This window comes from Acomys minous (assembly GCF_964271855.1).
Source record: "Acomys minous genome assembly, chromosome: 4".
NCBI classification, from domain to species: Eukaryota; Metazoa; Chordata; class Mammalia; order Rodentia; family Muridae; genus Acomys; species Acomys minous.
The window spans coordinates 53,793,301-53,865,389 of NC_140486.1; the positions used below are offsets into that span (position 1 = coordinate 53,793,301).

The following is a 72,089-nucleotide window of genomic DNA, read 5'->3' on the forward strand; positions in this document are numbered from 1 at the left end:
CAAATTTAGTAATAGCAATTCATTGCATCTGAAGTAAAGATCCTGTAGTTAAACCAAATCTAAGATTGGTCTCATTTTCTATTTCTTTGCAGAAATCCCCGCAAATTACCTTAAAAATTAAGGTTAGAGAGAATGTTAAAATTATTTTTTTTCTGCGTTTGCAAAAATTTTAAAATGTTGACTTTCAAACATGTTTTAGCTGCCCAGATGTTTCTCAGTGATTTGAAAATAATAGCCATGAGAGTCACTCTTTGCTTTTCAAAAAATTCTTTTATCTTACAGGAGACAAAATCTAGCACCCACATGGTACATTTTAAAAGACTGTAACAAAACAAGAATGACTTTCACATTTAGGTATGACAAATAGCCTCACGGATGAGATTCTGTTAAGTAGTTCAAAGAACTAAGATTTTTTTTTAAAGGTTTCTTTCTGTTTTTTTTTTTTTTGTTGTTGTTGTTTGTTTTTTTGAGACGGGGTTTCTCTGCATAGCCTTGGCTGTCCTGGACTTAATTTGTAGACCAGGCTGGCCTTGAACTTACAGCGATCTGCCTGCCTCTGCCTCCCTGAGTGCTGAGATTACAGATGTGTGCCACTGTGCCCAGCTAGGATTTCTTAATTTAAATAAATTTTTGAATTAAAAAAAAGTTAGAATTAATCTGTTACCTAAATTTATTAATTTATTTATTAAACTATGTAAAGACTTCCCTAAGAAATCTAATTTATCATGGGCCTTTAAAGTCCCTAGTTACGAAGTTACTCAGTCCTCTAGATTCCCAGTACTAGATGTTACCGAATGCTAAAAGCAAGCTAATTGGTGGATTCCAGGCTGGAGTGTTTGGTTCCTCAGCCAGTACCTTTAGCAGTGTAGCCAGAGACGGGGGTGGGGGGTGGGGTGGGGGGGTGGGGGTGGGGGGGCTAGGGGGGACCTAGTGCTCTCTGTAGAGGTGTCTGACTGCTCACAGCTAGCTTTAAGGATGGCTTTATTAGAATGTAACAGCAGTCATTCAGTAATTGTGCACAAATGGTTCAGTGTTTTCATCTAAGAATCCAGTTTGGAAAGTAGAAGATGCTGCCCTGGCAGTTATACTGTACTGAGGTTGTGTAGGCTGTGTGGGCATGGGTGCTGTAGATCAGAAAAGACCATCTTCCCAGCTCTTGCAAAGCTAGCTTGAGTGTTTGCAAAAAGGAACCCTTTGGTAATAGTTAGCATTCCATTAGAGTCTGAGCACTTGACTGCTGTCCTCTTCAAGTAGTTGGAGTGGTGCATCTTTCTTTTGAGCTATAGTTTGTATAGCAGAGTAGCAAACACTTGTGGTTTGACAGTGACTCTTAAATCTTACTCATTCAGCAAGGAGGTTTATTTTCTTTGACTTTGTTTCACTACTCACTATTTTAAACGTTTTAGGTGATAAATTGTAATGTGAAAGGTCTGATAAAATGTTGAACTCTAGCTGACGTATTTTTCTTACTGATACTAGAGAAGTATTCGGGGGGCATAAAAGATAATACTTCTTTCTAGACAGAAATGAAGATGAAGAGAAATATATATATGTAAAATTGAACATTTGCCACTACCTTTTTATACATAAAGCAGTGTATTTCCTAAGGTAAATTTCTGTATTGTATCTTGTTAAAAAGTCTTAACATTCTTACCTTCACAGCAACCCTATGGCATTTTTGGTGTTATTTGAGGAAATAATTATAGAAAATCTGTGGCTTGCCTCATATCAAGAAACTGTGGGTCTTATGGCACCAAAAAGGCCAGCTCCGTAAGAACTTCAGGATAGAGCAGAGTCAAGTGTTAACAGAAGGCAGGAAGAGGAGATTAGAGCATTCACAGGGAATAAAACAAAACTAAAAATTGAGTCAAACCATAAGAAAATCAGGCCCACTGCTAACTCAGAAATGAAAAGAGGGGACATTGCTGCTGCATTTACAGAAAAGCATGAGTTGTAAGAATGCTCTGAAGAACCACATGCCAGATTGGATAAGCTACGTGAAATGGACAAGTTCCTATGGACAAACTCTAATATCAGGCTCAAGAAGAAAGAGGAAATCTAAGTAGATTATGCCAAGTGTGAACCAGTTAAAAACTCAGCAACAAAAATCTATGACTATGAGAGTCTTGGACTCCCCCGCCCCCCAAAAAATCTATGACTAGCTTCATTGGTAAAGTGTACCAAACAAAGAATTTGCACCAGTGCTACAGTCACCAAATACTTGGAAGAGCAGGAACACTTTCAAACACCCTGTGAAGCCAGAATTAAAGCAATATAGGATAAGTCCCAGTCAGGAGCTATAGACTGACATCTCTTATGAATATATATGCAAAAATGACCCCCTCCCAAGCCCAGAGAACTGCGGGCTGCAGAGCTGGATCAGCAGGTAAGAACACTTACAGAGAACCCATGTTCAGTTTCCAGCACCTATATGGTAGACCACCACAATCTATTACTCCAGTTCTGATGAATCTGACACCCTCTTCTGATCTCTGTAGGTACCATACTCACACGGGGTGTACATGCATGCAGGTAAAGGACATAAATAATATAAAAACATGCTAATTATTTTATTATTTTTCCTCCTTCCAGCCCTTCCCATGTCCGTTGCCTCCAATCTCAAATCTGTAGCCTTTCCCCCTTCTATAATACAAACAAATAAATACAACTTGTTGAGTCTATTTTGGTTTCTGTGTATGTGGCTTCAAGGATGACCGCTATGTTTGGACATCCAATTAAGGAACTCATTTCTGGGAGTGACTTCCCTTTCTTTTCAACAATCATTAATTGCTTTTTTTTTTTTTTTGGTGTGTGTGTGTGTTTTGTTTTTGTTTTTGTCTAGAGGTGGGGCCCCATGAAAATTTCTCCCTTGTGTCTATTGATAGTATTCTTTGGATCTTGTTCATGTAGACATTTCTAAGAGAATCAGTCACACAGCAGACTTCCTGGTATGCTGTCCCTTAAAAACCATTCTGCCCCCTTTTATATGATGTTTCCTGAGCCACAAATGCAAGAGCTGTGCTTCAGATGTATCCAATGGGGCTGGACTCCCCAAACCAGTTAATGTTTGCATTGTGTCCAGTTGTAGTTTTCTGTAATGGTCTCCACTTGCTATAGAGAGAAGCTTATTTGATGAGAGGTGAGCTACGTTTATCAGTGGGTATAAAGATAAAATTTGTAATGTAGGGGGCTTGCAGAGATGGCTCAGTGGTTAAGAGCACTGTTAAGACTAGGCTCAGGCACTGGATTTAGAACCTGGGTTAAATCTGGTGATTTGGGGAAAGGTATGGATGGGAAGGTCAGGGAGACTCACCAGGCTACACTCTAGGGAGAGGTGGGGAGTTTGGATGAGGTGATTTTAATATAGAATGAAATCAAGACAGCCTTAATGTATAGTCTTTGGGAGGAAAAATAACCATAGACCCAAGTGACTGGGGTGAAAAGACTAACTACAAGGGTTCTAGAACATAGGGTTCTCAAAGAAGAATCTACTTTGGCTGTGATAAATAACGTAAAAAAGAAAATTGTAGGAAGATAGAGGAGACTGGATAGATATGTAAACTGAAAATGGACCTAACTCTGCAGAAGAGAGAGTCTTCCCTCTGAGTTCTTGTTGTGTGTTAGATTTGGACAATATGAAAATCACAACATTCCATTTTCTAATTATCGCACAGTGATCCATCTTTAATTTTTTTCTGAAAGGCTATCCAGGCAAAAGTTCTTTTTATGTTTACTTTTCTAAATAAGTAAATGTCTTTAATTGACTATGACTTTAACTTTATAATAATATTCTCAGATTATCTCAAGAGAAATAAGATTGCTATCACATATTTCTCACTATAAAAACCAATTAGAATGCTAATTAGCATATGCAGTGTTTTAAAAATCTTATTTATAAGACATACTAATTTGCTATTTTAATGAAATTTTCTGTATGGTATATGTATATGTATGTATATGTATAATACATACAACCTGCTCAGTCTGTATAATGTTACTCGCAGTGTGATTTCAGTGCTGACCATATGGGATTGGAGAACCACTTGATGTGCTTCCTTGGGGAAGACTATTTTGTCTTCTCTCAACATTTCTTAGGTGCCTGTAGTGCTTTGTGTAGAGTTGAGGCCTCCTGGGGATTTCCCCATCCATGTTAGAGGCCATGTTGTTGGCTTTGCTTAGCTCATGCTTAGGCAGTCATTATAGTCAGATTTCATTAACATGACATTTGATATTACTGGGAGACACAGTCTTTTTAAAAATTTTTATTTATTTATATGAATGTTCTATCTGCATGCATACCTGCACACCAGAGGAGGGCATTAGGGGGTTGTAAGCCACCATGTGGTTGCTGGGAAATGAACTCGGGGCCTCTGGAAGAGCAGTCAGTGCTCTTAACCGCTGAGCCATCTCTCCAGCCCCATGGGAGACACAGTCTTACAATATACTTCCTGATACTCTGATTCTCACCTTTCCTCTTTCTCTTCCACAATAATCTTAGAGGGAGCCCACCCCTGACACTGCCTGGAGGGCCAGGACCCAGAGGCTGGATAGCCCAGAAACCTAGGATAGAACCAAACACAACTGGGGAAAAAAACCCTCAATGAAATGATTTCTAGTCATATTTTGCTAAACTTTATAGATTGATGCTTACCCCAATTGTCATCAGAGAGGCTTCATCCAGCAATTGATGGAAACAAATGCAGAGACCCACAGCCAAACATTAGGTGGAACCCAGGGGAATCCTGTGGAAGACTGGGAGGAAAGATTATAGGAACCAGAGGGGTCATCATAAGAAAAATCCACAGAATCAACTAACCTGGGCTCATAGGGGATTACAGAGACTGGACTGACAACAGGGGAGCCTGTGTGGGACTTGCCTTGACCTAGGCCCTGTGCATGTAAGGCCCTAGTATAGCTTAGTCTTCTTGTGGGACTCCTAATAGTGGGAGTGGAGCTGGCTGTCTTTGACTCTTGCAGACTTTTGGGACCCTTTTTCTTATATTGGGTTGCCTTGTCCAGTCTTAATACAAGGGGATGTACTACCTAGTCTTACTGCAACTTGCTATGTCATGTTTGGTTGATATCAGTGGGAGACTTGCCCTTTTCTGAAGGGAAATGGAGGAGGAGTGGATGGGGGTGGAGGAAGCAGAGGGAGGGAGGGACTGGGAAAAGAGGAGGGAGGAAAAACTGCAATCATCATGTAAAAGTAGTAGTAGTAGTAGTAGTAGTAGTAGTAATACATTTAAAACAATTGAGTTCTTTAAGTTATTAGTCTACTTTTGGTAATAATAAGTACTGGTTCCTGTAGCTTTATAAAAACAAAATTGTCATAAATACAGGCTGAAAATAAAATCTTTAGTGATTTAATTTTTTTCAAGTTTGTGTTGATAACTTTCAGGCTTTATTTTTGCTATTGATCAAATACATGAGTTTTCTTAAGCTGTTTACAGATACTTATTAAAGGATTCTCTTTGTTATGAGATCTCAGCAAAAATCAAAACAGCCAAAGGTTGGTTCTGTTTATGTATCTAAGACATTTATCTCTTTTTTTGCAAAGTTTGAGAAATCCATGTCTCTTGTGGTATTCTCCATAACCCTCAAGGACAATTCATAATTAAACAAATTCATTTTTTGCACAAATATCATATACATAAACAAAAAAGAGAGAAGTGAAGATTTACTTTTCAGGAACAAGTTGCTAAAGCAATGTATACTTTAAATTTTAAAAATAGTTCTCTAAATTTCTCCTTCTGACACCTGTAAAAAAAAATCACAATTTTATCTAAACTATATGTTTTATAGAAACTCCTTCAAAGACCTAGCTGATGTCTTGTCCTATTCCCCTTATAAACTGGAGCCTGGCTCTACATCTCTGCCTTTTCCAACAGGCCTTTTCTGGATTGCAGCATGATTTGTAAATCCATACAATAAACTGGTACCAGAAAACCACAACCCGGTAACAGGAAACTGTCCTGAACTTCAACCACACATAAACTGCATGTTACTTTGGTTTCTTATCCCCATTACCAAACTTCTTTTTGTTACACTGATGCTCTGTACCATATTTTGTATACTTCTTGTCACATTATTAAATATATTAATAATACCACATTTCAACTTCAACTCCACATTTAAGATCTCAAGCAATCCTTTTTCATATTGGTTTTTGTAAAAACTAAAAGAATAATGCTCTTAAGGAAATATAAGTGCTCCATTGGGGAAATTATTGATAGTACTAAAAACTAGGACTAAAGGTTTTTAGGATTGTTAATTATGACATCCTAACAGTAAAATCATAATTGCTACTATGGTGGGAGTGTTGGCTCTCAAATACAAAGTGTAAACAGCTTAATTTACCAATGAGCTCATTAAGACTGTTTCAAAGATAGAAAGAACACAAAGAAAAATAGGCATAGATATTTCAAAAAGACTGGGTGCTCTCATTGATAGCATTTATTGGATTGGGCAACAAGTGCAAGCTCTTAAATGTTGATTGACCATCAACAGCCATATGATCATTCTTATATTTGTATTTCTGATTTACATTATAATAAATATAAATACGCATGGGAAATGGTTAAAAACCCATTTATATGGAATATAGACTCACCACAACATTATTATTGACCTTAGCCAATTACATCAAGAAATACATTCATTAGAACATTCTCATTTGTCAATAGCTTCTGGCCAACAGTTTATAGATGAATTTCAAAGTACCTTACAACATCACAATTCCTTTAATATTTTCCTAGGTCAAGCTACTAAAATCCTGATAAATTTATTATTAGTTGTTATTATTCTTTTATTACTTCTGACAGGCTGCCTGTGCATCCCGTGTCATTCCTGAGCCTGGGTCCTGCTTCTTCACGTCAGAAGGGCCAGGCTCCTATGTGCACAGGTGCTGGAAAGGGAGGAATGAAGCTTAAGCCAGGCAGGTGGGTTAGCAGGATCTCAGTATGGCGGTGAATGCCCAAAGGGGAGGAAGCCTTCTCCAATACATCCCTTTCAGTGATACAGCACCCTCTCCCCTCTCCCCTCTCCCTCCTGTCTCCCCTCCCCTCTCCCCTCTTCCCCTCTCCCCTTTCCCTCCCTCTTCCCTCCCTCTCCCCTCTCCTTCCCCTCTCGCTCTTTTTTGTTTTTGTTTTTTTTTAATTGAAAAATAAAATAATTCATATTACATCTCAATTGCTATCCCATCCTGTCATCTTCCCATTCCCCTCCCTTCCACTTTCACCCCATTCCCTTTCCCTATGACTGTGACTCCCCTGAATATGATGGTAGGGTATCAAGTTTCTTCTTCAGTAGTCTGCTATCCTTTCTCTGAGTGCCATCGGGCCTCCCCATCAAGGGGACATGGTCAAATAAGGGGCACCAGAGTTCATGTGAAAGCCAGTCCCCAGTCTCCACTTAACTGTGGAGAATGTCCTGTCCCTTGGCAGGATCTGGGTAGGGGTTTGATGATGACTGCACGTATTGTCCTTGGTTGGTGCCATAGTTTGAGCAGAACCCCTGGGCCCAGATCCGCCCATCATAGTGTTCTTGTAAGTTTCTAGGACCTCTGGATCCTTTTATTTCCCCATCTCCTGTATTTCTCTCACCTAGAGTCCCAATAGGATGTCCTCCCCTTTATCCCACTTTCCTGGTAAGTGAAGACTTTCATGGGACCTGCCCCTTGGGCTAGTGTCCAGTTATAAGTGAGTATATACCATTTGAGTCTCTCTGCTTCTGGGTTAGCTCACTCATTATGATCATTTCTAGTTCAATCCATTTGTCCACAAATTTTGGAATTCCTTATTTTTAATAGCTGAGTAGTATTCCATAGTGTAAATGTACCACAGTTTCTTTATCCATTCTTCTACTGAGGGACACTAAGGCTGTTTCCATGTTCTGGCTATTATGAATAAGGCTGCTATGAACATGGTTGAGCATATGTCCCTGTTGTATGCTGGAGCATTTTCTGGGTATATTCCAAGGAGTGGAATAACTGGGTCCTGAGGAAGCCCTATTGCAGTTTTCTGAGGGCACCAGATAGATTTCCAAAGTGGCTGCACTAGTCTGCATTCCCACCAGCAATGAAGGAGTGTTCCTCTCTCTCCACATCCTTGCCAGCATGTGGTGTCACTTGAATTTTTCATCTTAGTCATTCTTATGGGTGTAAGATGGAATCTCAGAGTTGTTTTGATTTGCATTTCCCTGATGATTAAGGAGGTTGAGCATTTCTTTAAGTGTTTCTCAGCCATTTGATATTCCTCTGTTGAGAATTCTCTGTTTAGTTCCATGCACCATTTCTCAATTGGGTTATTTGGTTTGGTGGTGTTTAATTTCTTGAGTTCTTTATATATTTTGGATATTAGACCTTTGTCAGATGTAGGGTTGGTGAAGATCTTTTCCCATTCTGTAGGCTGTTGCTTTGTTCTGTTGACAGTGTCTCCTGCCTTACAGAAGCTTCTCAGCCTCATGAGGTCCCATTTATTAATTATTGACCTTAAGGCCTGGGCTGTTGGTATTCTGTTCAGGAAGTTGTCTCCTGTGCCAATGTGTTCCAGGCTCTTCTCCACTTTTTCTTCTAACTGATTTAGTGTCTCTGGTTTTATGTTGAGGTCTTTAATCCACTTGGACTTGAATTTTGTGCATGGTGACAAGTATGGGTCTAAATGCATTTTTCTACCTGTAGACATCCAGTTAGACCAGCACGATTTGTTGAAAATGCTGTCCTTTTTCCTTTGAATAGATTTGGTTTATTTGTCAAAAATCAAGCAGCTATATGTGTGTGGATTCATTTCTGGGTCTTCGATTTTATTCCATTGATCTACCAGCCTATTGCTGTGCCAACACCATGCAGTTTTAATTACTGTTGCTCTATAGTACAGCTTGAAATTGGGAATGGAGATTCCTCTGGGGGATCTTTTATTGTATAGGATTGTTTTAGCTATTATGGTTTTTTTGTTTTTCCATATGAAGGTGAGAATTGATCTTTCAATGTCTTAAAAAAATTGTGTAGGTATTTTGATAGGGATTGCATTCAATCTGTAAATTGCTTTTGAAAAGATGGCCATTTTTACTATGTTAATTCTCCCGATCCATGAACAAGGGACGTCCTTCCATCTTCTGATGTCATTTTCAATCTTTTTCTTCAGAGATTTAGTTGTTTTTTTTTTTTTCCAAATAAGCCCTTCACTAGCTTGGTTAGAGTTACTCCTAGATATTTTATATTGCTTGTGGCTGTCATGAAGGGTGTAGTTTTCCTAATTGCTTCCTCTGCATGTTTGTCATTTGTATATAGGAAAGCTACTGACTTTTTTGAGTTAATTTTGTATCCAGCCAATTTGCTGAAGGTGTTCAGCTGAAGGAATTCTGTGGTGGAATTTTGAGGGTCACTTATGTACACTGGACAGTGTTTCTCTGGGTAGCCGTGGCTGTCCTGGACTCGCCTTGTAGACCAGGCTGGCCTCAAACTCACTGCAATTCGCCTGCCTCTGACTCCCAAGTGCTGGAATTAAAGGTGTGCACCATCAGGCCTGTCAGTGGTGATACAGCTCTTTCAGTGGCACAGCTTTTCTAGTGATAGTAGCTCTTCTTTATTGGGGCAGGGGATAAGGGCTATATAAACCTTAGGAAAGTGGGTATGGGCTTTTGGGGATGAATATGCATCTTTGGCTGGGGCTGAGGTTCTGGGAATCCTTCATTTGCATGGAGAGGAATTCCAGGTGCTAGGTGGACATGTCAGATCCACCACGGACACGTTGAGGGTAGGAACACAGAAGACCATGCCAGTGAGCTTCCTGGTCAGCTCTGGGATGGCCTTGCCCACAGCCTTGGCAGCACCAGCAGATGCAGGGATGATGTTCTTGGCAGACCCATGGCCATCATGCAACAGCTTTCCAGAGAGGCCATCCACAGTCTTCTGGGTAGCAGTGATGGCATGGACGGTGGTCATGAGTCCTTCCATGATGCCAAAGTTGTCATGGATGACCTTGGCCAGGGGGGCTAAGCAGTTGGTGGTGCAGGAAGCATGGCTGACAATGTTGAGTGAGTTGTCACACTTCTCGTGGTTCACATCCATCACACACATGGGAGCATCCACAGAAGGGGTCCATCCTTCAAGTGGGCCCAGGCCTTCTCCATGGTGATGAAGACACCAGTAGACCTCACAACATAGTCGGCACCAGCATTAGCCCATTTGATGTTATAGCAGGATCTCGCTCCTGGAAGAAGTGATGGCCTTCTCCTTGATGACAAGCTTCCTGTTCTCAGCCTTGACTGTGCCCTTGAACCTGCCCTGGGTAGAGTCATACTGGAACATGTAGACCATGTAGTGGAGGTCAGTGAAGGAGTCGTTGATGGCAACAACAATATTTACTTTGCCAGATAAGAAGCAAGCCCTGGTAGCCAGGCACCCAATATGGCCAAATCTGTTTACTCTGACCGTCACCATTGTGCCAAGGGCGGAAGCTGGCACTGCATGAGAAGATGAACCTGTCTCTGGAACAGGGAGGAACAGAGAGCCTAAATTCTGTTCTGGATTATCTTCTTCATTTCTATCTGCCTTATGTTTTTGTTTTCTTGGCCATCACTCAGGTTTTTATTTTTCATGGTGTTTTCTCCTTAGTTTTATTGAGTTGTTTCATTCTGTCTTCATCCTAGACTCCTTGAATTTTTTAAATGTAATTTATGAAATGAAAAAAAAATTCTGTGTCCTTCTATTTATCTAAGTGATTCTAATTCCCAAACATTTTTTTTTTCAGAACTAATAGGTTTAGAGGGGAGATACTGGCTTGAGCTTTCCTATTGTTTGTATTTTTGCAACGAGATCTAGCCAACGCAAACTTCTTTTGTTTGTGTCTGACTTGAACAGAGAGGGTTAGAACAAAAACCAGGGACGTGTGGGTGGGTTGGGCCTCATCTCCGTTAATGTTTCTATTGCTGTCAAAGGACATCATGACCATGGCAACTCTTTATAAAGTAAATTATTTAACTGGGACTGGCTTACACTCCCACCATCATCATGGCGGGAAGCATGGCGGCATGCAGGCAGACATGGTGCGGGAGGAACCAAGAGCCCTACATCTTGATCTGCAGGCAGCAGGAAGAGACTGCCACACTAGGCCTGGCTTGAGCATCTGAGACCTCAAAACCTGGACCCCAGTGACATATTTCCTCTAAAAAGGCAACACTTACTCCAACAAGGCTACACCTCCTAATAGCACCACTCCCCTTGGGCCTGTGGGGGCTATTTTTATTCAAACCACCACAGGCCTATATCCTGGAAGTGGCTCGGATGAAGTGAAGTGGTGAAGTGAGTTGGACGGGGAGACTGCATTGGTGAGCAGAGGTGCATCCTGTTCTAAGCTTGGTGTGTAGGGGTAGATCTGGGGGCTGGATGTGGTGCGCAGAGGAGAGAATCAGACAGTTATAACGCTAGACTCTAGAGAAGGCTATGCAGAATCTGGCTGGATGGAAAGGTTTACTGTTGTCTATGGGTCAAGGGGCAGGCAGGGCAGGGCTTGGAAAAAGCCTAGGTGTTTGTTGCATGATGCAATCAAGTGTGGGCCGGCTAGGGCAGGCACCGATATGGGACATAGACTAGATCTGGTGGGTTATGCAGAGTGCATGGAGGGGAGGGTCAGGTGCAATCACCTGGAGTAGGATGTGCACGTCTGGTTAGATGGAGAGGTTGGGTGTGGCTTGGGAGGAGCATGTGAGTCAAGGCCAGGCACGTCAGCTCTGGCAGCATCCTAGAGGTTGGTTATGATGCAAATCCTATCTCCATAAGTACCAGTATCAGGTGTGGTGTCCTCAAACTTAAAGGCTGGGAAATTATTCAGGATACCCCTGTGGTGTCCTTGGAACATCAATAGACAATCCTAAAACAAGAAAGGATCCAATGGGATTCTATGTTGATTCTAAATTGACCATTAGATGGTGACTTTAACTGATTTATAAAGCTTGTAGGCATCTGTTTGTTATATAGGAGTCTTATGTAGCAAACAGGTCATTGCAGTTCTATTATCTGCTTTTAAAATAACCCTTGTGTGTACGTGCATGTGCGTGCACACACACAAACACACAAACACACACACACACACACAAATCATGAGTCTTGCTAACATCTATGGCAAAACTTGTCTGGAGTTCTTTAGATAGATTTCTTGGCTGTTTTTGTCCTCCAATGAGGACAATACTGCCCCAACAAATTTCTTAACTAAGCTCCCAGTGAGAATACAAATAGTACTAACAGCTTCACTCTCTGTGTATTATAGATGCTACCTAGCTTGCATAGCATGATCCAAAGATATACATTGCTATCATGTGACTATTTCACGTTCTGGATCTTTGACATCCTTCAAGTTTATCATAGCCCCTTAGATTGACCTTCTTCTGAGGATCTCTAACTGCCTTCTCTTTTGCATAACCATTTTTGCTATCTAAGAATCAGTGTGCCCCTAAACCCCTAACAGTAGTTAGATTGACCTCTGAGAGGGAGTTAGAAAGTTTCCTTGACCTTGTAAATTGTGCTCCTCCCAACATCGCCCAAGGGACCTCATCAGTGAAGATTGAGCCTACGTCGCCAGGGCCCCGCATATGTTCATAGCCCCTGCTTCCCTACTCCATTGGTTCCACTTAGCCTGACCAATGCAACCTCAGCTTTGCTCCACAAGACTACACAGTGCCCTCTGGCATTAGCATTTCCCCTATCCTTCTTACTTTCAACTTTTCTGACTTGTCTTCTGATTCTCAATATTTCTGGGGGACCTAACTTCCTTGCTCTAGGCAAATACTTAATCATCTCTCCTAATTCAAACCTAACTCTGAGGCCAACTGTTAACTCCGACGTCCCTTCCACATTGGACCAGTTTCTCCTTGACTCCGGTGCCCTTTGCCTAGCTAATGGGCTACCCTTCTAGCCCATCTTCTTACTGCTCTCAGTGTCCTTTCAGGGCTCAGGACTGAAACAGCTGGACTGAGCAGGTTTTTTTTTGCATCAGTTTTACGTCTCTGTCTCTCTACTTCTCAGGAAGCTGTAAAGAAATTTCAGGTTAGCTTGACGCCCTTCAGGATCAACTGGATTAGTGGGTTATCATGATACTCGAAAGTCGAAGAGGCCTCTTGACAACTGCCAAAGGAAGGGTTCGTGCCCTCCTCCAGGAGAGAAGATGCTTCTATAGTCACAAACCCAAACTGTTTTGAGGAGAAACTCAAGGATTCAGAGACCAGACACAGAGAATTCAGCCCCAGGCCTCCTCTTTTGGATGGGCTTTTGATTCCCTCCCATCCTGGTTCTCTTTCCTCCTCATTATCCTCATTTTGACCCCATCTTTTAAACTCTTACAGAAGTTAATTCTAGAACAAGTCATCACTAACACTTGGTCATTACCACATAAGATGAAGTAAAAGCAATGCTTCCTGTAGACTTTCTCACACCCACAAACTTCCCAGCAGATCCATCCACCGCCTCTGCCAGCAGGAAGTGGCCTGACAGGAAAGGATGCTTCTTATTATGTTTCTATATGGAGGGTTTGGAATAAAGGAAATCCCTTGGCCCAAAGCAGGACTATAAGACAGGGCCAAGGCTGCAGAACCCCTGCTATGCATGGACTCCCAGAAAGCAGCCAACTTCTACCACATCCCCTGGAGCCTGGAGGTTACAGGAAAAAAAGCAAGCTGGTACCTCCCACCCTGCAGTTTTGAAACCAAGCCACCCACCCTCCCTACTCTGGTTGATGGAGGCTGATTCTAAACTCCATGTGGCAGGTTCTCCTGGATGCTTGGGTAGGGTCATAGGGTTCACGGGTGACAATCTCAGACCAATAAAAGTCTGCTTTCACTGTTTTGAGGTTAAACTGAGTCCATTCTTTCACTTTCTTTCACTGACCTATTTTTTGCGTTTGCTTTTTCGGTGGAGTTGATACACACACACACACACACACACACACACACACACACACACACACACACACACAAAGATAACCCCAATGCTTTTGTTGTTCTAAAAGACTCACATGCTTGAAATGGATGAGTGAGCAGGAAGAAAGGTTAAGCAGACGCAAGCACAATATTTCACTCTGGGCACTTCAGGCCTCCGAGGAATTGCACATGAGGAAGTCACTACAGGGGAAGAGATTAATATAAAAACAGGAGGGGAAGCTATTAAGGAGCAAAACCATAAGGATAATCATCTTAATGCTTTCATTAGACACGGGAAGGGACAGGAAGGGTGATACAGAGCCTTGCTAGGCAAGCTGCACTTCTCCGCTCACAGATTTATGCGCAGTGGGCGGGTCAAATTCTCTTTGGCCACACCTCACTTGTGGAGAGTAGATGAAGGTGTTCAGAGAGACAGGAATCAGAAGATAAAAACAGACACAGAGAGGAGTAACAGGACGAAGAAAAAAGCGACGAAGAAGAAAGGCGACAAGAGAAAACCAACCACAATAGACTGATCTTTGTGACACTGCCTGGAAGCCATGGCTTGTCCACATTTGGATAAAAGTTAGCTGTGTGTGCTAAGTGCTTGGAGGACCTTGGCAATGTCAGTCACTGTGTGGAAAATTCTGTAGATGCCTGCTTTATTTTTCACACCCTGCAATGAAGTACAAAAGCTTTTAAGATCTGGAAATAAATATCTCTGTTCTTCCCCAGGAAACACTTCAATTAGCAAATAACTGTAACTGCATCGTTGCCATTTAATTTTCTGGGCAGCTCCAATGGCACCTGGAAGATAATAAAAAGATGTGGATATTATTCATACCTTTAATTGCTCCTATTAGCATGTTTTGCTATCCTGTGGGCAAAATTTTTAACACTTGGCTGGGCATACAGTAGAAAAAGGAGTCATATTACTCCAGACTGAAATACTTTTCTAAGTACCCATTACATCGAATAGCTATAAGCAACAATATACCTTTGTAATAAAACCGATTTACTGGTAAAAATTAAAATTGCTTTAACGGCTTTATAGCCACTCACACAATTAAAATAATTACATGGACTTGCAGCTGTTCTGATTAGTCTGGCTACAAAGGAAAGTAAAAGAGAAAGGAAAACAAAAGAAAGGTAATTCCAAAAGCCAATGCTAGACCCTGTAATAGAATCTAAAGTCCAGAACCGCCTCTTCTCCCCAGAGTCGTTTCTTATTCCTCTGCGTACAGCGCTGTTCTCCTGTCTATGTGCAAGAAGAAAGAGGCATTGACGATTTATTGATGAGGCTTCCTAGAACACATTTATACCTTGTGGAAACGCCTGTTTGTGGAATCTCTTGGCAATGTCTTCATCTTGACTTACTATGTTTGTCAACAAGCTAGACATTTCCTAGCCAGGGTCAACCATCTGTACAAACCCCAGAAAACCCGGAATTTCACAGTCTCCACAGATTTTATTTGATTGCAGACTTTTGTATTAGTTACAGGTAAATATTTGTGCGTTTCGAGAATTCACTATGAAATTGTTAGTGCCATTTGTGAACTCAGGATCTTGTGACAGACAGTGGGAGAAAAGCAGGCAACATGAATCTCTATATATCTAGCCACTTAGTTTAAGTGAATTCCAAGTTCATTTTTATTAATGGGATAACATGAATAAAAAAGCAGATAAGATAAACAAAAAGCAAATGCGATTTCCAAGTTGGTACTATCTAGGTGGCCCCAGAGTGTAAGACACTTAATTATTTCTTCACTTTAAAAAAAAGTTTTAGCCGGGCGTGGTGGTGTACACCTTTAATCCCAGCACTCAGGAGGCAGAGGCAGGCGGATCACTGTGAGTTCAAGGCCAGCCTGGTCTACAAAGTGAGTTCAGGTCAGACTGGGCTACACAGAGAGACTCTGTTTTGAAAAACAAACAAAAAAACCAAAAAGTCTTCATCAATTCTGTGAGTTTCACACCACACACTTGAATCTGTCTCATGTCTCTGTCCTTTCATATTCGTCCTCCACCCTTGCAACCCACCCCAAAGGAAACTAAACAAACAAACAAATCCTTCAGTGGAAGCTGTGTTGTGTCATGCTGTGTCACACAGTGCACCCCTTTGCCCCAACAGCTTTATTTGCTTTCAATGCAGTGAGCCACTGGTCTGGTTTGAGGCCTCTGGCTTCTGCTACACCACCCATACTGGATCCTCATGGGGACTCCCATCAGATATCCTCTTGTTGCCCTGTGTCATGGAGATCCTGCAGCTTGGAAGCTGCCAGACTGGCCTCTTCACATGTGCCAGCAGTTCATAGATGGGATAGATGTTGGGATGGGCCAACTCAGAGCCCTGGATCTGGGCCAACTCAGAGCCCTGGATCTGGGCCAACTCAGAGCCCTGGATCTGGGCCAACTCAGAGCTCTGGATCTGGGCCTGCGCAGAAGCCGAGTTGGTCAGCCCTCCAGCTCTGCCGTGGTGTATTCTGATGGACCAGCTCATGCCATCCAGGCTGGCTCTCCAGCACTCACAATAGTAGGACCAGCTCTCTAGCACTGCCCTGCGGAGTTGCAAGGGTAGTTCTCTCAAGTGCTGAAGGCAGCAAGGGGTGGATGGGGCCAGTTCACCTGCTCTTACTCCCTTGGGGCCAGCTCTCCCATGCTGCCCAGTGAGGGGAACCGCTTATTTTTTCAATCACACATATTCAAATTATTTGTAATAAGCGGAAAATCTGATATTCATGTAAGATGAAGTATGAATAAGACATAATCCTCAGCACTGAGAAACCAATTGTACACGCTGGAAAAAATACTGTGTTTGAACTCCCCGAAGGGACAGTATATTCATTTCTGATGCTGTATTCATAATAGCTAGAAAATAGAAACAATCTAAATGAGTAACGAGAATGTGATAGATAAACACTATGGAACACCATTCAGCTGTAAAGAACTTTGCAGGCAAATAGATGGCACTAGAAAATATTATATTGAGTGAGGCACCCCAGACCCAGAATGATGAACATCACATGTTCTCTCACATTGGAAGCTTCTGGCTCCCAATCTCCATATATGTATATATATCCTGGAGCAACTGCAGAAACCAGGAAGGTAAGATGGGGCCATTGTTGTGGTAGGTTGGGAGTGTGATGGACAGTAGAGAGGGGACAGATGACCTGATCTAGGAAATGGAGGATGTGCAGGGCTTGTTAGCAAAGGGAGGTGAGGTATGTACAGACGAAGGAGGGAAGGGGGAAAAATAATAGGCATGTGTGAAAAGGCTATGAACTCACATCATTGGCTATTTAGAATAGTCCCGATACTTATAATTCTGTGTATAAATACACATATATGTTTGAGTGAACTTTTTTCATCTGGCCTGACCAAGCTTTCTCCAAGAGTTTTAGATTTGTCCTTTCAATTTATGTGAAGATTTTTGTTGGATTTTTGAAGGGGATTGCATTGAATCTTTAGATTGCTTTTAGCAGGACGGTCATTTTTACTATATTAATCTTATGGATCCATGAATATGGGAGATCTTTGATCTTTAATTTCTTTTAGTGTCCTAAGGTTTTTATTATCCAAGTCTTTCACTTTTTAATTAGAAATATCCCAAGATTTTTTTTTAGGCTGTTGTGAATGGTGTTATTTCTCTGATTTCTTTTTCAGTCTATCATTTGTGTATAGGTAGGTTACTGATTTTTGTGTGTTAATTTTATGTCCTGTTACTTTGCTGAAAGTGTTTATCAGCTATATGCATTTCCTGGTGGAGTATTTAGGGTCTTTTATGCCAATTTTTTCCTATCTGTATGTATCCCCTTAATCTCCTCCAGTTGTGTTATTGATTAAGTTAAGACTTCAAGTACTATATCGAATATGTATGAAGAGAATGGACATCCTGTTTTTGTTCCTGATTTTAGTGGAAATGCTTTGCGTTTCTCTCCATTTATAGTGATGTTGGGTGTGGACTTGCTGTATATTGTCCTTATTATGTTAAGATATATCTCTTGTATCCCTAGTCTCTCTAGGTCTTTTATTACGTTGGGAAGTTGGATGTTGCCAAAGGCCATATTGGCATCTAATGATATGATCAGGTGTTTTTGTCTTTCAATCTGTTTATGTATCAGATTATATATTTTTTGATTTATATATGGTGAGCCATCCCTGCCTCTCTGGGATGAAGCCAACTTGAGTGTGGCAGATCATCTTTATGATGTGTTCTTGGATTCAGTTTGCAAGTATTTTATTGAGAAAGTGTTCACCTATGGTAATTAAGTCTGTCGTTTGCTTTCTTTGTCAGGTCTTTGTGTGGTTTAGGTATCATGGTAGTTGTGGCTTTGCAAGAAGAATTAGTCAATGTTCCTTCAGTTTCTATTTTGAGGACTATTCTTAGGAGTATTGGTGTTAATTCTTCTCTGAAGGTCTTATAGAATTCTGATCTGAAGCCATATGGTCCTGGACTTTTGTTTGTTGGGGGACTTTTAATTTGTTACTCTCTTTAGACCTTAGGAAAGTGTGGTGGCTGTGCGTTGCCTGGTGCTTTTGTATGTCAGTGGGTGGCAGTAAGGAATAGAGCTGGGTTAGGAAAAGAGTTGAAAGGGACTTCAGGAAAGAGTTAAGGGGATTCTGTCCACCCCAAGAGGCTGGGTCCCCTGGAAGTTGGAGGGGTGGTGGGAGGAAAAGCTTCCGTAAGTATGTTGAAGAAGGACAAAGAACAATCTAGAGAGGCAGGGATGAGAGGGCTCTGGTAACCCTGAGCCTGAACCAAAAGTCGAAGTCTCCTGCGGATGGAGTTGAGGTGGAGGAGGGGCTGCTAGCAGGCTGCTGGCGAGAGTGGAGAGGATGGTGTGAATCACCTGCCTCAGTCGCTGTTAGGTGTGTCCACTGGGGTTGCCAGGTACAAGGTGCTTCTGAGACTCTGTGGTTGACACAAAGGAACGAGAAGGGAGGGCCGAGAGGATCCACAGGAAGGAGGCACGCTTTGCCCGTGAAAGATTCTGTGGAATCTCCGGAATCTGGAATAACGTCGGGATAGTTTAGAGATTATTGGCTTTCGTGAAAACTTCGGGTGCAGTTACTAGTTGGGCAGAGGCTTTGCTGTAAAATGTTGGTGCCTTTGGTGTCTTTGCCCCTTGGAATGAAAGTAACTACTCTGGTAGCTTGAATAGAGATGCCCCCATAGGCTTACGGTTTTGAACACATCTCCAAATGGCGATGGTGTTTGATGAGGTTTGGGTGAGGTGCTCGCTGGCTGGGGGAAGACTGTCACTGGCAGTGGGCTTTGAGAGCGTCTAGCCTCCTGCAACTTCTTTTTCCCTCTTTGATTTATGTGTTTGGTTGAAGAATGATGTCGTTGTTCCTTGCTTTGGCTGACTGCTTCCCCAACCATCTTTCCCTGGAGCTTTAAGACTCCAATACACTCTTCCTTCTTCAAGTTGTATTTGGTCATGATATTCTATCACAGCCACAGCAAAGTAACTGCTGGAATGAAACTACTGACAATACAAAATGGAAATAAAATACTCGATGCACTAAGTATAAATGCACTTGTGTGGCTCTGAAGTAAAATGTGATGAACAAATATTTTATGGTAAGATAAGTGCATATCTTCATGGCTTATACTTTCAAAGAGGTCAGAGAAAACAATGTGGTTGGGGGTAAGAACAGAGGAAGGTGAGATGGTGAAGGAAGGAAATGACGCTGAATGTTAACAAAAGGTGAAACTAGATAAAGGGATATGAATGGTTCTTTTCTTACTTTTCTTTCCCCACATTATGTAAGTTAAGAAACCAGTTATTTAAAACTGTTCAGAATTTAATGGCGTAATGAGCCCACGATGGATGGTGGCACAATAAAATATGTACTTGTTCATCAGCCCTGCCCCTCAAATTCCTGGTGCAGAACTTCTAAGTCCTGAAGTTCTTGGAGTGGTAAGGATACACTTTGTGCTAATAACATGACAAATGAGGCCCCCTGATAGCTTCAGGCTGACAGCTGGCCACTGGAAAGATACACTAGGCAATTAGAAGTTTGGAAATTCACTAGTGTTGAGAGAGAGGAAAATCAATCAAGTTGGAAACAATGAAAACTCCATGAATCTGAGCTGTATGGTCTAACAAAAATACAGATTCAAGCAATCTTGAATATGTGTTGTAAGAACTTTATAAAATGGCAGTTGCTGGAAAAGAAGTGCACAGTTTTATCATATATTATGAACTATGACTGAGGCTGTAAAGGTTAAGTGGGTCTGTAGCAAAGCGTGAGGTGCTGTCTCAATATCCAGGATGTCTGTGGGAAATTCGGTTTTACATAGTAAAAGTTGGCAAAAGTTAATGATGGCTAAGGTCATTTGCCATCTAGGCAGAGGCTTAGCTATTCATCTATGTAAGACCTGACTCGCAATAGCTTCCCAATTCCGTTCTAAGTGTCCTCCTGCTCTACTTTATCATTTTAACTTATTCTTTTATTCCCCTGACAGGGCAGTCAAACTGCCAGAGTGAAGGTGTGGCGGCTCAAGATTGAAATGTCCAGCAAGAATTACGGACATCTGCGTTTGGTGGTGCCTCATGGTTACTTGGTAAATAACCCAATGTACTGGGAATTTGATGCATGCTGTCCAGCTCTCCAAGAACACGGCATTAAGATCTGTGGGTTTTGAAACTTTCTAGACCTTGCCCTATATTTAAGCTTTTTAAAAATTATCCTACAAAATTGTCCAACCTCAAGAGGTCATGAGCCTCTCAAATGCTTGGTCAGAAGTACAGGCGACTTATGGAGACATGTGGCACAGACCTGCAGATAGGTCAGCAATACAACCACTGTACAAACGGAATTGAATTGTAGCCCACTCAGTTAATATCAGCAAAGTATTGGCAAAACGTACATAGAATTGTAGTATGAAATAAGCAACGACTATATAAAGTACTAGCGCTAGAATTGGGCATCATCTCACACTGCGGGGACTTTTTGTCTGTGTTTGTTGCATGCAATTCAAGAAGTCATCATGAAAAAAAAAAAACAGGTCATCATGGGCTTCTAGAGTCCTGAATCCCATATGCTAAATGTTCTTTCTGGTACCCCATGGACTCATCTCCTCATAGAAACACTTGTGTCTTCTTTGCAACATGAAGCCTCTTAGGAAGTTAACAAGGTATATAGTTAAATGTAAACATTTACTCTGAGTATGACAGTCCCTTAGAAGGCAAAAGGTGGAGAGAGAGGAGTACGTGCACACCCAGGAAGGAGTTCAGGCAATGCTTTCTCATTCTCCACTTCAGAATGCTAATTACTTCAAACTGGGAGCATTTGGTGAGCAGCAAATACAGGAAGGCATTTCTTCTGAACATTTTTAGCTACCTGTATATAGACACTTTAAAAAAGCCCTCTGTTTTATTTGGGATATTGATGTCTCTACCTCCCTTCTACCTTAACCCCTTAACCGCTGGGCAGGAGAGAAAGGTTAGTGGAGAGACAGGGCGCAGACCCCTTTACTTCTTCTAGCTGTTTAGGGTCAACTGGCTTCTTTTGGGGGCAATACCATTCTCCATCAACAGCTGATGCAGCAAGCAGTCTCCTCCGAGCTGCTTCATTGAAATGTTTCTCTCCAATCGCCACAGTGTCCATTTCTGGGTTCTCCTGTTTATCTTCCTCAGAGTCCTAGAACACACCCCTGTCCATGTTGCAGGAAGCTGCCTGTTACCAGCTGGCAGAGACCACGCCCCACAGGAGGCAGTTATTAGCTGTGGACAAACCAAAGCCCAAACTAAAATCCCACACTTGGGATTAAAACAAAAGCATATTTAAATAACATAACTGAGTTCACAAAGAAAACAAAACTTCAGTGATACCTGTAGAAAGGCTAACAAATGAAATGTCACAAATCTGTCCTTAAGAATCTCAAAAACCAAGAAAGATTTGTTTCTTTTATAGGAGAAAGAACAGAGGCTGGTATCATGCTGGGATAGAGATTGTCACAGATTGTCCATGCGTCTTCTGAGGGGTATTTATCTTTCTTAAAACTCATTTAAAGCTCCCTTAACTCCACACACCACCTGCCTTCTTCCTTACAAATAGGCTCCACAGTTTACCGATGTCTGGAGTTTGAGGTACTCAGTTTTCCTTCACGGTATGAAGGCTTTCTCCATACACGGAGTAAGTACCTTTCCTCGTCAATCTGCTTACTTTCAGTTGATTTCACAAACTCAGAGGGAAGCCAGCAATTTCTCCCTCGTATATTTTTATAATCTTCTTCGTTTTTTTCATCTAGTGTATCTTGTCTCATCCTCCTGTGGTCAGGAGTGTGTGTATTGATACCATGTTCTTTTGTGTTCAAATTCTGGACACCAGAAAAGCCTAAATTTTAGAATACATGTTAACCTCTTATTTTTTCTTGCTAATCCCTTATAGGCAGATAGAAGTCATTCCCTTTTTGAATGTCCAATCAATGTGTGTACATGGAACAAGTAATTGACATATAGTCAACAAATAGCTATACATATAAATACATACTGATAATTGGTTATAGTATTTGAACATCTTTCTCACTAAAATCACTAAATTTATTGTAGCTTTGCATTAAAAAGGCACATAAAAAGGTACCTGAAAGCTGAAAGTCTGTTCTTCTGTTTGTTTGTGTTTTGTATGGAATACAGAGAAAGAAGAATACGAAGCTATTAAAACTACATAGGCTTAAAATACAAAGTGTAATAATTCAATCAATACTAGAGTGTTTAAGCTTTATGCTATAGAACACAAAGAATATTCACATCTTTTAAAAAAAGGAACAAATGCTGTCTGACTTGTGATCTACGAAGATAAATTGAATTACAAATGAGAGGAAAATATTGTAGAGGAGAGACAAAAGAGCAGTCAGAAGCCATTGCTGCAATCACCTGGGTAAGTTGTGACTATAGTTTATATATTGAATATCTCCAGTCTTTTAAAATTGTCCTCATTGTATTGCTGTTGGGAAGTTGTGGAGACTTTAGTTGGCAGACCCTGGCTCACTGGGGACATGCCCTAGGATGTGAATGGGACCTTGGTCCTTTTATTGTCTGTTGCTTCCTAGTTCGTGATAAGAGTGGCTTTCTCCATTATACACTCCAGACAAGAGGTGCCGCCTACCAATGATCCAAAGCATTAGAGCCACCTGATATAAAAGCCAAAGCAAACCTTTTTTTCTTAATTGCTTCAGGTATTTTTTTTTATCGTGATGGAAAAATGCAGGGACGGTGAAGATATGGGCACGAACTATGACCACAACCCCAGCCAGGCCATATACCATTGCTTGGGGGTGTGAAGGGGAAGAGTCTAAAGTGATGTTGGATTATGGAAAAACATGGAGATCATGTTTTTTAATGTAGAAGGTAGTTTGAATGGGGGCTATTTCTAAGTAGGATAGTGGCTTTATAGAGGTTTGGAATAACTGAACATGACAGTAACAGTGATAAGACCAACATTGAGTGGGTTGATAAGAAACCTAACAAAGTAATTGTTGTATTTTCTTCCTTCTAGTGTTAATGCATGGCTCCTTGTCACTATGGCTTTAAGGCTTAGGAACAGCATCTTCTATTTGAGAGACCATTTGGGTTCTCAGTGTGTATAAGTGATGGATGGATTTCTTCATGAATGTCATTAGCCCTCAGTGAGGTATGATTTGAACAAGATAAATATAGATGATGACTCTTTAGTAGGGTTCCACTGTACCTGTAACACATATAAATGTATCAACTGTGGCTCGATCATTAAATATGCTTGGAGACTGCCAACATATCATCTTTATGGCAATCAGTGGCATTTTATCAATTTATATGCAGAGGTGTAGGCATCAGGTGTATAATGCTTTTTGTCTAGCTATCTTTTTAAGAGAACAATGCAGCAATCAACATTATTTTTCTTGAGTTTGCCACGTAATCAACTTTTACAATCCAAGCTAATGCATAACTATAGTCTTAAGTTACATAGTCTTTCATCCTCCTGGTCCAGAACAATATCATTTGTGGAAACACAGAAGTTGAAGTGAGTGTCCTAAGATGAATATCCACCGTAAATGTTAAAAATCAACACTCATGGTGGTTGTCTGACAAACAGTGATATTTGTAGCACTGCTTGTTATCTGAGTCAGTTGGGGCCAATGATTCAATCCCTTGTAGCACTCTTAAACATTTCTGCAAAGTAGCCCTCATTCCTTCCCTATGTGTTGCCTTTTGTGCTGTTCAATAAAGACAGAGTGATGCCCTTAAGTGCAGACACACGTGGATGGAAGAAAAGGGCACACACAGACACAAGGACAGAATCACTAGAAAGCCTTCAGGCAGGCGCAGATTCAGAGCTATACAACAGACAGGATGGAAAATACAGGGTGGAGGAAGTGGAGAACTTATTCTTGGTTAAATGGCTCCAAGGGGGAAGTGCTTTTATTTCTTAATGTGACACTGATGTATGTGTTTGGTGACTCAAAGTTAGTCACTAATGTTTTTAATCCATACATCATTTTTTTCTCAAAACAAACATAATGACATTGATTATATTATAATTATTACAGGTAATCTCATTTGGTGCTTTTATATGTCCCTCAAATTGTATTAACATTTTTGTAAGAGGATGAATTCCTACAGAAAGGGCGACTGTGACCTTCACACATTGTGCTAAACTCCGCCCATTATGTATTTCTGTTTTGAGACTTAATGAGTGGACTCCATTGATTTTCAGGGGTAAGCACTGGTACAAATCTCAGCATAAGCAAGAGCAGCGGTGAAGAAACCAGAAGCAGGGGAGTATCTGAGCAGTGAAAGCGTTTTAAGCAGGGGAGTATCTGAGCAGTGAAAGCGTTTTGAGTCTACTGCGTGACAAATACATGCTAGACATCAGTGACACTGGCAAATAGTTTCATTTTTCCTCCTTCGGGACATGCTTTGTTATTTCTACCTACTACTAGAGCAGGTCAGATCTAGACCCTTCTGTCCAACGAGCTCTGCTCTCACTTTTCTCTGGCCTCACGAACCGTGGTAGATGATGGCTACTGCATTCCTATGTTGGAGAAGAGACCTATGTCCTGCTCAGAAACAAAATGACCTTTTTTTTAAACGCAGACCCAAATATTTCAGTTACTACTGTTATTCTTTGTAGCAGCACACAGGGTACAGTATGATTGTTTGTAACCTGTGATGCAGCGATTGACTGTGACCCACAAAGGCCGCTCAGCATGGCAAAGAGAATCATACTAGCATATCACCAGTCCGGGAAAAGCTCTAAACTCAACACTCAAATTCAGTTTTTACTCCATATATGTCACGTTCATACTATGTTAAGATTGAAAGGGAACAAATTAATGAGCATTTTATACCACGTTACCTAACCACTATGTGTACAACCATTGGAGACTGGCAGAAGAACATGCTTATTTTGATAAGCTTAAAATAAACCAAGCACATTTAAGGTTGAGTGAAGTCACTTCTGTCCTAAATGGTTTGAGTCCCTCCTCTGACCCAAAGTAAGACAGCTTAGTCTTGATACCACACAGTAGCATGAATCTTTAAGTGACATCTTAGATTTCTGTAAATTGTACTTTGTGACAATCTAGGATTTCTTTGTCTTCAGTATCAAGTAGGGGTGTGTGCATGTGTGTGCGTGCGTGTGTGTGCAACAGAGAACTATTTAAAACACTGGTACTCTGTAGGCATAATGTTATTGTGTAATTCAAATGCTGCTGATTTCTGTATTCTCCCATATCTGGTTGCAATCCTTGTTCTGAGAATCTCCTGTCTCAATGTTGTGTAAACCTGGTTCCCCAATTGTCCTCCAATATGCCAATATGGCATCTTACAGCCAACTACTGAGCAGGGGAGAGAATAGGGCTGGACTTCCTGGGGAGGAGGAGTTAGAAGAGGAAGGAAAGGATTCAGTCAGGGGATTCAGCCATGGGAAAGGTACAGGTGACATCAGGAAAGAGAGCTGGAGCAGGAAAAGCTACAAAATGCAAGTATCTCTGGAATGTAAATTGGGAGGAAGCCAAATTATCTTATAAGGTTAAGATTAGAGTAATAACTGCTCAGTTCTTGTGATATAAAACTTGTTAAAATAATATAATAGCGTCTCGTTTGTGTGATAGCCAGGTTAAAGAGGAACTAAGAGAAACAAAGTCAACACAGATTAATCTCCACAACTTTGCAAATTTTCAAAAATTTATTCATTTGTTATGTGCACAGTGCTCTGCCTGTATGTAATGCTTAAAAGCCAGAAGAGGGCACCAAATGATTGTGAGCCACCATGTGGTTTCTGGGAATTGAACTCAGGACCTTTGGAAGAGCAGGCAGTGCTTTCAACCTCTGAGCCATCTCTCCAGCCCACAATTCTGCATTTTTATTGGTTGTAGTTTTCTGTAGTGATCTCTGTCCATTTCAAAGAGAAGTTTTCTTGATGCAGGTTCCTAGTTCCAGACATTATTTCCCTCTTGCTGAGGGCCTTAAGTCTAATTGAACAGTTTGGCTACCGCCAAGGTATGCATGACACTACTGAACCCTTAGGGTTCTTTCCATGATCTTTCCAAGATCATAGCTGTGTAGGACTGTTGGTTGCCTCCCTCCTTTGGAAGCTTGCATGGTACCATGACAGCTAGTCCTCAGGGAGGAGCACTGAGGTCATCCCCAGATAAGGGGGTCTCTGTGTTCCTGAAGCTCATGGTGTTTTTAGCAATAGAGACTTAACTTTCACCTCTGGGGACAACCAAGAACAGCAGCAATGGGTTGTATGTTTTTAGAGTCTCCTGGACAGCCCTGAACATAATTCAAAAGAAAGCTTCTCTGTTTGTTATTGGGGTTTTGTTAGGTGGTCTTTGGCTCTTTTTTTTTTTTTTAATGAAGAACAAATTGTGTCTATCTGTGGATGTTTGAATGAGAAATGTCCCCTATGGAATCTGGTATTTGAGCACATGGCTCCCAGTTGGTGGCACTGTTTTGAGGGGCTTAGGAGGTGTGGCCTCGATGGAGAAAATATTTCACCAGGAGTGGGCTTTAGGAGTATGCAACCTCATATTGCTTCCAGTCTGATCTCCCTCCTTCTTGTTTGCACTTGAAGATGTGAACTCTTAGCGTTTTGCTTCCATGCCTGCACCTGCCTCCACCCCACCATAACGGAATCTTACTGTTTTGGAACCATAAACTCAATTAAACTCTTTTCCCCCCTATACGCTGCCTTGCTCCTCATACTTTAGCACACCAAAAACAATAAAAATAACTAATACTCTAAGCAGACATATTTTTTTCTTGGCTATATAATATTGAGTGTCTGAATTTCAGCCTGTTGGGGCTGTCTTGTCTGTTCCAATATTTCCCTAATTCGTTGATTTGGTTTTCTTTAGAGAGTTGATTTATAGCTTAAGCATCATCATTTTATGGCTGGGTCCCAAACACCCAGGATGAAATTATTCTGCTACTTGATGATTCCTTGAAAATGATTGAGCCTCTACGTTATTATAAATTCTCCTGGGAAAGAGTGGAATGAACCTATGCTGAATTGTTAAAGAAAATGATACATTTGAAGCTCTTAACATGGGCCACTCAATGTAACATCTATTAATCATTGATTAGATATTACATTTGAGGCCAGGGATTTTCCTATATTCATTTTTTTTGCCACCAAGTCCCTGATAAAGCAAACTGATCAGTAATTAACTGATTTACAAGAAACAAACACAAAAGTACAAAAAAGGAATGAATTTATTATTCACAATTTTCCCAGATGCTCCTACTTAATATTTTCATTCTTTTACTTGTATATCAAATTTTATCTACCATTTATTTTAATATTATTTACTTTCTACTCTGCTGAGAAGAAATAACTGTTTTTTGCAAATAATATATCATATGTTAATTATCCACACAAAAGTACACCAAAAAGCAAACATAATTTCTTTTGTTTAATGCCCTGAAGACTACTTATGTGTGACATACAAAAATATGAAAACAACTACTACATAGCAGATGGTTTAGGATATTCTTTAACTTTAGAAAAGAAAGCTTAGGTTTTTAATCAAGGGGAGATTAAGGTCAAGCCTTGATACCAAATGTCAATGTCTGTAAAATATAAACAGTTAGAAAATGTTACGTATAAGTCTTCGTGTGGGCTAGGGAAATACTTAGAAATTCACCCAGTGATACAAAAGCATACTTAGTTTAATGTTTAATGTCATGTATTCAAAGATCTATCAAGCAAGCTATTGATACCATTTTTGTATAAAAACAATAGAATCAAGAGCATAGTTAGGCCCACTGGTGCTCAGTAAGGCACAGCACCGTTGCTTCTGGGACACTAGTGTTGGTGACACTTCTTCCCTGCAGGTGACATGAATCCTAGTGTATGGAAAAGGAGAGGCTCTCATGCAGAGAACTTTGAGCATGGAGCTCCTATCTTCTCAGATCGACTTTTAAGGCATTGCCTTATATGATTGCACTGGCTGGCAAGTTGCAGTTCAAAATTTGCAGGACAAAGAAGCAATGTGGCACCTCAGACTGAAATTAATATGACAGAATTGAAGCAGAATTCTTTATATGGGAGAGTTTTACCTTTAAGTCCTTCAAGTTATTGAAGGAGGCCCTTATATATTCTTCAGATTACTTCCTAGAGGAGGAAAAGTCAATGCAATTTAGAGGGCCACCACTCCTACAAAATAACTTCATTCATCAATCTAGAAGTCACTGTTTCCTATATACTATGTTTTGTAAAGCTCAGTCTCAGTGGTGGAAACTGTAGATTTGATGAGTCTCAGGGTTTTGATGTTGCACATACCAGGCACTTCACAACAAATAACCACAAACTCACCTTGCTTTCTCATCTAGGAGGAAGAAGACATTCTATGATACTAAAATCTATTTGTTCTCAATCATAGCGAAAACCAAGTTTCATTCCTTAATATTTAAGTAATCTTTTTCACTGTTTTTCTTTATAAAGTGTCTTTTAAAAATTAATATTGGTTCTGAGTGTTTAAGTTGGGTAAATGTTACTTATTCTTACTCCTTGATGTCAGAATAAATGTGATTATAAGTTGCTATTAAATAGAGTTTAGTGCATGGTTTCTAAGAGGCCTATGGATTAAAGATGAAAAAGGCAGAGGAGAACAAAGTAACTGATAAGAAAAACAGAAAATAACCAGTGTGCTCTATAATTAGAGCTCATTACTTGTATATAAACCTTTGGGTGAAAATTTAGTTCATCGCAGATCTATATTATAGTGATGACCTTAAACATGAGTTCTTTCTCCTCATACCTATGTAAGTCCTAGCTATGGATGATGAATATACCCCATTCAACTTTCTCATTCTTATGTGGGGTGTGTTGCCTATTGAACTGCAGATAATTAATTTGCCATGTCAGGATAGGGGTATTTTCCCATAGCTGAGGATCTGCTCCCTGAAATTGATTTCTACCATCTTCTTTTGTGTTGTTTTATCATTAGGAGACCATGCATTCATTAATGACATTGATTACCCCATACCTTCCTTTCTGCCTTCATCTTAGCTATCGCATCACAGAGAGCTGAATCTCCAAAGATTATGAAAAGTACTTGTTCATTTGAACACATCAGCAAGTTGTTTCTAACATTATACATTTTAAGGATATTAAACATACTTGGAAAACATGAAAAGGGAAAAGTTTATATTGATTTTCATAATTACACATACGTTGGGTGCTATCATATGCTAGTTGGACCCACTGTATGAGGTATTTTGTCTGAGCAAAGCAGCTATTCATGCCTTCAGGATTTTCTGAAACGTTTAAATAAAATACAACCTAAAGACACACATCTACTGTCATTTTATATTATCTTTCAAATAGTTTTAAATGCGTGGCAATTGCTATTCTATGCATGAAGCCCCACTTTTGCTTTTTGTCTGTAACTGCGTTCAGAGCCAAGGCTTTCAGCATTCCTCATGAAAGTCTTTTGTGATGGCCTTTCTTGGTTGTCAACTTGATTACATCTGGAATTAGCTAAAATCCAAGCTGCTGGGTGTCATTCTGTGTCTGCTTCTGGCCTTGGGGTATCCAGGCACCTTTGTGCAGAGGGAATAAAGGAACGAGGCTTAGCCGGGTGGTTGTTGCGGGGTACGGGGGAGATAAACAGCCTTCTCTGAGAAAGTCTTCAGTGAAACAGCTCTCTCTATTTGCAGATGACATGATACTATAGATTTGAGATCCAAAAAATTCTGCCAGAAAACTAGAAACAATGAGCAAATTCAGCAATGTTGCAGAATACAGACTCAATAGCATCAATCAGTAGAATATGTATATTTGTATACACACATATATACACACATATAGATAACAGACATAAGGAGAAAGAGTTCATGGACACACTCCTGTTCATAATAACCTAAAATATACCTACGAACATACCTAACCAAGGAAGTAAAAGACTTATGCAAATGACAACTTAAAAACTCTGAAGAAAGAGACAGAGACACACAGAAACAAAAGACATTCCACACTCATGGATTAGTCTAATCAACATTGTGACCATGACCAGTCTACCAAAAAGTATTCATATATTCAAGGCAATCCCAATCAACATCCCCATATCATTCTTCATAGAAACAGAAAATAGTCCAAAAATACACATAGAACCACAAAAGACCCAGAATAGCCAAAACAATCCTGAATGAAAAGAACGAAGCTGGAGGAATCACCATTTCAGATATTAAGGCATATCACAGAGTCAGAATAATGGAAACAATATGGTATTGGCACAGAACCAAACGTGTAGACCAATGGAACAAAATTGAAGACCTAAACATGTAACGTTAATCACTTACTATCTGAAAAGACATCAAATACATACACTGGAAAACAGAAAGCATCTTTAGCAAATGCTGTTGGGAGAACTTGGTGTCCCTCTGTAGAAGAACTAACTCCAACTGCATCAAAGACCAATCCATAAAGTCCGAAACAGCAAAACTGCTGCAAGAAATCTTAGGCAGTACCTACTTGACACAGGTGGAAGTGAAGATTTCCTTAGTAGAACTCCATTTGCTCAATCATTGACAAGTGGGGCTTCATGAAACTAAAAACCTCCACAGTTAAAGAAAACAATGACCTAGGTGAAGAAGCCCACAGAATGGGAGAAAAAAAAATCTCTGTTTTCTATACATTGCACATACAAAGACCTAAAACAAAACAAAACAACCCCCCAAATATTAAAAAAACAAAACAAAAAATAATACCACATGATCTTACAGAAAGAATTATTGGCAAATGAGGAAAGCTAGCTTTTCCCCACTGCCAAACAATCATCTTTGAAAACATACCTACAGGGATCCCTATGTGAACTGAACAGGTTATATTTAAGAATATTTATGTATATATACATATGCATGCCACAGCAATTAGTAAAAACAATAAAGGTTATGAATTTGAAGGAAAGAGGGAATGGGTTTATGGGAGAGTTTGAAAGGAGAAAGGGGAAAAGAAAAACACAACCAAGTTACAATTTCAAAGAAATAATTTAAAAACAAGCTAAAATAAAATCATCCAACAAATCTATTTTGAGAAGTACATATGCACTAGGGTGTACACTTTAAGTTTGCAGACAAAATATAAACAGGATTGTATAAAATTGTTTGACAATGTATCAAATACATATATATATATTGACGTATGAGTGTGACTTTGTGTAAAAATCACCATTTTATTGACATTTAAGTTTCATTTTATGAGTAAAGCAATGTTAGTTCCATTACAAAAACCATCTTTAAAATACAAAAACATAGCAAAGCTATAAATAACAGATTCATTTAAAGTGTTAGGGAACAAATTATTGTCATATCTGTGGTGTTTGATGACACATGCACTTGTCACTTAAACATTTCAGTGTCCCAGGAAATTGTTAATTCACTAGAAGAATTAAAAGTCACAGCACCTGACCTTGGGGGACACATAGTACAAGTGCATATGCCTGAAAAATTGCACATAGACAAACAGCATAAATTAAGATGTTGAGCCCATGTCGTTCATTTATAGTTATTAGAAACACAGGATGTAGTAATAGGGAAAACTCTGGATAGAAGATGGAGGACAGTATGGGAAGAAGGGTTAGCACCATAGTCTAGATAAGTTCACACTGCTAAAGGCAGGGAGGAAAAAGGGTTGAAAAACTCATGGAGGTCTTGTCTGAGAAAAGTAGAAGCGTGAAATACATTTGTCAAATAACCTTAAGATAGCTTTGCATTAAAATAAAAAATGTAAGGTGTGCCAACAGATGCCAGCCCAGATTACTATGCAAGTGAACATTCAATCATCATAGAAGAAGAAAATAAGATATTCCACAATAAAGTAAAATTTAAACATCTATCTACAAATCCAGACCTATAGAAGGTGCTAGAAGGAAAACTTCAACCCAAGAAGGCTATACACCCATGAAAATACAGGAACTAAATAATCTCATATCAGCAAAACCAAAAAAGGAAGCACATGTGTGCATGCGCACACCACTCACATATACTATCACCACCACCACCAAAATAACAGAAGGCAACAATCATCAGTCATTAATATTGCTCAATATTAATGGTCTCAATTCCCCAGTAAAAAGAAAGACACAGACTAACAGAGCAGATGTAAAAAGATCTATCCTTCTGCTGCACTCAAGAAACACACCTAAAAAACCAAGGATAGACATTTCCTCAGGGTCTAGAAGAGAGCTGGTATAGTTATTTTAACATCTAACAAATAAAACTTCAAACCAAAACTAAGCAAAAGTGACGGGGAAGGACACGACATACTTATCAAATGAAAAACATCCAAGATGATATCTCAATTTTTAACATCTATGCCCAAACACAAGGGCACCCAGGCACCCAAGTTTGTAAAAGATACATTACTACAGCTTAAATCACACAGTGACCTTCACACACTGAAAGGTAGAGTCTCCAATACTCCCATTTCATCAATGGACAGGCTGTCCAGACAAATTAAACAGAGAATACTGGAGCATCGAGAAATTATAAACCAAATGGACAGAACATATATTCACAGAACATTTCATCCAAACATAAAAGAATGTAGCTTCTTCAACACACCTCATGGGAACTTTCTCCAAAAGTGACCAAATACTCAGACACAAAACCAGTCTCAACAAATACAATAAAATTGAAACAACTCTGCACCCTATCAGACTACCATGTATTAAAGCTGGATATCAACAATAACGGAAACAACAGAAAGCTTACAAACTTACGGAAACTGAGCAACTACATTGAATGAAAAATGTGCCAAGGCAAAAGTAAGAAATGAAAGACTTCCTAGAATTCAATGAAAATGAAGACACAATATACCCAAACTTGTGGGAAACAATGAAAGCAGTGTTAAGAAGAAAGTTCATTAGAATTAAACGCCTTCATAAAAAAACCAAGAGATTTCACACCAGCAAATTAACAGCACACCTGAAAGCTCTAGAAGAAAAAGAAGTAAGCGCCCCCAAGAGGAGGAGATAATAAGATATAATCAAATTGATGGCTGGAATCAATAAAATAGAGACAAAAAGAACAATACAAAGAATCAGTGAAACAAAGATTTTGTTTTTTGAGAAAATCAGCAAGATAGAAAACCTCTTATCCAGACCAATTAAAAGTTGGAGAGAGAATATCCAAATTAATAAATTATAAAGGAAAAAGGGGACATAACATCAGATACCGAGGAAATCCAGAGAATCATACAAATATTCTTAAAAAAAAAACTGTACTCCACCAAATTGTTTTTTTTTTTACTTTATTAATTTATTCTTGTTACATCTCAATGGTTATCCCATCCCTTGTATCCTCCCATTCTTCCCTCCCTCCCATTTTCCCCTTATTCTCCTCCCTTATGACTGTTCCTGAGGGGGATTACCTCCCCCTGTATATGTTCATAGGGTATCAAGTCTCTTCTTGGTAACCTGCTGTCCTTCCTCTGAGTGCCACCAGGTCTCCCCCTCCAGGGGGCATGGTCAAAGGTGAGGCACCAGAGTATGTGAGAAAGTAATATCCCACTCTCCACTCTACTGTGGAGAGTGTTCTGTCCATTGGCTAGATCTGGGTAGAGGTTTAAGGTTTACCGCCTGTATTGTCCTTGGCTGGTGCCTTAGTTTGAGCAGGACCCCTGTGCCCAAACCTGCCTATCATAATGTTCTACTTGTAGGCTTCTAGGACCCTCTGGATCCTTCTACTTTGCCATTCTCCCATGCTTCTCTCATCTAGAGTCCCACTAGAATGTCCTCCCCTCTGTTTCAGTTTCCTGGTAAGTGAAGGCTTTCGTGGGGCATGCCCCTTGTGCTAATATGCAGATATAAGTGAGTATATACCATTTGAGTCTTTCTGCTTCTGGGTTAATGCACTCATTATGATCATTTCTAGCTCAATCCATTTGTCCACAAATTTCGGGAATTCCTTGTTTTTAATAGCTGAATAGTATTCCATAGTGTAAATGTACCACAGTTTCTTTATCCATTCTTCTATTGAGGGACACTTAGGCTGTTTCCATGTTCTGGCTATTATGAATAAGGCTGCTATGAGCAAATTTTCTTGTTGTGTGCTGGAGCATCTTCTGGGTATATTCCAAGGGGTGGAATAGCTGGGTCTTGAGGAAGCTCTATTCCCATTTTTCTGAGATAGCACCAGATAGATTTCCAAAGTGGTTGTACTAGTTTGCATTCCCACCAGCAATGAAGGAGTGTTCCTCTCTCCCCACATCCTCGCCAGCATGTGGTGTCCTTTGAATTTTTGATCTTAGCCATTCTGATGGGTGTAAGATGGAATCTCAGAGTTGTTTTGATTTGCATTTTCCTGATGATTAAGGAGGTTGAGCATTTCTTTAAGTGTTTCTCAGCCATTTGATATTCCTCTGTTGAGAATTCTCTGTTTAATTCCAAGCCCCATTTCTCAATTGGGTTATTTGGTTTGGTGGTGTTTAATTTCTTGAGCTCTTTATATATTTTGGATATTAGACCTTTGTCAGATGTAGGGTTGGTGAAGATCTTTTCCCAGTTTGTAGGCTGTCACTTTGTTCTGTTGACAGTGTCTCCTGCCTTACAGAAGCTTCTCAGCCTCATGAGGTCCCATTTATTAATTGTTGACATTAATGTCTGGGCTGTTGGTGTTCTGTTCAGGAAGTTGTCTCCTGTGCCAATATGTTCCAGGCTCTTCCCCACTTTTTCTTCTAACTGATTTAGTGTCTCTGGTTTTATGTTGAGGTCTTTAATCCACTTGGATTTGAGTTTTGTACAAGGTGACAAATATGGGTCCAGTTGCATTTTTTTACACATAGACATCCAGTTAGACCAGCACCATTTGTTGAAGATGCTATCCCTTTTCCATCGAATGGATTTGGCTTCTTTGTCGAAAATCAAGTGACCATATGTGTGTGGATTCATATCTGGGTCTTCAATTCGATTCCACTGATCAACCAGCCTGTTGCTGTGCCAGTACCATGCTGTTTTAATGTACTCCACCAAATTGAATGCACAGTTTTCTCAATAGGTACATTTTGTAGAAGGTAAATAAAGATCAGATATACAATACCCTTAGTGAAATAGAAACAATTGTTAAAAGTCTCTCAATCAAAAAATCCCAGGGCCAGACAGTTTTAGCTCAGAATTCTACCTGTTTTTCAATGAAGAGTTAATGCCAACACTTCTCAAATTATTCTAAAAAATAGAAACAGAAGGAATATTACCAAATTCCTTTTATGAGGCCACAGTTATTCTGAAGACTCAACATGGAGAATTACAGATAAATTTTCCGCATGAACATAGATGCAAAAATACTCAATAAAATATAATCTGAATCCATGAACATACAGAAAAGATCATCCACCATAATCAAGTGGGCTTCATCCCAGAGATGCAGGCATGGCTCAACATACAAAAATCAGTCAACGTAGTCCACCATATAAATAAAATGAAAGAAAGACTCCACATGATCTCTTTAGATACTGAAAAAGCCCTTGACAAAAATCCTGTTCCCCTAAGTCTCCTTTCTCTCCTATCTGGGGTAGATGGGTTGGAAGGGAAGTATAAACATTTAAAGAATTCCAAATAAAATAGGTTTGGAAAAGTTGGAGCCCACACCCTCCAACCTCAGCAGATATACCTGGTGGTTCCCATCTGTAATTTCAGCATTTGAGAGACAGAGCAGGCCAACTGCCACAAGCTCGAGGCTAATCTAGGCTACAGAGTATTAATTACTCTGCTTCAAAAAAAAAAAAAAGGAAGGGAAAAGCAAGAGAGGAAGAATAAGGAATAACACACTTTCCATCAGTGCCCCCCTTTCCTCCCTCCCTCTTCCTCCTCCTTCCTCCTCCTCCTTCCTCCCTCTCTCTCTCCCTCCCTCTCTCTCCCTCTCTCCCTCCCTCTCTGCCCCTACACGTTGCCTCATTGCAGCATCCCCAGCTGTTCAGTGCCTCAGGCTATAACTACAATACCAGGCCACTGTTTGTTCTTTAAGCAGGACTGAAAATTCTTCCATTCTGAGCAACTAATTGCTTAAAGCCCCAATCCCATTATTCATCCAGAAATAAAAGAACTATAACCAACCGCTAAGGCATTCATGAATCTTTAGAATTTACAAAGAACCTGATCAGAATAATCTAAATGCAGCCTTACAACATTTCTTTAACATTATACCTTATTATTCTCATCTCTTATAAAACTGGAATAAATGTTTCAAAGCTCTGTGACCTATCCACTGTCAGTGAGGTAGTTAGTAGAAAAGGATGATTTCAATTGTTTTTTTTTAATTTTTTATTTTTCTCCTTTATTAATTTATTCTTGTTACATCTCAATGGTTATCCCATCCCTTGTATCCTCCCATTCTTCCCTCCCTCCCATTTTCCCCTTATTCCCCTCCCCTATGACTGTTCCTGAGGGGGATTACCTCCCCCTGTATATGTTCATAGGGTATCAAGTCTCTTCTTGGTAACCTGCTGTCCTTCCTCTGAGTGCCACCCTTAATGCTTTAATTTAAATAAAATTATATCACTATCCCCTTTTCTACTTCCAGCCCCTCTCCAATAATGCTTTCCAAACCCTCTTTTCCACACTTTTTCATGATAAAAGTCCTGAAGAGATCAGGGATACCAGGGACCTATCTAACCATAATAAAGGCAACTTATAGCAAGCATATAGCTAACATAGGATTAGATGGAGAAGCATTCAAAACAATTTTCCTAAAATCAAGGCTGTCCACTCTCTCCAAAGATATTCAGTCTAGTACTTGAACTTCTAGCTAGAGCAATAAGATGACTGAAGGAGATCAAGGGGACACAGATGGCAAAAACCAAGCCCCCACACGAGGCGGTTTGACCTCCAAGTGGATAAACATCGCCTGCTCTCTCACAAGGCTGTTCCTCGTCCCACACTTGGGATCAAAACAAAAACATTTTTTATATCTACTACAGGAGGGAGAAGACATTGAGAGGTTGGATGGACAAAAGTGAAGGGGAGAAATGATGTAATTATAATTTAATTAAAAAATTAAAAAGTCTAAAAAATGTAATCGAGGAAATGGATATAACAAAACTTAGCTCTAGAAGAAATCTAGAAGGAAGCCATTAAGCAAAGTCATAAATGTCGCATAGACAGCCCTATCAGTTACACGCTGTCCTTGCTCCCATGCTGTCTTCATCTTCCCCTAACTCATCAGAGGGTTTCACAGTGGAGGCCTAAACTTGGTTAATAGTCCTAAGACCAATAGAAGAGCTGCAGTTGTGATTATTTTTTAATGACTGTCATTTATAAACAGGTAATTGTTTATTAATTCATGATATTTATTACATCTTCACCTAATGGATTCTGGCTTATTTTGGGTTTTTGATAGTCAAGTCGTGTATAAATAAAACTATGAATTTGCTTTTCAAAGGAACTATTTTCTTATCTAAAGATCAATTTTGTAGACTGAAGGATTGTTTTGTAGTTTAACTAGTTTTTCAAAGTAATCTCTGAGGAATTTTATAAACAAAGAAGATATGCTTTAAAAAGCATATTTTAGCTTAGGTTCATAGAATAGTTGAAGTCATCTCATTCACTTTTCTTCCCTAATTTTCCTAGGGACAGATCTACAATCACGGAAGTGAAGGCATGCGTAGAGTTCACAACTCTCTGTGGGCAGAGCCCAGCTCGAACTCAAGCTTCTGACATGGAGACTAGAGCAGAGGGCACCCTTTCTTCTCATGTCAGACTCCAGAGTCACCTGCACTGCTCTGGTGCCTATCGAAGAGCATCTTCTGAGAGTGTGGTGGTCCAGTATTAGCATCCTCTACTTTCATTGGTGTTTGGCGATAAGGTGGCACGTTAGCCATCCATGACTTCAGCAAATTTCTGAAGTAAATCAACTAATAAAGAGGAAAGTTTCACTTCCTCCCATTGTTTGGAAGGTTGTAATCATGGGCTGTTGTCTTCACACAACTCAGTACTGTGGCGAGGCAGCACCTCACAGCTAACAAATAAGAGAGGGAAAAAGGATTAAATCAGGGTCCTCAGTTCCTTCCAGGCTCACACCTACAATGACATAAAACTTCTTACTAGGTCTCCACTCTTAAATATTTTAGTACCTCGAAATACCACTAAGCTAGACATGTTTTTAATATATTACACCATAGTGAACACATATCTAAGATATCACTTGTATTCTTTTATTCCATGTGTGACTCCTTTATACCAAATAGATGCATAGCCCTTAAAAAGTTCCTCTAAAACAGAAAGATACCAGTTCATGCCTCATTGAAAGACATTTTAAAACACAATTATTCATTTATTCAAGGCAACATTTTGGTTAAAATTTAAAGATATTAGAGGCAGGGATTTTTCTCTCTGCCTATACTTTTCAGGTAAACAAAATATTTAGCTATGTTTTTACACATCGCTATATCTTTTAAAACTTAAAAAAAACCAATTACCCATTCTTTTAAAAAATTAAAAAATTTATTCATTTTACATCCCGATTATAGCTCCCTCCTTGACTCCTTCTGGTCCCACCCTCCTTTCCCCTCCCCTCCCCCCTCCTCTAGGCCTTAGGAAGGCAGAACCCTCCTCCCTTATCTTCTGACCAGAGCCTATCCAAGTCTCATCTGGACTGACTGCATCCTCTTCCTCTGTGGCCTGGCAAGGCCTGCCAGGGGGAAGCAATCAACAAGTTGGCACCAGAGTGCATGCCAGAGGTCGCCCCCTACTCCCCATATTACAGGACCCACAGAAGACTGTGCTGCCAATCGACTACATCTGAGCAGGGGTCTAGGGCTCACAAAACGTGGTCCTTGGTTGGTGCTTTAGTCTTTGCAGGCTCCATGCTGTGCCCCTAACCCCTACCCCCAGCTCAGATAAGCTCCATTGGTCTCCTTGTGGAGTTCCTGTCACTTCCAGGTCCTTCTGCCCCTCAGCTCTTCTATAAGACTCCTTGCACTCTGCTCCAAAGTTTGGCTGTAAGTCTCAGCATCTGCTTCAATCCTCCACTGGGTGGAGTCCTTCAGAGGACCTCTATGGCAGGCTCCTGTCCTGTTCCTTCTCTTCAACTGCTTCTGATGTCTATTCTATTTGCCCTTCTGGATGAGAATTAAGCATCCTCCCTAGGGTCCTCCTTGTTATTTAGGTTCTTTATGTCTGTGTATTGTAGTGTGGTTATCTTGCGTTATGTGTCTAATATCTGCTTATATGTGAGTATCGTGTCTTTCTGGTCGGGGTTACCTCACTCAGCATGGTCGTTTCTAGTTCCAGCCATTTGCCTGCAAATTGCATGATTTCCTTGTTTTTAATACCTGAGTGGTATTCCATTGTGTAAGTGTACCATATTTTCTTTATCCATTTTTCAGTTGAGGGACATCAGGGTTCTTTCTAGATTCTGGCTATTGTGAATAAAGCTGCTTATGAACATAGTTGAGCAAAAGTCCTTGTTGTAAGGTGGGGCATCTTTTAGGTATATGCTCAGGAGTGGTATAGCTGGGTATTTAGGTAGCATTATTTCCAATGTTCTGAGAAAGCTCCAGATTGATTTCCAAAGTAGCTGTACAAGTTTGCACTCCCACCAACAATGGAGGAGTGTTCCCCTTTCCCTACATCCTCACCAGCATGTGTTGTCACTTGAGTTTTCTATCTTAGCCATTCTGACAGGTGTAAGATGGAATCTCAGAATCATTTTGATTTGTATTTCCCTGATGACTAGGGACATTGAGCATTTCTTCAATTGTTTTTCAGCCATTAGATATTCCTATGTTGAGAATTCTCTGGTTCTGTACATCATTTTATTTTATTTTATTAATTTATTCACATTACATCTCAGTGGTTATCCCCTCCCTTGCATCCTCCCATTCCTTCCTCCCTCCTATTTTCCCCTTACTCCCCTCATTTTAAAATCAGATTATTTGGTTTGGTGGTGTTTAATTTCTTGAGTTAATTATATATTTTAGATATTAGCCCTTTGTTGGATGTATGGTTGGTGAAGATCTTTTTCCAGTCTGTAGGCTGCCTTTTTATTCTACTGACAGTGTCCTTTGCCTTACAGAAGCTTTTCAGTTTCATCAGGTCCTATTTATTAATTGTTGAGCTTAGAGCCTGAACTATTGGTGTTCTGTTCAGGAAGTTGTCTCCTGTGCCAATGTGTTCAAGGCTTTCCCCCAGCTTTCTTTTCGAACAGATTTTGTGTGTCTGATTTTATGTTGAGGTCTTTAATTCCACATGTAGACATCCGGTTGGACCAGCACCATATATTGAAGATGCTATCTTTTTACCATTGCATGGTTTTGGCTTCTTTGTCAAAAATCAAGTGTCGATAGGTGTGTGGTTTTATTTCTGGGTCTTCAGTTTGATTCCATTGATCCACCTGTTTGTTTCTGTGCCAATACCAAGCAGTTTTTGTTACTGCTGCTCTATAGTACAGTTTGAGATCAAGGATGGAGATACTGCCAGAAGATCTTTTATTGTATAGGACTGTCTTAGCTATTCCGTTTTTTTCCCCCATATGAAGTTGAGAATTGTTATTTCAAAGTCTATAAAGAATTGTGTTGGCATTTTGATGGGAATTGCATTGAATCTATAGATTGATTTTGGTGAGATGATCATTTTTACTATGTTAATCCTATTGATCCATGAGTATGGGAAATCTTTCCATCTTCTGATATCTTCTTCAATTTCTTTCTTCAGAGACTTGAAGTTTTTTCCATAACTTGCTTGGTTAGAGTTACAATAAGATATTTTATGGTTTTTTTGTGGCTATTGTAAACAGTGTTGTATCCCTAATTTATTTCTCAGCACGTTTGTCATTTGAATACAGGAAGGCTACTGACTTTATCAAGTTGTTTTTGGATCCATCCACTTTGCTGAAGGTGTTTATCGACTGTAGGAGTTCCTTGGTGTAATTTTTAGGGTCACTTATGTATTCTACCATATCACCCATGAATAATGGTCCTTTGAGTCCTTCTTTTCCAATTTGTATCCCTTTGATCTTTTTTAGTTGTCTTACTGCTCTAGATAGGACTTCAAGTACTATATTAGATATATGGAGAAAGTGGACAGCTTTGTCTTGTCTCTGCTTTCAGTGGAATCACTTTAATTTTCTCTCCATTTAGTTTGACGTTAGCTGTTGGATATTGCCTTTATTATGTTTAGGTATGTGCCCTGAATCCCTGATTTCTCCAAGACTTCAAATGTGAATGGGTGTTGCATTATGTCAAATGCTTTTCCAGCATCTAAGGAGATGATCATGTGTTTTTCTCTTTTAGTTTGTTTACATGGTGGATTATATAGATAGATTTCTGTATATTAAACCACCCTTACATACCTGGGTGGTTGGTCATGGTGGATAATATTTTTGATGTGTTCTTGAATTCGGTTTACAAGTATTTTATTGAATATTTTTCATCAATGTTTGTGAGGGAAATTGGTCTGAAATTCTCTTTCTTTATTGGTTCCTTTTGTGGTTTAGGTTTCAAGGTGACCATAACCTCATAGAATGAGTTTGGTAATGTTCCTTCTGTTTCTACTTTGTGGAATAGTTTGAGAAGAATTGGTATTAGCTCTTCCTTGAAGGTTTTGCATAATTTTGTGCTGAATCCATGCAGTCCTGGGCTCTTTTTGGTTGGGAGACTTTTGATGACTGCCTCTATTTCCTTTGGAGATATAGAACTATTTAAAAAAATTTAAACCAGATTTCTATTCAATTTTGGTAAGTGGTATCTATCAAGAAAATTGTCCATTTCATGTAGATTTTTCAAATGTTGTGGCAGATAGGCTTTTGATTTTTTTGGTTTTCCCTAGTATCTGTTATTATGGCTCCCTTTTCATTTCTGATTTTGTTGATTTGAGTACTGTCATGACCCATCCAGTGGAATCTATGTGACAAATGTAACCATGGAACAGAGGCGAGGACCCCTACCAAGGGATAGCTTCCTGGAAGGGGTCTGATGTTCTTGCCAGGAGTAACTAATTGCAGTCTCCCTCCTTTTTTCTCTTATCACTCATTGTTTTGGGAACATCCTGACTATCCTTCTGAATGTTTTCCCTTTCTGTCTTTGTTTTTATTTTCCTTATCAAAGAACTTTTCAGATGTAACTGTGTTGCTAAGCAACCCTTTACTTGAAACTGCAGCCAAGGGTCATTCAGTCAAGTTTACCACTAAGTTCCGTTCTACTTGTTAATGAAAATATGGCTAAGAATTAGTCACCAGTAAATAGTTTATATTATGACTTAAAAATAAAGTTTTGAGTAAGACTCCAAATAGTGGCAGATAAGCTAAGAAAACAAACTGTCTTGACTCACAGATGTTTGGCATAATGAGAAAACATTGACTTTTGATAAAGAGGACACATGCGCTGATACCATTCTAATGACTTATAAATGATTGTTCAAGATTGATGACAACATAATTACACTGCATCCTGTATTTTTGAATTGTATGGGAAAATAATGTAACCATGAGTGAACTCCCTTGTTCTGAATCCTGTATATAAACCTGGCTTGCTTCTCTCCAAAATACACACAGAATCAAACAGCACCTCTGGGTTTGTTTTCTGTTTGTCACTTGCCTTATCTTCTGCACACCAACACTTCGAGAACTCCTGACCCAAGACCTATACCTGACTGAGATGGTCTGGGGCAGAGTATTCTCCCTCTGGCTTTTAGTTAGTTTGGGTAATGATTTGTCTATCTTGTTGATTTTATCAAAGAATCAGCTTTTGGTTTCATTGATTCTTTGAATTGCTTTTTTTGTTTCTAATTTATTGATTTTTAGCCCTGACTTTGATGATTTCTAGCTATCTACTCCTCTTTGGTGTGTTTGCTTCTTTCTGTTCTAGAGCTTTCAGGTGTACCATTAAGTAGCAGTGTGGGATCTCTCCACTTTATGAAGGCACAAAGTTCTAAGAACTTTCCTCTTAGCACTGCTTTTATTGTTTCCCATAAATATGGGTATGTTGTGCCTTCATTTTCATTGAATTCTAGGAAGTCTTTAATTTCTTTTTCTATTTCATCCCTGACCCAGAAGTCATTGAGTAGGGAGTTTTTCAGTTTCAATGAGTTTGTAGGCTTTCTGTTGTTTCTGTTGTTGTTGAGTATTCCAGCTTTAATCCATAGTGGGCTGATAAGATACAAGGGGTTATTTCAATCTTCTTGTATCTGTTGAGGTTTTCTTTGTGACTGAGTATATGGTCATTTTGGAGAACGTTCTGTGAGGTGCTGAGAAGAAGGTGCATTCTTTTGTGTTTGGATGAAATTTTCTGTAGATGTCTGTTAGGTCCATTTGATTCATGTTTCTAGGCTGGTGAGGAGCTGGCAAAAAGAGGAGAGAGAGAGAGAGAGAGAGAGAGAGAGAGAGAGAGAGAGAGAGAGAGAGAGAGAGATATCTGGTCTCAAAGTTACTTACTTGGGTGCCCCACAGGCCTCCTCTCTCTCTTAAAATGTTTATCACCAAATTGATTATTTGTTTATTGCAGAATTTGTGACCTTAAGCATTCATGGCAAAAGGAACAAAAATTGAATCATATTCATAGCCCAGCTGAGGGTTTTGTAGTAACTGTGTGTATTTCTCACAAGCGTATCTTGACTGAGGAATATACACACTTGAAGTGCGCCTGCACAGTGTGCTGAAGTAGACATTGCCAAGGGATGTATGGGTATTGGAGCACTTGTGGAATTAATTGAAGAACTGGAAACAGAAATGCTATGAAGGCTTGCTTCCACTTGCTAATTTTATTTCGATGTGGAAGTGAAATCTCAGAAAAGTGACTTCTTCAAGGCTTTTTGAAAGATTCTAAGATAGGTTTTGTTGAGAAACTGACTTTTAACCTACTCAAAATCCAGAGAGGGCGTCCAATGATTAGTTAGGAGTGGGGGGGGGGCGGGGGCTTCGGGACAGAGAGAACAGATTCTCCATGGTGCTTTTGGCTGTAGTGAATGATTGAACATGATAAACCATGAAACGCTAAGGAAGGATAAGACTGAGAGTCTCACCATTTATAAAAATCAAGTGAAAATGTAAACTCTCCAACGCAGCCCGGTAGCCATTGCTCTGATTCTTCAACCTTCACTTTAAAAATAGGGATAGTTGCTCTGTATCCGTTTTCCTTTTCACCACTGACTTTTTAGATTTCTGAAAGTTCTCTTTGCTTCTATCAGGTAGATTGGATCAAAAGAGTTCGTCCTATCATTTTCTTAGAGTTTTGATCGTGAAAGCCGTACTGCCTGGGATCTCATTTGCCTTGGACTCCACCCACAGAGGGGAGGACATCCTATTGGGACTCTGGATGAGAGAAGCATGGGAGAATAGCAAAGCAGAAAGATCCAGAGGGTCCTAGAAACCTACAAGTAGAACATTATGATAGGCAGATTTGGGCCCAGGGGTCCCGCTCAAACTAAGGCACCAGCCAAGGACAATACAGGTGGTAAACTTTAAACCCCTACCCAGATCTAGCCAATGGGCAGAACACTCTCCACAGTTGAGTGGAGAGTGGGGTATGACTTTCACATGAACTTTGTTGCCTCATATTTGACCATGTCTCCTGGAGGAGGAGACCTGGTGACACTCAGAGGAAGGATAGCAGGTTCCACCCACTTTCTGACACTGGTGAAGGTAGACATGTGTCCTGCTCTGGGGTCGCGCTTCTGCAGGGCACTCTTGGTGTCCTTTTGTTCTGCTGACATAGCAGAGAGCCATAGAGCTGAGACTCAGGCCAACACCCACATTTACTCATGTGGCTGCCTTTGAGAAGTAAATGCATGCTGCTGCTTTTCAGTGCATATGAGAGTGAGCCGAGGAGGAAAAGAGGTGAAATCTTTTCTGCTTGAGAACAAAATCGCTCTGAGGAGCCGTAAGAGTCTGTAATTTAGCCAGCAGCTGAAACATATGTGCTCTCAAAATAACCAAAACAAAGAGGTAATCTGTTGTAAAAGCATGCGTCTCACAGTCTCTTGCCTCCAAATTAAACCTTTCATTGCAGGGGAAGAAACCACTTGGGTGTGTTCAACGAGAAACAAGAAATGCTTGCTTTCAAGTTGCCTGGTGGCTCTGAGATGACTGAGGCCCAGAGTTCATTACGCGAGAAGCAGGTTCCCTCACAGGAAGCGGGAGTACGCTTTTTCAGAGCAAACAGACGTGTGCCCAGACCCAGAGGAGGATTTGTCTCACAGATGGTCTTGTCCTGACTATGAACCTACTTACATCATGGCTAAAGCGATATTTTGAAATAATGAAATTCAGATACTTCCATGCCTTAGGGAGGAACTGTCCGTGTAAACACCCTTTCCCTTTCTCTTCTGTACACACTCATATACCCGTTCACGTACACAGACGTACTCTTCGACACCCTCGTACTCACACTCATACACACACACTATCACAGCGTACAACTCATCTGTGGCTGTGGAGAGTGACTCTCCAAAACACTGCCTTCCAAATCTCTAATCAAACCCAGTTTAATGTGTCTAATAATGCAGAGGTCAGAGTTTGTTGTTCATTTGGTGACTAAGACAATCTCTCATGATAGTTCCTGTTCCAGAAAAAACTAGAGGTTAAGCGTGCACAGGGATGTGCAAAGAAATACAGAAGGTCAGGCCTTAAGTGCTTCGTGGGAGCTTTCGTATGGAAACTGATTGTGGTAAAATGAAGGTCCCCTTGGCTGACTCCCTTTGGCTTTATGTTTTAGGTGGGTGGCATTGCCTGACTTAACATGATCTTTGCTGGCCCTTGTTCCCCCAGCTTTAACTTCATCTGCCTCCAAACCTCAAAGTCAAAGGGCTGGATAAGAGGCCAAATTAGACTCCAGAAGTATTTGGATAGAGATCTCAGCTGTGAAAGGCACTGATGAGCTGGTGAGAGGGAGCAACTGATGTCAGGCACCGGACTGAGAACCTTTAAAAGAACAGGCCAGTGGGCGGAGCCAGCGCTGGAGGCAAGCTCAGTAGCAGCAGCACTGAAGCCCAACCCTACATGTCTACACACAGCTATGCTCCCCGTTTCTCCATGACTCTCTTGCCATGGCAGACTCTGCTTGTTTAAACTGTGAGCCAAAACAATCCCATCCTTTGTTAAATAAATTGGTTTTGTTAAGTAAAGCAATGAGAAAAGTTATTACTATAGATAATACCTATGAAAGAGGTGCAAGTTTACTTTGCCTGTTCAATACAGTAACTGCAATTTGCAAACATAAAAAGGCTATTAGCATAGGTTGTTTCCCCCCCAGCAAGTAAAGCAGTTACATTAACATTTTTATGACTTTAAAATAAACATATTCGGGGCTTGGGGATTTAGCTCAGTGGTAGAGCGCTTGTCTAGCAAGTGCAAAGCCCTGGGTTCAGTTCTCAGCTCTGGGGAAAAAAAAATATTTACTACACAATCAAAGATAGTAATATATTCAGTTTAAAAATATTTATTTAAATTTTTATTTTTGTTTTTGTTGTTTGGGATAAGGTTCTTCCATGTAGCCCTCACTGTCCTAGAACTTACTTTGCAGACCAGGCTGGCCTCAAACTCAGAGATCTGTTATATGCAGTTAAGAGCGAAATGAGGACTGTTGAGATGGCATCCACCCATGAGCACAGGCTCCTGGCAGCTCCTCTGCTGCAGGTCCACACCCACATCAGTTCCCCATGGATGACCATTTGCTTGTGCTTCTTGTCTTTGTAGGCAATGACATCCCTGGGACCATATTTCCTTCTATCATGGGCCACCCAAGGCCCAGGGCATGATGGGGAGTGTGGATTAGAGAACTACATAGGAGTAAAGGCCAGAGCAAGAGAGTCATCCTGACCCATAAGTACCGCATCAAACATGGGATAGGCAGTGAGGGGAAAATGGGAGGGAGGGAGGAATGGGAGGATACAAGGGATGGGATAACCATTGAGATGTAATATGAATAAATTAATAAAATAAAATTAAAAAAAACATGGGATAGTCACCAACTGGGATGACACAGAGAAAATCTGGCACCACATCTTCTACAACTAGTGGTGTGTGATCTCCAAGGAGCACTCCAATGCTGTTCACTGAGCCCCCTCTGAGCACCAAGGCCAACTGTGAAAAGATAACACAAATCACATTTGAGATCTTTAACACCCCAGCCAAGTATGTAGACACTCAGGCCACGCTGTCCCTGTGTGGCCTCTGGTCCAACCACTGGCATTGTGATGGCCTGTGGAGGAAGAGTCATCTTCACTGTACCCATGTCGCCCTGGACCTGACAGACTACCTCATGAACTGAGCGGGGGGGGGGGGGGGGGGGCTACAGCTTCAAGGTCATCAAGTAGGAAATTGTGCATGACAGCAAGGAGAAGCTCTACTATGTTGCCCTGGATTTCATTCTGCAAATGACCACTGCTGCATCCCTTTCCTCTCAAGAGAGAAGCTCTCAGCTGCTGGAGAGCCACAGCATCACTATTGGCAATGAGCGGTTCCAGGGCCCTGAAGCTCAATTCCAGCTTTCCTTTCTGAATATGGGATCCTTGGTATCCATGAACCACAGTGAATCCCATCATGAAGTATGACGTTGACATCCACAAAGTCCTCTATGGTGACACAGTGCTGTCTGGAGGAAACCACATATGTCCAGACATTGTTGACAGGACACAGGAGATCACTGCTCTAGTTTCCAGTGTGATGGAGGTCAAGATCATTGGCCGTCCAGAGCACAGGTTCTCTGTGTAAATACATCACTCCATCTTGGTCTTGCTATCCGTGTTCCAGCAGATGTAGATCAGCAGTCAGGAGTAGGTTGGCTGCAGTTTGTCTTCGTGATTTTTAAAATCTCATATCCAAACATAATCATTTTCTTTCCAGAGTCTCTTATCTTGTGCACAACTGTGAAGAAAAATTTGTGTAGCCCTACTTCTCAGGGAATGTCTCCAGCCTCTTGTTTTTTTATATTTAAAGTTTTTTTTAATGTTAAAAAAAATCCATTTATTCACTTTACATCCTGGTTGGAGGCCCCTCTCTCCCTCCTCCCTACTCCTCAGAAAAGAGGAGCCCCCCCCCCACTCACTCATCCCAGCTCATCAAATTGCATCAGGGTTGAGTTTGTCCTCTTTCCCTGTGGCCTGGCAAGGCAGTCCAGTCAGGGGGAAGCAGGCAACGAGTCAATGTCAGAGACAGCCCCTGCTGTCCTTACTAAGGGACCCACATGAAGCCTGAGCTGCCCATTGGCTACATCTGTATATGGGGCCTAGGTCCAGTCCATGCATGGTCCTTGGTCGGTGCTTCAGTCTCCACAGGCCCCTCGGGGCCCTAGTTAGTTGGCTCAGTTGGTCTTCTTGTGGAGCTCTTGTCACCTCTAGGTCCCCTCCCTGCCCCATACTTTTCAATTAGACTCCTTAGGCTTCACTATGTTTGGCTGTGAGTCTCAGCATCTGTTTCTAACCGCTGCTGGGTGTAGCCTCTCGGAGGACAAGTCGGTTAGGCTCCTGTCTGCAAGCATGGCAGAGTATTGTTAATAGTGTAAGGTGCTGGGGTCTCTTCCATGGAGTGTGATTGGGTTGGGCCAGGCATTGGTTGGACATTCCCTCAACCTCTGCTCTACCTGTTCTCTCTTTATCTCTGTATGTCTTGTAGACAGTAAAATTTTGGATCAAAGCTTTTGTGGGTGGGTTGGTGCTCTCCTCCTTCCACTAGGAGTCTCCTGTAGTTAGAGGGCGTCCTCTTCAGTCTCCTTGGCCCTTGCTTCTAGGAATCTCAGCTATTGTTCCCCTCATATTCTCCCAAAGGCCTATTCTGACTTAGGTCTCCAGCTTGTCACAGAGAAGCCCCACCCACAGTTTCTCCTTTCTCTGCAGGCCTTCTGTCTTCCCACCCCTGCTCTCCCATGTCTGATTGTAGGCTCAATTTCTTAACCAATATATTTTATTAACAACTTAGTGGCCGAGCATACGTCACTTATAACCCGACTAACCAAAACACTAGGAAATGAGGATTAATGGACACAATAACAAAACCTTAAGGATATCAGTTCCGAGGAACAATTCTCCAGGCATGAGCCGCAGGATTTCTTCTGCTGGAACCTGGGGTAACCAGAACCCAGAACCTCAGCAGGAGCCGGAGCCCCAAAGCCTTCCCTTGAGCGGTTCTCTCTAGGAGCATCTTGAAGTGCAGCAATGAACAAGTCTCCAAAAAGCCCCGCCTCCAGTTCTGGGCTCATTTATATATCTCCTCCCAGAGACCATTAACAGGATCTTTTCAGCTGGCAAAAATCAAGCTCCTGCAAGAGGTGATTGCTTTTCTAGTGAATTAACCTCACCTGTTCTCTCATGAGACCGTTCCAATCCCGCACTTGGGATCCTAAAAAACAGGTTTATCTCTCCTTCATCTGGTCTCCACCCTTATTTCTCTCTGTGCTCCCTCTCCTACCTTGTTCTCTCTCTTCAATCACTACCTCTGTCTATTCTATTTCTCCTTCTGAGTGAGATTTAAGCATCCTCCTTGGTGCCCTACTTGTTACTTATCTTCTTGGGGTCTGTGCATTGTAGTATGGTTATCCTGTACTATATGGCTGAAATCTGCTTGGAAGTGAGTACATACCATGTGTGTCTTTCTGGGTCTGGGTTACCTCACTCAGGATGATTTTTTTTTCTAGTTCCATCCATTTGCCTAGAAAGTTCATGATATCCTTGTTTTTAATGGCTGAGCAGTATTCCATTGTGTAAGTGCACCACAGTTTCTTTATCCATTCTTTGGTTTAGGGACATCTAGGTTGTTTCCAGATCCTGTCTATTACAAATAAAGCTGCTATGAACATAGTTGAGCAAATGTCCTTGTTTCATGGTGGATGATCTTTTGGGTGTATGCCCAGGAGTGGTATAGCCGAGTCTTGAGGTAAATCTATTCCCAGTTTTCTAAGACAGTGCCAGATGGATTTCCAAAATAGTTGTACAAGTTTGCATTCCCACCAGCAATGAAGGAGTGTTCTCCTTTCTCTTCATCCTGGCCAGCATGTGCTGTCACTTGAGTTTTTGATCTTAGCCATTCCATCAGGTGTAAGATGGATTCTCAGAGTTGTTTTGATTTGCATTTTCCTGATTACTGAGGACATTGAGCATTTCTTTAAGTGTTTCTTAGCCATGTGATATTTCTCTGTTGAGAATTCTCTATTTTGTGACCCATTTTTAGTTGGTTTATTTTGCTTGTTGGTGTTTTTTTTTTTTGTTATTTATATATTTTGGATATCAGCCTTTTGTCAGATGTTGGATCTTTTCCCAGTCTGTAGGCTGCATTTTTCATTCTACTGACAGTGTCCTTTGCCTTACAGAAGCTTTTCAGTTTCATCAGGTCCCATTTATTAGTTGTTGATCTTAGAGCCTGAGCTGTTGGTGTTCTGTTCAGGAAGTTTTCTCCTGTGCCAATGAGTTCAAGGCTCTTTCTCACTTTCTTTTCTAATAGATTTAGTGTGTCTGGTTTTATGTTGAGGTCTTTGATCTACTTTGACCTGAGTTTTAATATTTACTTCAGGCATATGAGTATTTTGCCTGCATGTATGTATGTGCTTCATGTGTGCAGCTAGTGCTGGAGGAGGTTAGAAAAGGGCACCAGAGGCCCTGGAGCTAGAGTTATGAATAGTTGTGAGCTACCATAATAAGTGCTGGGAACTGAACCTAGCTTCTCTGCAAGAGCACCGAGTGCTCTTAACTGCTGAGCCCCTCCCCAGCCCCTTTCAATGCCTGTTTTTAAATAACAGTTTTCTTCTGTTACATGCATACATACACACATGCACACATATAATAAGTGTGTGTGTGTGTGTGTGTGTGTGTGTGTGTGTGTGTGTGTGTGCATGTATGTAGGTCAGAGAATAATTTGGGGAAGTTTGTTCTTTCTTTCCACCATATGGGACCCAGGGATCAAACCCAGGACAATGGGAAACCTCTGTGGTACGCAGTTGTCTTGTGTTATACTGTATCTGATGGCCTTTGTATTGTATCCTTTTCTGACTACAAAGGATCTGGGGCTTATATGGAAAAATGAATCTGGATAAAGGGAAAGCATAATCAGATTGATTTTTTAAAGATCAAGTTGCTCACTTTTCAGTCTATTCTATCAATTGGGAACTCTGATTCCTTTTGTTGCTTTTGAGAAGACACGGAGGTTACTGTTCTAAGTGCACATACTTTCAGATTTGAATGAGGGAAAAACGCAACCTTTTTTCATGGATACCACACGGCCAGGTTGTTCTTTAAAGCTGCAAATCCAATAGCAATGCTGTCTAGGCATGATCTGTGGATATCTGATAGTTCAAGAGTGAAATATCAATTGGTTGTAATTGTGAGCATGCAGATATATTAAAAAAAATAGATTTAAATTCATGTTCCGTTCTGGCAAATTTTGTTTTGTAAAATCGGCACAGACTAGTTACTTTGGAAGAGTGAACTTCAAGTGTGTCAGATAGTGCTGTGCGCATGTCTGTGGGGACATTTTTTCAACTGCTAATTGATAGAGGAGGATCAGCCTGCAACAGTGTGGTCTGGTGCTTTGTATTTGATTGTTAATTATTTTGCTCCCCAAGGTCTGCTTGCTGTCTCTTATGAGCAGACTATCAAGCACCCCAAATGCTGCTGTGTAACCTTGCCTCCAACTAATGTCTGTTTGACCAATAAAATGCCTACACATCCGTGCAGGGCAGAAATAATGTGGGCATGGCCAAGGTTCTTGAGCAGGGAGGACAAAAGAATCACAAGAGGAGAGAAACCGGTATGGGAGGAGTAGAAGGAAGTGGATCACCATGGGTTAGAAGGAAGTAGGATCACCATGGGTTAGAAGGAAGTGGATCACCATGGGTTAGAAGGAAGTGGGATCACCATGGGTTAGAAGGAAGTGGGATCACCATGGGTTAGAAGGAAGTGGGATCACCATGGGTTAGAAGGAAGTGGGATCACCATGGGTTAGAAGGAAGTGGGATCACCATGGGTTAGAAGGAAGTGGGATCACCATGGGTTAGAAGGAAGTGGGATCACCATGGGTTAGAAGGAAGTGGATCACCATGGGTTAGAAGGAAGTGGGATCACCATGGGTTAGAAGGAAGTAGGATCACCATGGGTTAGAAGGAAGTAGGATCACCATGGGTTAGAAGGAAGTGGGATCACCATGGGTTAGAAGGAAGTGGGATCACCATGGGTTAGAAGGAAGTGGATCACCATGGGTTAGAAGGAAGTGGGATCACCATGGGTTAGAAGGAAGTGGGATCACCATGGGTTAGAAGGAAGTGGGATCACCATGGGTTAGAAGGAAGTGGATCACCATGGGTTAGAAGGAAGTGGGATCACCATGGGTTAGAAGGAAGTGGGATCACCATGGGTTAGAAGGAAGTGGGATCACCATGGGTTAGAAGGAAGTGGATCACCATGGGTTAGAAGGAAGTGGGATCACCATGGGTTAGAAGGAAGTGGGATCACCATGGGTTAGAAGGAAGTGGGATCACCATGGGTTAGAAGGAAGTAGGATCACCATGGGTTAGAAGGAAGTGGGATCACCATGGGTTAGAAGGAAGTGGGATCACCATGGGTTAGAAGGAAGTGGGATCACCATGGGTTAGAAGGAAGTGGATCACCATGGGTTAGAAGGAAGTGGGATCACCATGGGTTAGAAGGAAGTAGGATCACCATGGGTTAGAAGGAAGTGGATCACCATGGGTTAGAAGGAAGTGGGATCACCATGGGTTAGAAGGAAGTGGGATCACCATGGGTTAGAAGGAAGTGGATCACCATGGGTTAGAAGGAAGTGGGATCACCATGGGTTAGAAGGAAGTGGGATCACCATGGGTTAGAAGGAAGTGGGATCACCATGGGTTAGAAGGAAGTGGATCACCATGGGTTAGAAGGAAGTGGGATCACCATGGGTTAGAAGGAAGTGGGATCACCATGGGTTAGAAGGAAGTGGGATCACCATGGGTTAGAAGGAAGTGGGATCACCATGGGTTAGAAGGAAATGGGATCACTATGGGTTAGAAGGAAGTAGGATCACCATGGGTTAGAAGGAAGTAGGATCAGCATGGGTTAGAAGGAAGTAGGATCACCATGGGTTAGAAGGAAGTAGGATCAGCATGGGTTAGAAGGAAGTGGGATCACCATGGGTTAGAAGGAAGTGGATCACCATGGGTTAGTGTGGGGAGAACCACATGGCTGGGAGGAATTTACTCTGAGGTGGTGCTGGAAAGAAGCAGCCCAGATGGAAAGTAGGTGCTATTTTATTTTTTTTTAAAATGGAATTATGGATGGGAAGTAGCCCAGATAGGAAGGATTAAAGCAAATGGCATGGGATGTGGGGCTGGGAGGTAACAAGGTGCTTAGGGGGTAATATCTGCCCAGCCCCAGGTGAAATAGGGCTTATTTAAAATTCTACCAGGTGAACATTACTAGCTCTTATTATTTACTACAACCCCAGCCCACTGTGGCCAGTGACTCCTAGAGAGGTGGGCCTGAGCTGTGTAAGAAAAGTTGCTGAGTAAGCCAGATCGAGCAAGCTCATAAACAGCACTCCTCTGAGGGGAGTGTTGAGGTAATCCTTAAGGATTGCCAAGAGGGGCCTCAGCGGCTTCTAAGACGCCTCGGGTGCTCCTGATCCACTGCACACAGTGTTGATCTCCTGGGGACTCCTAGCACAATAACGAAGTCTCAAAACGGATCTGAGGCGAAGGCAATAACTGCTTCCCGCCCCCGCGCCCCCTTCTTTACAGAAGTCTCCTGAGAGGAGACCTTGACCCCGCCCCCCCCCCTGCCCCACGGTTCCTCAACCTGACTGATTGCTATTGGTGCCTGAGGCTAGCATGGGATGGCCTGATTGGCCCTTCAGTCTTTTAAAGGCGTATATGCTGAACAATCCAGTTAGAGCTGCACCTCGAGTCTGGTCTCCAGAGTCTGATTCCCGGGACTCTGCGAGGGCGGCTCCGTTGCCACTCGCCCCGCCTCTTAGGTCCTGATCCCCACACTCCTCCAGGATCTCTGCTGCAATGGCTTCTTCTGGGTTCCTGCCTTGAATTACAGCCTTGGCTTCTCTCCATAATGGACTTTAACACAGGTTAACCTTCCCAAGCTGGTTTTAATCACTGTGCTTCATCACAGCAACAGGAAAACTAACAAGAACATGCCTTTAATCCAATAATTAACCAAAACTGACATGTGGTGGGGGTGAGTATAATCTGAGAAGGGATCCTGAGTTCCAGGCCAGCTTGGATTATATGGTAAAATGCTGCTGCTGATAATAATAATAATAATAATAATAATAATAATAATAATAATAATAATAATAATGCTAGTTCATTTTATTTTTATGTAATTTTTTTCAGCTTTTCTGCAAATTTACCTTTATGTTACTTGTACAATGAGAAACTATATCAGATAAATGGAAATAGTAATTCAGTATTTCATTGTGGGTAAATTGTATAGAAAGCACTAATTTCACTACTTTCAAGCAGCTTTTGCTAAAAAATAGGCTATATATCAAGACTTACAGTTTCATCCTGGCTCCTTCCACCGCACATCACATGACAAATAAAGCATCCCATAATTCCATGGGCTCTGCAGTTACACTTCTGGGCTGTCAATTGCTGTAGAATTCCATACTTGTCTCTCAATACCAAAATCTTTATAAATGAAAAGATCAAATAAACATAAAGTGAAATTACAAAGGGCAAATTCATTAAACTCCAGGAAAGGACCTCACTTTATTAGTAACTTGCTAACAATTTAAAACTAACTTATTATTATCACTTTTACTGCGAAGGTAGGATTTATTTGGATATCTCTAATTCAATTATTTTTAGTTTCTGTTTATACATAAAATCCATTAATAATTTTATGAGTAATATAAATGCAAATAAAATTTATTCAAAAAGTGTAATTAAGAATGACAAATGTAAATGCTTTTGAATCACATTACTTTAAAGATACCATATTAAAACACTTTCTTTTGTGTGTGTGTGTGTCTTTGAATGAGACACCTTTACTGTTAGGTTAAAAAGAGTAAAACTTATTTCAATTTTAGAAATTCTACAGCAGAATTCATCCATCAAGTCAAGTTTCAAGTTCTCAGGCATGAAATGCTCCCAAGTGATAGGTGTTAAGATGATTTTAACACACACAGCAGTGATGGCAGGATGAGAACAGTCTTTGACCTTGAAATTAGAGGTCTCCGTGGGAGGGGATGCAGGCGATGCGGCCCCAAATACACACTTGGGTTGTGAAAGCAGCTGAAGCTGTGTGGTCTCTCAGCTCTTCTTCTCCTTCTTACCCTAAACAGATCATCAACATGCCTGGCCTTACTTTACAGAAGGTCACAAGGTCCCGCAGAGTCTTCCATCGATCTGGAGAGGAGCAAGGAGGGCATCACACACAGGGGTCTGAGCCAGTGCCTCCACTAGCTTTCTGCCATTGATTTATGAACTTTGCCCTCTCAATTACACTTCTGCCAGATTCCGGTAAGCATATATATTCTATTCATTAGTATTGTTTCTTTTTGTGCTCATCTCTGAAGTCTCGCATGTTGTGTCCTCCCTGTATTGAGTGGTTTTATGTTTTTATTTAACGAGCTTGCCTTTTGTTATAGACATTTCAGTCATGAAACTTGTGATGGACAAGGAATGTCAGCTTCCCTGTACACAGCCATGGAATAAGAACAATGCCTGGGCTGTTTCTGTATTGGATGCAGAAAAATATCAGCCAAACACTCTAGGTGGCAGCATCAGTCCAAAGACGTGCTCAAGAAAGATTTCAAACACTCAGAAAATTTAAAAGAGGGGGGAAAAAAAGAAAGAAGAAAGAAAGACATTTAGTTTTTCTTCTTTTGTTCAGATAAATAAGATTAATTTTTTTTCACTGAACAAAAATTTACTGGCTTGTTTTAAACACACTGGACACTGGGATAGAAAAATCTGCTCTCACAGGAAAGCAGTAGCATCTGAAGCAACCCCTGGTCTCCACCCATGAAAAACAATTAGTGGCCTAATAGTTTATTTCAGGCAAAAAAAAATGTGATCCTAAAACATACAAATATCCTTCCTTTGTGCATTATATATTTATGGAGTTATATTCTGAAACTCCTTTGTTTTTCTTTAAGGTCTTGATTATAGTAAAATAGAAATTTCCTTGGGCAACAGTGCTTGACAGAATGATCCGAGGTTTTTAGGAATGAGAGATGTGTTAAAGTTCTAATGTTGCACTGGGTCTAGCTGCCCAGGCCTGTAATTCTGCCTACACAGGAGCGCAAGGCGGAAAGGCGTACCTTCAAGTCATGCCTGCAAAATAGACGGTGCTCAGGGAACCTTAGTGAGACCCTGTTTCTAAACAACAGCAACAGAATGAAAGAGAGGCTGCAGATATAGTTCAGAGTTAGCATGCTCAGCCAGCATGTATGATGCTCTGGCTTAATTTTCAGTATCACAAATACACAAAGAAATAAATAATAAGTTTTCATCTTTTCCTCTGTCTTGCTTTTTTTTTTTATTAAAAACTTATTCTCACTTCTAACTCTTTTAATTTGTTCTTTGTTATTCTGTGAAAATATGGTGGGAAGAAAATCTTGTAACTTAATTAGTTATTTTATTATTGTTGTTGTTATTTGAGACAGAGTTTCTCTGTGTAGCTCTGACTGTCTTGGAACTCACTATGTAGATAGACCAGGCTGGCCTTGAACTTAGAGTTCTGCTTTGCCTCTGCCTCCTGAGTGCTGAGATTTAAAGGAGTGTGTCACCACCACCGGTGTAATTTATAAAACTGATAAAATATCTCTTTGCAGATTCTTTTCTTATGAGAGAAAGAAAAGTAAATTAAACTGCAGGTACATATCACCTTTAAAGAAAAAGTTGGATCTTCTTGCTAACAAAAGGAAAATCTGGGTCTGGGTTATATAGATATAAAGTTCAGAAACATGAGCTGGGCATGGTGATGCACGCCTTTAATCCCAGCACTCAGAAGCTGAGCAGAGGCAGGTGGATCTCTGAGTTTGATGCTCAGCCTGCTTTACAGAGTGAGTCCCATGATAGCTAGGGCTACACAGAGAAGTTCTGTCTTGAAAAATAAAAATGAAAACAAACCAATCCAAACAAGACCAAATAACAAAACCCAAACCAAAAATCTAAACCAGAAACAAATAGAAAAAACAAGTTCAGAACATTATCAATCAATACAATTTTAAACTCCTGTGGACAAGATGACAAGTAGAGTTTTAGGAACTCAGATTTAGGTAATAGGAGAGTGGAGAGGCAATATCCGTGAGTGAGACTGCATCTGCATTGGATGAGTCTAGTGAACAAGTAAGGAAAACTGTCAGATGAAAAACAATTGTACTAGGTATTGGCAAGGGACATAAACATCTCAAACTTCTACGAAGAATTCAAAGTGAAAGCATGTCACTAATATAGAAATGGAGTTGAGTATATTTTGTAGTATAAGGGGGGGGGGAGAGAGAGGGAGAGAGAGAGAGAGAGAGAGAGAGAGAGAGAGAGAGAGAGAGAGAGAGAGAGAAGAGAGAGAGAGAGATTATGTCATGTTACATAAGCTTTAGAAAAATCTAATGATATAGTTATGGTATCTACAGTGATTTTTTTATATTTTGGGTAATACTGATAAATTTTACATATTTTCAATCGAAACCATTTTTTTTGTTATGTATGGTTTCTCTTTCTGCTGATCAAATGTTGATTAAATTTGCTAGTAGTGACTGAGGTTGCAACCTGGCCCCAGATTGATCATTCATCTTGTGTTCTGAGTGGCAGAGCCTTATAGACAAACACTGCTCAGAGCTGAATAACAATAAGAAACATTGTGTCTCATTATATCACTGTCCATCCCTGCTACTCAGAGGTAGTTAAAATAGAATAAAACAACTGAAAATGAGTGAGAGTTAGTAGTAATTGTTTACTTGTTCTGAAAGATTACTTAAAATGTGTTTGGAAAGTCTGTTCCCTAAAACATGAGTTAGAGGGGAGGTCTATAAAGTAGTTAATATTCAAAATAACATAAAATAGATTAGCCACATGTGCTGCCTCTCCATAAATTTCCTGGGCATTGGGGCACATCCCTGCACCTGAGAGCCTAGTAAGAGAAACCATGCCCTCTGCATTTGATTGGAAATTGCCTGTTGCTTTTGTTACATAAAATGTAATCTTATAAAAGACATCTGTATTAGAAGGGGAAAGGAAACAGAGAACCTCCAGTAAAAACAGAACCTACAGGCATTGCTTTCTGCGCATAGATATTGGTTCTGTAAATCCAGTCTTGCCTTGTAAAGTTAATGAGGCTCCTCCAAGCTTTTAAAATCACCACAACTGGAATCCATATAACTAGAGAAATAAATGGAGGTTAACCATACTGTGCCTTTAGATTATGCTTTCTCTGTTAACAGTCCCATAAAAACTTGGGCTAAGTGAACAGAGATATTAAACTTTTTATTGCATATATATTGAAACAGTCATTTTGTTAGTGCTTCTGTGAGCCGGGCAAGAAAGTTAGGTCTTTGAGTATACGGTCTTTGTGAAGAGGAAAGAAATGGAATGACTTAAAAGTACTGTGAAGTAGCAAGAAAATACAGAAGTTGCAGAAATTATTTTAAGAACAGGATAAGTGAATAAAGTGGAAGGTTGAGTGGACAAAGCAGAAAAGATAATGTGAATTAGGTGATGCTGTATTTGTCATGGTGAAATTGACTGATGAAGAACTTACATTCAATTTTTAAAAATATATTTTATTAATTTATTCATATTACATCTCAATTGCTATCTCATCCCTTGTATCTTCCCATTCCTCGCTCCCTCCCAATTTTCCCTTACTCCCCTCCCCTATGACTGTGACTGAGGGGGACCTCTTCCCCCTGTATATGCTCACTGGGTATCACGTCTCTTCTTCGTAGCCTGCTATCCTTCCTCTGAGTGCCACCAGGCCTCCCCATCCAGGGGCTATCTGGCACTATATCAGAAAATTGGGAATAGGGCTTCCTCAAGACCCAGCTATTCCACTCATTGGAATATATTCAGATGATGCTTCAGCACACAACAAGAAAATTTGCTCAACCATGTTCATAGCAGCCTTATTCATAATAGCCAGAACCTGGAAACAGCCTAAGTGTCCCTCAGTAGAAGAATGGATAAAGAAACTGTGGTACATTTACACTATGGAATACTACTCAGTTATTAAAAACAAGGAATTCCTGAAATTTGTGGACAAATGGATTGAACTACAAATGATTATAATGAGTGAGTTAACCCAGAAGCAGAAAGAGTCAAATGGTATATACTCACTTATATCTGGACACTAGCCCAAGGGGCATGTCCTATGAATGTCTTCACTTATCAGGAAAGTGGGACAGAGGGGAGGACATCCTATTAGGACTCTAGGTGAGAGAAGCATGGGAGAATGAGGAAATAGAAGGATCCAGAGGGGCCTAGAAACCTACAAGAAGAACATTATGATGGGCAGATCTAGGCCCAAGGGTCCTACTCAAACTATGGCACCAGCCAAGGACAATACATGCAGTAAACTTCGAACCCCTACCCAGATCTACCCAATGGACAGGACATTCTTCATAGTTGTGTGGAGAGTGGGGTATGACTTTCACAAGAACTTACATTTAACTGTGTGTGCGTGTGTGCGTATGAGTATGTGTGTGTGCATGCCAGTGCGTGTATGTGGTGTGTGTGTGTGTGTGTGTGTGTGTGTGTGTGTGTGTGTGTGTGTGTGTATGTGTGTGTGTGTGTGTGTGCCACATCCTGGGATCTTTGGCCACTGGTCCCCAAGGACAAAGGGAGTAGAAGCAATGAATGAGGGATTCAGATGTCCCTTGAGCACAACAGAATAAATTTCCAGGACCAGCTTCAGCGAGACTGCTTAACTTTATTTGGGGTGAACAAAGGCTATGTAGTTCTTTGGGAGGGGATGGAGGGTTCCCACGGTAGATGTACACTGCTGGCTGAGCCTTGAAGTGCCAGGAATGCTGTGTTTGCGTCTGACAGCACAGTCCAACCGTATGAACAGAAACACAATACCTCATTATCATATGGGCAGCGGTGGGGAGAGTTTAAGCAGGGAACTGTTGAAAAGTTTATGTACTCTAGGTATGGTTAGAGGTATCTGCACCGAGAGACACTCTCCAGATGAGGTCAGGCGGAGTAGGAGGCCCTACTGAGAAAGGGAGTGTATGTGTACGTGCACTCATGCTAGAGCATGTGTGTGTCAGGGTCCGACTCCAGTGGGCCCCGGGAACGGAGATGTGGTGTCAGTGTGCTGAAGGAAATGATCACCACTTGCTGTTAAGGAGATGGCCCTGAATAGCTCAAGCCTCTCAGTGTTTATTTCATTTCAAAGTCACAAAGCACACGCTTTCAGTTTTATTTCCTCACAAATGTTCCAAGAGACTAGATGAGTCTCTGAAAGTTTGTTGTTGTTGTTGTTGTTGTTGTTTTTTTTTTTTAACAAGTTTCCTTCTCATACGCCCTATTTTCCTTAGGTGTTTTTTTTAACCTGATGACCTCATTGTTAAGCACATCTCTATGGGCACTGTGGTTAGCACAGTGTATCTTAAACCACTAACTGGAAGCCTATGTAATGAACTTTACAAGTTTGTATTTGTATCTACTCTGGCAGTATCTACAGTTCTGTCCTGCATAACCACAGCCAAGAGAAGATTTAATCTGTTGGCACGAGAGCTGGTTAACTCTTGGCTGATCCCTCCTGTTTTCTGGCTGCCTGAGGTCCTGCTACTACATAGATAAGTTCCTTGTTTCTGAACTAATGTCTTCATGTTCATGTGTACTCATTAACTTCTTTGATCCGTTCTTGCAAGAGCTGGTTTTTTGTTTTTGTTTTTGTTTTTTTTGAGTCAGAGGATGCTATGTGCTTTTCTGAGAGTAGTTATGTGCCTCAAGAAACTGTGGGGTTTCTATTTTGTCTTTCTTAAAGCTTTCCTGGGTTTTGAGTTGTTTCAGGATCTATTTTGTCTTTCTGAGAACTTTCCTGGGTTTTGATTGCTTGAGGAATCATCAGATCATTCCTCAGAATTATTGAGACATTTCTATTATGCCATTGCCATACCTGTTACAGGCAGAGTGAAAGAAAAAGCTACCAAGAATACACATAGTGTTATGCTCGGGGAAAGGGACCATTCCGCAGGGCAGTCCCAGGAAAGAAAGCTGAGGTTGCAGATTCTGTCACACTGGTCCTTAACAGGTGTTCAAGTGCTCCTCCTCCGGTGCTTCTCACAAGGAGAGCCATTTGCAAGACACTCAGATGCTGCTCCCTGGAACAGAGCCATGGTTTCTGCAGTGTGTGTGTGTGTGTGTGTGTGTGTGTGTGTGTATGGGTGTGTATGTGCGAGTGTGTACTTTGAATGATGTGTAATATATTTAGAGTAAAAGACCCAGTATTAATTATACCTCTCAATTAAAATTTGAGAAGTCAATGCCACCATTTTTTTCAATTTACAGACATTATTATATCGTCCAGGAACAATTTATACAACAGGCAAACATACCACAAATTCATTTCCAGCACAATAATCTGCCTTTTACTTTATTACATATTATCATTAAATGGTTGGTGCCTGTTAGTTTTAATTTTAGTCTCTTAGTAACTTTCTATTTGTTGTTGTAAAATACTTGGAAGAAACTTAAGGGAGAATGGGTTCATTTTGGCTTAAAGTTCTAAGGGATACCCTCCATGGCAGAGAGAAATGTCAACAGGCAGAGAAGGTATGGAAGAATAAAAAAGAGGTTGCATGGTCACATTAATTCATATTCAGAAAGCCAAGATACTGCACAGGAGTATTCACAGGTAATAATCACAAAAACAATCCAAATACTTTTATTCCTAGATTTATTTCCTATATCCTTTTGTCTAAGTTAATCATGTCTGTCACATATCTATAGGCTGGTTTAAGCAAATTTGAAACTTTACAATAGGAACAAGTAAAATCTGTGTGTACATTCCTATTGTATAATTGAAAGATTAAAGAGTATTCTTTTGTTAGTATATTTTTTTATTTTTTATTGCATAATATACTTTGTTTTATGGTTATACCATAACTCAGTATTAATAGACTCAAATATTGGTTTATTTAAAGCCACTATGAATTTCACTTACCATATTTTTGGGAATGCCTTTTCAAACTGTCATGTAACAGTTCCCTCCAAGACTGAAACATTCCATCCTTCAGGGAAGCTCCTTAAGCAGGAAAGTAATCAACTCAAAATAGTTTCAGGAAGTCCTGAAACTGACCAGATTTGCTAGACTCCTCCTTGCCAGAGTAAACAATTAATGCTTATTCTGAGTGTCACTTTGAAACCAAGCTGCAAAAGACAAATACTCTGAGACAAACAAAGATGCAAATATTTAAGCCAGCCCAGCTGCCTGGAAGAAGCAGAAACTGCCAAGCTGCCCGGAAGAGGTTAGAACACCTAAGGTGCCTGGAAAGGGCACCCTCCAAACCTGTTGTGCTGCCTGTAAGCTGTGCAGTGTGCTCCAATTTCCCAGCTTTGTGACCTGTCACCCATTCTGGGGTAGGCTTTGGTGGTGTAGCTGTCTTTGAGTCATTTCTGTTCTTATAAGTAATTCCTCACTCATAGTCCCGTGAGTAACCCTATAAAGCTTGTTGGTTCACCATGCTGGACTTTGGTGGTGTCTATACTTTTGTCTGTTAAGGGATCCTTGTCTGAGGTAAGTAAATGTGTGTGTTGAATATCCCCAGGAAGTTAAGTTTTCTCACACATCACACAGTTCTCCCTCCCCCCACTGCTCCCTGGTATATAGGTTCCCTGTGAAGTATTGGATCCATAAGACTTGTAAATAGCAGTTACAGAGGATGCTATTAAATAGTGTTCCATATGTTTTTACTCATTTACACTTTTATCAGCAACGTGTGAGTGTCAAAGATTCTCCACATTTTACTTAGTGCTTGGCATTATTCATTCACTGATAAATGAGCTTTAAGTTTAATTTACTTAATTAATTTATTCAGATTAACAACTCAATTGTCATCCCATCACTTGTATCCTCCCATTCCTCCCTCCCTCCCACTTTCACCCTACTCTCCTCCCCTAGGTCTTTGACCGAGGGGAACCTCCTCTCCCACTTTATGGTCATAGGCTATCAAGTCTCATCTTGGTAGCCTGCTTATTATTTCGTTGAGTGCCATCAGGCCTCCCCACCAAGGGGAGGTCATCAAATATGGGGCACCAGAGTTCATGTCAGAGTCAGTCCTAGCTCTCCACATAACTGTGGAGAATGTCCTATCCATTGGCTAGATCAGAGTAGAGGTTCGATGTTAACTACTTGTATTGTCCTTGGTTAGCGCAATAGTTTGAGCAGATCCCCTGAGCCCCAATCCACCCATCACCATGTTCTTCTTGTAGGTTTCTAAGACCTTCCGGATCCTTCTATTTCTTCATCTCCTATATATCTTTTACTTAGAGTCTAATTAGGATGTCCTCACATCTATCCCAATTTCCTGATAAGTGAAGACTTTCATGGGACATGCCTTTTGGGCTAGTGTCCAATTATAAGTGAGTATATACCATGTGAGTCTTTCTGCTTCTGGGTTAACTCATCAGGATGATCATTTCTAGTTCCATCCATTTGTCCATAAATTTCTGGATTTCCTTGTTTTTAATAGCTGAGTAGTATTCCATGGTGTAAATGTACCACAGTTTCTTTATTCATTATTCAACTGAGGGTTGTTGAATAATGAAAACATTTAGGTTGTTTCCAGGTTCTGGCTATTATGAATAAGGCTGCTATGAACATGGTCGAGCATATGTCCTTCTTGTGTGGTGGAGCATCTTCTGGGTATATTCTGAGGAGTGGAATAGCTGGGTCTTGAGGAAGCCCTATTACAGTTTTCTGAGAAAGCACCAGATAGATTTCCAAAATGGTTGTACCAGTTTGCATTCCCATTAGAAATGAAGGAGTGTTCTTCTTTCTCCACATCCTCTCCAGCATGTGGTGTCGCTTGAATTTTTGATCTTAGCCATTCTGATGGGTGTAAGATGGAATCTCAGAGTTGTTTTGATTTGCATTTCCCTGATGATTAAGGAAGTTGAGCATTTCTTTAAGTGTTTCTCAGCTATTTGATATTCCTCTGTTGAGAATTCTCTGTTTAGTTCCGAGCCCCATTTCTCAATTGGGTTATTTGGTTTGGTGGTGTTTAATTTCTTGAGTTCTTTATATATTTTGAATATTAGACCTTTGTCAAATGCAGGGTTGGTGGAGATCTTTTTCCAGTCTGTATACTGTCATTTTGTTCTGTTGTATCTCCTGCCTTACAGAAGCTTCTCAGCCTCATGAGGTCCCATTTATTAATTGTTGACATTAAGGCCTGGGCTGTTGGTGTTCTGTTCAGGAAGTCATCTCCTTTGCCAATGTGTTCCAGGCTCTTCCCTGCTTTTTCTTCTAACCGATTTAGTGTCTCTGGTTTTATGTTGAAGTCTTTAATCCACGTGGACTTAAGTTTTGTGCATGGTGAAAGATATGGGTCTAATTACATTTTTCCGCCTACAGACATCCAGTTAGACCAGCACGATTTGTTGAAGATGCTGTCCTTTTTCCATTGAATAGATTTGGCTTCTTTGTCAAAAATCAAGCAGCTATATGTTTTGTTTTTTGTTGTTTGGATTCTTATGCTGCGCTTTAGTCATATTGCTGTCTCTGGTGTTGGGCGGTAGTTTCTGGTGTCCTTCACTGGTTGTTGATAGTGGGTAGTTGGTGAGTGATTATAGGTTGCGTGCCCTTGCCTGTGGGGATCAGGGAGTTCTTCCCTGGAACAGGCAGGTGACCTTGTTTCTGCTCTTGGAGACTTTGCTCTCCACCTTAGGCTCTGGACTGGATCAACAGAGGAAGATTTCTGCTTGGTTCCTTTTATACTACTGCTGTGATTCAGACCAGCTGTATTGGGGCCCAAACCATGGGTGGCACGCGGTAGGCCGGGCAAGGTGCTCCCAGCTGCCTGCGCTTCCCTGGAGCCTCACAGTCAAGTCTCTGCCTGGATCAGACCCACTAATTTGTGTCTGCCTTTCAGACCAGAATATAGACACTTCAGGGCTGTCCTGCCTCTTCTAAGAGTGTGGGAGATCCTGCCTGGCCGTGGTAACTGTCCAAGCTAGGTTCTATCCGCCCAAGTCTGCAGACTTGGTCTGGGACATCTGGCTCAGAACTGGACCCATTCCAACCATGGGCGGCAGTCGCTCTGGCTGGGCTAGGTAGTCCCAGCTGCCTGAGCATCCACGAGGCCCCGGGGCCCTCCGCAGACTGGTGTGGGGCAAGTAGGGGGATCTAAGGGCAGAATCACCCATTTCTCCGAGACTTCCCCAGGCCAGGAGTTCCTGTGTTTCACTGTCCCACACACTGAGTTTGGGCTTTATAGGCCAGCTGCAGTCTGCAGGTGAGTTCCGTTCTGGTGTCTGGAGCCCACGTGGGTTCAGGACCTCTGTGGGCTGTTGCTTGACCCGGGGCCAAGCCCGCCTGTGGTCTGCACTGTGAGGGACCCCGTTCACACAGTGTTCTCTAGTTCTAGCAGACTGTGGCTCCCAGTCCGGTCCCTGGTCTCCGCGCAGTAGATCAGATACAGTGTGTGATAGTCGCCGCCATCTTGGAACCCCGGAGCTTTAAGTTTTTATTTACTGAACTGGATACTGTATCTTATTTTGATCTTCATTTCTAAATTTCTGAAATGGGTACGTATGTTGAAAAGCAATTTGAAAGTTCATAACTTTTCAATACATCTTTCAGGGATTGATCATACCAGATCAATCATTGAGGTATTTTGTATATTTTTCTTATCAATTACAGACATTCTTAAATAGTTAAAGGACAAGTTATATGATAGGTTAATATACCACAAATACATTTCCCAAAACAACAATCTGCCTTTTCCTTTATTTACATATTATCGTTAAATGATTGGGTGTCTGTTAAGGCCTCCATACCAAAGGGAAGTGATCAAGTCATGCAAGCCATATACTTTTAACTGGGACCAAACCCAATGGATGCCTAGGTCATAGACCCGAGGGAAAGCCTACCACTATTATCCTGCTAAATGACAGAGTAGCAAAGCGTGCTGTAACTTATTTTTATCGCTAGAGATTAATGCATCTCTCAGCGATCACCAATGAAGCTTCTTTTCACAGTAGATGATGGTTAGTATCAAAACCCATAACTGAGCACGGTTCAGAGAATATGAGACTAAGTCCTCAAGTCTCAAGGAAACATTTGTGACTCACCTCCTTTCCATGAAAGCTCGAAGATCCTGGTGGAAGCAGGATTGTAAAAGCCACAGGTACTACAACAAATAACAAAAACTAAAATGCCAAAGTAGTAAAAATAAAAAAGTTTGCCTTACCAATACTTAATACTGAAATAAAAAGAGGGAAACAGTAACAGTTAAAATTGCAAACCAAACATCCATAGTTTCTATCAGAACACCAATAAAAAGAATAAGAAAGGAACCCTCAGAACTCAAAGGAAAAAAGTAAATACTGTAATTAGAAACTAGGAAAAATAAATTTGCAGAAGCATTTCATTGCAGAGAAAGCACACACTGGAAATAATCACACAAATTGTGTTCAGTGTATTAATAAATGGAAAGCAACATTTCATTAGCAAATGAATATCAACACAAAGCAGTACGCCTGTCAGAATAACTAAAATGAGTAATCAAAACTCCAAAAAGCAGATGAGAATTTGGTGAAAGTGAATCATTTAGAAGGAAATATAGAATAGCGCAAACACTCTGCGAAAAAGATGGGTGGTTTTTAAATAGATTACACATGGAGCTGATGCCTGTGATGAAGGCTCCATCGGGGAATCTTCTCCCTGGCTACACATGTGAACCAGGGCAACATGTTTCATGTCATGTTCTTTGCAATGTCTACTGAGAATTTTGCCAACAGAGAAATTCTTCCTCCTTTGTTATATTTTCCATTGTGGTGTTTTGGGCTTAATTTTGAACAGTAATATAGTATAATATTTATCTACACCATCCACAGCACCACATTAGAAAATTGCGTATGAGATTTCAAGGGTTTTTTGATGGCTCAGCCACCTGACTTACATGCTATGCTTTTCTCAGAAGACTGAATTCTGCTTCTACTCTTTCTTTAAGCAAAGCTTATGTTCTTATGGTGACTTATATTTTAGGCTGAAAGGTACAATCTGTTTATAGGTAGGCAGGTACCCAAGCCCTTCCTACGGGTGCAGACAGGCAAGATCCCAGGGACATAGGTGGGGGTGCTTTCTACCACTAACACATAAGGAACACATTGTCTCTATAGTGACACACATTGGGATTTTATTCTAATAAGGAGTAAAGAGTGCCCATTTTCATCTAACAACTCTAAAGTAAGGTTCAATAGCAGCAGAATTACTTACTTAATTACTATTTTCCAGAACTACTTTAATAATAAGAAAACAGTTTTATTTTAACAATTAATATCATATTAATATAAAATTCTGTATTGATATTGAATTGCCATTCCAAAAAACTACTCAAGAAGTGCTAACAACTGGTTTCAATCATCAAGAATAACAAGAAATAACAAATAAGATGCTGTCTATCAGATTAAAATGTCCACTCTATCAATTCTGGTGGGTGATTGCACAGATAAACATGATGAACTGTAGCACATCTGAGTCACAGACTATTTATGAAGAGTAGCTGGGAGAGTCTCCCGTTGGCCTAGTGTTAGCTTCCCACTCATTGCCAAAAGCAATTTTATTTCCTTGTAATTTTTAAAAATTAAAGAAAAACTCCCTTTCATTTTTTTTCCTCCCTTTCATTTTCTTGCAATTAAATTTCGATGTAAATGAGGAAAAAAATTCACAGACAATCCTCCTCTCAAGTGTGATTCCACCTTTAAACTACGGAAGCCTCTATTTCATTCATTCCTGACTTCCGTCTTAATCATTTCTTACTGTATACCTCATTCAATTTTTCTTCTTTTGTTTTTCTAGAACCTTGAGGTACATCATTGGTTTATTTATTTGAGATTCAGGAAGCCCTAAGCACTTTTAATTGACATCTTCAGAAGAGTTATTGAGCTCTTTTCAAATCAAGGAGCTCTTCTAAGTGGGGCGGACAGTAATCCTCTCTGGGGGGGGGGGGAGTAACACTATTGTGTGGCTGAAGTGATCCAGAGACAGTGTGATGGATGGTATGTAGGATGGGAATCTTTCCAAGGGAAATGTCTTCTGGAATGGGATAGTGGGACTAGGTTGCAATAGGACTTTGAAAAAAAAAAAAGACCCAGCTATAGATGTATAGATTCAGGAAAGGAGAAGGCCAGTGGAATCGAAGAGAATCAAGACAGTGTAAGGAGGGGAAGCACATGGCCAGGGTTCAGAATTGCAGACATAGCTGATAGTAACTGCTTTGGCCAAGACTAGGAGTAAAAGCACATAGTTACGTCACCTGAAAAACCAGATTAAGATTAAAAAAAAAAGTCTACCTTTTCCCTAAATCCTAAGGATTTTTTAAATATATAATTTTGGCTTAATTTCTAAAAAAAAGAATATGAATATTCTCAGTAGGAACACTGAGAATCCCTCAAAAGCTTGATACCTTTGCATCTGTGTGCAGTTGTGGCTTCTAACCAACTAGAGTTTCAAAATTCTTTCTGAGTGAATTAGCAAGGATTTTATTCATAAGTTTCTAAAAATCCAACAGTAAACAAAAACATTAACAATTTTAGAGCTTTGCATACCTGTGGGAAAAACTCCCAAATATGCTTTAATGTGCCACAGAAAGGCAATGGGATTTTTTTCTTCTGATTTGTAAAAGCATAGTTGTAATGGACCCATTGTTTTTGAGAAATAAAATTGTATTATGTACCTTTCCTGATAAGGATGATACTGGATACTTCTTTACCTATTGTGAATAATATGCAACTGTAACTATGACAAAATTCTAAAATTTTGGTCCAAATGTTGAATGGTGTTGTCATAACGTAGGTCTTGTTTAGGTGATCATAATTTTGGGATTTCATGGCTGTCGCCTCTCTGCCATATCTAGTAGATCCTGTCTGAAAGCAGAGATTCTTGTCCTGTGGCTCTTACAATCTCTGTACCCCTCTCTCTCTTCTGCATTGTACCCTGAGCCGTGTGTGGACATAAGCTGGGTTTGGGAACTTCATGTTCTGTTATTCTTTACATGTTGATGTGTTATGGATTTCTGTAATAGTCTTCGTTTGGCTCAAACAGAAACTTCTTTGATGAACAGTGAGAGATATACTTCTTTATGTGGATAAGCATGTGCTTTTAGAGTGCAGTTAGAAATTATACTGATTTAGAAAAATGGACGTAGTGGGTTTTCTTCTATGCACATGACCTCACTAGGGTAGTTGTCTGACATGTTTACAGTAGCAGGCATGAATGAATTCTCTTAAGGAGTTGGACTTAAGTCAAATTAGAAAACTGTCAATTACTTCCAGGTTATAATTGCCACTACTGCATCCTTGGTGATATCTTGGCCATCTTGGTTATTGTTGAAGGTCCAAACATAGATGAAGAATTACAGTCAATTGATGGCTGCTGAGGAAGGAAGAATAATCTTCTCCAGGGACTATTTCCTTGATATGTTGTCTAATCCCAAGTAGGCAGTTTTAAATATGTACATGAGCAACACTAAATGGACTTGGAAGGGTGTGTGTGTGTTTCTATAGTTATATATATATGTATATATATAATCTATCTAACTACATATATAATATATATGTTGCATATGTGCAACAATTATAATTACACAGGTCAAATTTGAGAGAGTAGGAGGTATGGGAGGAGTTATTTAGATGTAAAGGAGAGGTGGAAATGATATAAACACAGTATTTATTATGTAGGAAATTCTCAAAATAGAATAAAAAAAATTTTTTTCAGCTCAGTAATCCAATCACGAAATGGTTGGCTACTCCTATAACATCCTTAACACTATTATACCAGTAGGCATATCTTGCTAAGCTGGTTTGTGTTGTAGTGTAGCCTTTAGGGTTCACAGCCGAGTGCGACTGAGAGTTACTTTTTCCCTCCAGTGGTATCCACCTACCAGCGTCATAAGTGACTATTAGGGATGAAGCCTCCAGTCAAACACCACCTTGATATCCACATCTCCTCTGATTCAAGTACACTCTGTCTTTGACAGTAGGGGATTTCCACCAAGTTTTGGAGGACAACCAACAGTATTGGTTAGGGGTTTATGTGATTTTTTTGGGGGGGCAACAATTTAAAAATAGGTAACAAATTCCTGGTACTGAGGATTTTATATGCTAGGATGCCATGTCTAGTTGGGTTATTGTCCCTTATAGAAGAGTAAGTCTATTTAAACTCATTTTTATATACGTAAATGTGTTTATTTTATGGCACTTTTGTAATGGTAGGGTTTCCATATGATTTTTTTCAAAAGGCCATTAGTGTTGGTGATCTCTTCTCATACTCCTTCCTCTATATATGCATCCTACATATTTTAACTCTTTTTTAAAAGGCGTTTCTTTGTATTGTTCTCTCTGTTCCCAGTTTATTGATTTTAGCCCTCGCATTGATTATTTGCTGAGGTCTCCTCCTCTTTGGTGTGTTTGCTTCTTTTTGTTTTAGAGCTTTCAGGTGCATGGGATATCTCTAAATTCCTTATGAAGTTACTTAGTGCTATGTACTTTCCTCTCAGTACTTTCCTCTCAGTACTGCCTGTAACTTTGGGCATGATGTGCATTCATTTTCATTGAACTTTTGGAAGTCTTTAATTTCTTTCTTATTTATGCTTTGACCTAGTAGTCATTCAGTAGAGAGTTAACCTTTTTCTCTTGCAGCTTTTAATATTCTTTTTTTGTCCTATATGCTTAGTGTTTTGATTTGATTACTATGTGGCAGGGTGACTTTCTTTTCTGATTGAAACTTTTTGGTGTTTTATAAATTTCTTCTACCTTTATAGGCATGTCCTTCCTAAGGTTAGAAAAATTTTCTTCTATGATTTTGTTAAAAATATTTTCTGGGTCTTTGAGCTAGTATTTTTCTCTGTCTATTCCTATTGTTGTTAGGTTTGATCTTTTCATAGTGTCCCAAATTGTCTGTCAGGATTTTAAAGGATTTAATATTTTATTTGACCTATGTATCAACTTCTTCTATGCCTGAGATTCTTTTTTCCATCTCTTGAATTCTGTTGGTCATGCTTGTGCCTGTATTTCCTGTTTGTTTACCTAGATATTTTACTCTCAGGATTCTCTCAATGTGTATTTTCTTTAATGCTTTTATTTCTATTTTTAGCTATTGAACAGTTTAATTAATTTCTTTCACTTGTTTGTTTTTTGGATTTCTTTAAAGGTTTTGTTCATTTTCTCCCATTGTTTGTGTTTTCCTGGATTTATTAATTTCTTCTTTAAGGACCTCTATCATCTTTATAAAATTAGTTTTATGGTCATTTTCTTGTCCTTCAGCTATGTTGGAAGATCCTGAGATTGCTGTAGTAGGATTGCTGGGCTCTCTGGTAGTGTCATATCACCCTTGCTGTTGTTAACTGTGTTTTTATGCTGTCTCTAGGCATCTGGGTTAGGGGTAAATATAGGTTTACCTGATTTTTTGTTTGTTTTTCATATTAATTAATTAATTAGTTTTTCTGTTAATTTTTGTTGGATGGATGTTTTATCTGTTGGTTTCTGTTTCCTCTCTGGTCTTCTGGCTTGAGTGGCCTGTGGTTCTGGTGACTAGTGAGCCCTCAGGTACAGTAGGGTGTTTTCCATTGGGGTTTCGGTGGCCTGTGTGACCT

General features: G+C 40.4%; 2 long non-coding RNA genes across 3 annotated transcripts; both read left to right on the top strand.

Moving 5' to 3' along the window:
• Positions 1 to 19,421: 19,421 nt before the first annotated feature.
• LOC311596062 lies at positions 19,422 to 22,212 on the top strand. Of its 2 annotated transcripts, none has more exons than XR_014778689.1 (3): positions 19,422 to 19,489; positions 20,378 to 20,476; positions 21,829 to 22,212. It is a non-coding gene; the product is annotated as an uncharacterized lncRNA (long non-coding RNA). The 2 variants fall into 2 exon arrangements; XR_014778690.1 differs by lacking the exon at positions 19,422 to 19,489 and adding an exon at positions 19,668 to 19,829.
• A 468-nt stretch (positions 22,213 to 22,680) lies between these two features.
• Positions 22,681 to 56,088, top strand: LOC311596907. Its single transcript, XR_014779029.1, has 4 exons — positions 22,681 to 22,794; positions 23,413 to 23,547; positions 55,608 to 55,785; positions 55,914 to 56,088. It is a non-coding gene; the product is annotated as an uncharacterized lncRNA (long non-coding RNA).
• The last annotated feature ends 16,001 nt before the right edge of the window (positions 56,089 to 72,089 follow it).